The following is a 72,089-nucleotide window of genomic DNA, read 5'->3' on the forward strand; positions in this document are numbered from 1 at the left end:
TACACCCATTGGAATGAAGGGATGTAATGCATGAAAAATATGAGTAATCACCATGTAAACATGATGCCTAAGTGTGTTTAGTCTCTCACCAAGAGAATGGAAATAGCCTTCCACAAGCCAAGAGAGAAGCCATGAGCTCCAAGAAACATAAGTTTCCATTTCTAAAAATGATCATCAAAAGTAACAACCATGGTCCAAGTCTCCTCTTTTATACATGGACTTGTCCCATTATTAACCCTATTGAATAAAGTTCCTACTTTATTACACCCACAATCAACAGTACATGTGTAATCACAGTTTGGACACCCAAAATGCACGTTACACTGCAATAACTAGAGTTCGAATAGAAACAGTTCTAAACCAAAACTTGTTGAAAACACTTGCAGTGGGGCCAAATGGAGGTTGAAACATGCCTAAAATGCAAATTATAGTTCAAAGTGCTACGCACCATAATGCACCTCCTCCATGCTTGTAAAGACAGCTCCTGAATTAGAGATGTGTAGCTCTCAGAGCTACCTAGGGGAGCATCGTCCCAAAATAAGAAATGGAAGAGATGATGATGCTCTTACCCATGTACTGCTTCCTTTGCCTTTGTAGCTTCCTTTGCTTGTCGCTTAGCTCCTTAGCCTCAAGCATGCTCTGATACCATGAAAAGATTGGGGAAGGAGAGAGAGCTTGAGCTCTTGCAAGCACACACACACTCACACAACAATGGATAAGACACACAAAAAGATGGAAGGTTGAAATCTTCTTCTCCTTGTTGCTCTCAAAAGAGGTCTACAAAAGATAAGTGTGAAAACCAACCGTCGTACTAGAGTACTATGTAGGTCCATAATGTGAATGCGTAAATAGGTGAGCCGGCAAGATAAGTATGCCATAACTTGGTTGGACTACGTAGGTGTAGTCCACCTATAGAATCATTGGTGAAGATCCATCATGTCAACTATCAAATGCGCCAGTGGTGTAAAGGTTGAATGGTCACCCAGACACGTCATGAATGTCATCTCATGTTGAGCTTGACATCTCAATAAGAGAGAGAGAGAGAGAGAGAGAGAGAGAGAGGTTTTGATGTAGTGGTTTATTTATCTGGTGGCTTAACGGAGAGATCTTGAGATTAATGTTGTGCTCGTAAGATCATATGTGCTAGCTATGCATTAAAAGCCTCCCTTGATTAATAATATGTATATGTGTACACACACACACACACACACACACACACACACACACACACACATATTGATGAAATAACTACAAATATGGGTACTAAATGATTTTGCATTAATTAATTAATGCATGACACGCAATACCTTTGAAATGCATTAATTCAAAACCTTAGGCATGTTAAAAAATATGGTGATGTTCGCAAAGCGTCCGAGTAGAGAATTCAATGAAGGCTATAGAAGCCGTGGCTTGGCATTTGCAAAGAGAGAGAGAGAGAGAGAGAGAGAGAGAGAGAGAGAGAGAGAGAGAGAATTGTGCGCGATGACGTAGAGAAAGAAAACTGCGTGCGATGACGTTGAGAGAGAACAATATGTGATGACGTTCAAAATGTTCAAAAATACGTTTTTATAATTAAAACCTTAGTTATACTAAGCAAATTTTAATAGGCCGCAAGGCCTGTTTAATTAATTAATTTGTTTATACGTCTCAATAGGGTTTAGGTCATATTAATTTAATTAAATTATATATTAATGTGTACAAATATATATATTAAATTAATGTAGATGTGGCTTTAGGTCATAACTTACTACCTTGTAATGTGAAGGGAGGGTTTCCCATTCGGCCGCAAGACAGACCTAGCTGCCACCCTTCTTCCTCCTCTTCTTCTTCCTTCATCACACCAATCCTTTGGAAAAAGTTTACTGGGATTGCAGGTGTGGTTCATCCTCTTTTTTTTTAAGGGTTTTTCAAGGGTTTTGTGCGGGTTTCTTCTCCGCCATAGCTGCAGCAGGCCCCCTTATGAGCTTCCTTCCGCTTCATCCCCTCCTCCTCTGCCTCCATGCCTGCTGCTGAGATGCTGGAGCTCCACAGGTACAAACATGTAGACTGGAGACCCTCCCCTATCGCTGCCCTCGCTGCCAGTGTAGACGGAACTGTGGTTGCTGCAGGCCGGGGTAATGGCTCCATCGAAATTTGGATTGTGTCGCCTGGATCAGTGGGATGGCATTGTGAACTGGTATGTATCCCTCACACATCATCTTTTCGGTTTTCTGAGGCTGAAAATTTGGGTTTTTTTGAGCCTGATCAATTTGAACTTGATTCTTCCTTTTTGAAAAGAAGGATTGTTATCTTATGCCGCATTTTACAAGGCATGGTTAACTTCAAAGTTCTGCTCAGATTTCTTAATGGCAAATGTAATATATTGTATATGCCTCTTTTGGAAGTCTTCATTTTAGTTGATGTAGGGTTTTTAAGTAGCTGCATCTGCACATCCATGTGCCGCATTTTTAAAGGCCAAATTAGTTTTCTGTCCTTGATTGGCATTCTTTAGTAGCTGAAAGATTAGGCTGGTGATCGTGGCTCCCACATTACCTGAAACAACTAGTTTGGCTACCATCTTATCCTGCAAGGGTAGATGGGAGTTGTGTATGCTTTTTTGGTTGGTCTAGATTGCCTAGTGGTTTTATCTAACGGAGGAAAGGATAATCTTCTGTTTATACTTAATGAGGAAAGGATTATTATCTTTTGTTTTAGCTGGATTATCTTCTGTTTAGTGTAATAATCATCACTGGACTTGTCACGTCTTTTTACCGTTTCATTCAGGTCGTGTTTTTAGAGATGAAGGGGATATATAGGGCAGGCTTAGTAGCTGTGAATTCTTAATATAAGAATATTGGGGAATTGGCATGGTGTGTGTACCGGATGATGACTGATTTTGTTACTGTCCTTTTGCAGACAATTCCAGGGAAGAGGGATGCATCGATATCATGTCTTTTATGGTGTCCCTCAAGTTCATCTAAAAGGGGTCGCCTATTTTCTGCTGGTCTTGATGGGTTTATCTCAGAATGGGATTTGTCAACGTTACGGCCAAGGGTAGTCTTTTGTTGAAATCCGTTACTTATTTACTTTGGATTCTTCGACTTCATCAGGAATTAGGCTAATCTTTTGGGGAGCTTATTGTATAATCATGGGAGTGCACATTTTATATTTGATTCACATTTTTCTTACTGTGCAGGAGGTTATGAAGTCATATGGAGGGTCTGTTTGGCAAATGGTGCTTGAGCCATCACACGTGTCAGCTGGACACAGGGGAACAACGGGAACTAGTAGCCCTGAGCAGAATAGCTCTCTTAGTACAGATAGTGATAGTGATGACGACGAAAATGTTGGGAGTGGCAGTGAACAGGAAGAGGAACTGCTGGGAGAACAAAGGGTTGCTGTTGGTTGCGATGATGGCTGTGTGCGGTTGTTTATTGTCAAAGACAGGGAAGGCATTGTTTACAAGAAGTCTTTTCCACGTGTACAAGGTAACAGGTGTCTACAACTCAGAGACTGTTCTTGATACAATTGGATTCATTTGTTTTTCTGGATGCTTGAAATTCTATATAGTTGACAAGCTATGGCCTTGTGTGTATGAGCAGGTCGAATTTTGAGCGTTGCTTGGAGTACTGATGCAGCAAGGGTCTTCTCTGGGGGCTCTGATGGGTGTGGATCCAACTGTCAGCGTTGATGGCATTTAGCTTTGTATTCATGCGTTCACCTGATTTTATATTATTATTGAGATATCTTTTGTGCACAGAGTACCTTTTGCAATGATCTGATGCTTGATGGACAATTCATTTAGCTCTGTCTTTTGATGATTTGGAGTGAAGATGGAGAGACAAGGCTCATGCATTATCTATCTGTTTTCTGCAGATGCATAAGATGCTGGGATGCAAGACAGTTTCGAGAAATCTACAGAATAACTGCAGGGCTTGGAGGTGGTGGCAGTGGGTCTGCCCTCTGTATATGGTCCATTTTAGCTCTTCGGTGAGTGAAAGTCAAGTCTCTGAGATGTGTGGAGTCTTTTATGTGTCAATTACGGTGGACTTGCTCAATGTGCAAAAGGAGAATCTGAAGGTTAGATTGATACTCGACTCCTCACTCTAAAGTCCCGTGTCCGATATGACTAGAACCCTCCTCTCCAGTTTTAGGCTTAAGCCAGACCTCCACCCTGTTGGAAATGTCCCTTTATGAGCACGATTCTGTGCCCTTAAGTGTACACTAGCTCTTTAACTAGCAATGTACTAATATATCCACCAAATGTCCTGAATGTGCCACTCATCAGCATTCTGACCTGTAGCTTAGTGTAACAACAGAGCGATTCATAATAAAAGAGGAGGAGAAGCTATAACACGGGTACATGCACGAAGACTGGAAAGAGCAAGGGTGAAGCTGAAATTCAGAGTTTGCAGTGGAATAGGGAATGTTAGCACTTAATGACTTGAGAGTGTCCGTTTCTATGCAAGAAGTAGTTATTCATATGTGGGAGCATTATGCACCCACCAAGTAGATTTGTAGCAAAATATCCAATGGGGAAGAGTGATTCCAGCTCTCTATGTGCTATGGGATAGAGAAGTCAGCACCTTGTAACTGCAGAAATGATGTTTTCCTTTTTCAAAACAAGCTGCTGGATGGCAAGGCATGTGTTCAATACCCTTTCTTTGGGCTAGCTTTGTTAAACCGTCTTAATTTGCATACACTACATGCAAACCATGGCAACCATGTGAGCTCCTTTTTTGTGGTATAAGGAATCATGAAATCATTAACGTGCTGGTATTTTAGATAGCTAACCTAAGAGGTTGTTTATTGTACTATTTATGCTTGGATTCACCAAATTTCCCAACCAATTCAGTAACGGCGGAGGGACTTATTGCAATATGATTTGATTGAGTGTGTTGCGTTTGAATGTTCAAATCATAGCAGTTTTCTCAGCAGGTTTGTGGCTGCAGGGACGGAACTGTTGTAAGTGGAGACAGTTCAGGAAGCACTCAGTTTTGGGATGGCAAACAGGGCACACTTTTACAAGCACAGACTGCCCACAAAGCAGATGTTTTGGCTTTGGCAGCTTCTCCAAGCCACCAGTCTATATTTGCAGCTGGGGCTGATGGGCAGGTGAGATATTGCTGTGGCCTTTCTTAAGCTTGTCATACCTTCTCTATAATCCTTTTTGTGGGTTGCCATATCTGGAGCTGATAATTTGATAAAGTTGGATTGCATGAGTCCCACCAGCTCTTGAACAGCTTCCTGTTATGTGCACAGATTGTACAGTATCAGCTTGTCCCTGAAAGCAGAATCTTGGCTGCTGCAGCTAGAAGCACTGAAGTAGATGTAGGAATCGGGCTGGGTGAAAGGTGGGTGTTTGTGGGTAGCAAGCAGACTCATACTCACGATGTGAACGCCTTGGTGGTCGCTTTACCTCGTGTTTCAGGTATGCAAATTGGAGTCCTTGGAATCAGCCATACTGTTTATATGTAACTTCTTCACCTTGGTGGGTTGTTTATGACATTTCTCAGTTATGTTTTTTGGTGCATGGGTTCTGGTGGTGGGCTATCAGAGGATGCCAGTGATTTGGGTGACAAGTCGAAGCTGTTGAAAAGGGAAAGAAAGAAGTTGAAGAAGTCGTGGATGGAGCAAAGTCAGTTCAAGTCTGATCAGTCAGGGATTCCCATGCTTGTATCTGGTGGCAACGATGCAAAGCTTTTCACTTATCCTGCAAATGCATTTCTTGCCTTCCATCCTCATGATGTTTGCTGTGCTCCTCAACGTACCCCTATCTTGCTTGCTTTGAATTCAGAGCATCACAAGAGACTCATTATGATGGCACAACATGACCATCAGGTGGAGGTTTGGAAAATTAATATTAATGAACCTGCTACTGGGCAGGTAGCTTCTGATGTTGGACGGACTAAGTTGACTCAGAGTACGCTGCCGTCTCCTCTTGGGAAAAGAAAAGCACAAGAAATTTCACACCAACATGGAGGTCGAAAGATTGCCAATGGGCACCTTAAGGAGGACGTAGCAAAGACATCAGATTTAGCTAATGGGCCTAGCATCAACAAGTCTCCTCTCTCAAATGATTTGAAACACACAGGCAAGATGAAGGGCTCCCCACCAGAGTTGCTTGCTAGGATAAAGTGCAAGTCTGTGGAAAATATAACATGTAGTGCCTTATCAGATACAGGGCAACTTGTTGCCTTTTCAGATCAATCAAAACCTAGGCTTTTTGAGTTGGAACAGCAGTCCAGAGTTGGTGCATTGGAGACAGAAAGGTGGGGAATAAAGAAGAGAAGGCTTCCAAAGAATCTTCCACCTGCACACAGCATGGTTTTTTGTGGGTCTAGCCATCTTCTTCTAGCCTGTCCCGACAGTAATGTTTTGGTAATCTCCATATCTTGATTTACTCCGGTAAATTGCTCTGTGGTATGGGTCATAATCTGGTCAAGCAGTTGTGTCTACATGCCTGCTTTTTGTAACCTTCGAGTTTTTCAATATTTCAGGTAGTAGATACTGAGACAACTGCTGTTCTGCACCGTTTCAAGGTTGAAAGTGATTTGCCGCAGCAACATGATGATGGGTTCCCCCCCATTACAACCATGTGCACAAGCTCAGATGGCCAGTGGCTAGCAACATCAAACAGCAAAGGGGATATCACTGTCTTTAATCTTGAGACCTTTCAGTAAGTTGCACCTTAATATTTCATGGATAATCTCTTCATATCTTTGGTATTGCATGTTAGATAATGATGTGTTAAGGGGGGGGGGATTGAGGGGATGTCTGGTTAATGCTGGAATGGTCTGTAACTGAAGAAGAGATGGGGACTTCTTGCCAAGTAGCAAAGACAGGCTGCACAATATTTAATGTCTCTTATAATATACCCACACTTTGTACTTCTAGGATTTGATCCATAGTCACAGGAAACAGCCGTTTCAATCCCTAGAAATCGTTTCTCCATTTCAGTATTCCGTCCTTTTCCATGGCCGTTTCTCGTTTCCCAGGTGATATTGTCATGGGAAATGGCTGTTTCCACCCCTAAAAACTCGTTTTCCCGTTTCCATTCCTCGAACGTTTCCATTCCTGTTTCTCATTTTTGGTGACTATGATCTGACCCCATGACCTTACCTGTGGCTGAAATAAATACAATGGTGCCATTTGTGTACATAAAACCCTTTTTTAATCTCTTGAGCCAGCCCAAGAGCCACCAAGAGTCCACGGGTATGGGGGCTAGCGATAAGCCAGCCCTATGCCATAGGCCAACCCTATGGAGCTGTTGGCTAGCATCAAGGGCTGCCCAGCAGCATGTGTGAAAGCGATGGAATTTATGCCTACTTTCCCTAGTCGTGAGCAGGCTGACAGTTGTAGATCCAACTGACCAGCATATGGGAGTACCTATATAGAGGAACTTAATCTTTTGCATCAACCATCTCATATAGTTTGCAAGAAACACAGTTCATGTTACGTGCATCCCGCACTTGGATGTCACGTGGACATATTTGTACAGCAAGTGTAGGGCTTGCGGTGGTAATTGGTCCCTTCTGAGCCCTAGTCTAGGACAAGTCAGATATGGTTCCACTCTAAGTGTCAGGGTTAGGTGTACAAGTTCCGTACATGGTCCTGGTCAGGTGTGCAAGTCCCGCACATGGAGCAGTACCAGTCCGTATTGTGAGTCGACTCTAAGTGTCAGGGTTAGGTGTACAAGTTTCGTACATGGTCTTGGTCAGGTGTGCAAGTCCCGCACATGGAGCAGTACCAGTCCGTATTGTGAGTCACCCTCTGGAATGATGATAGGTGTTCGAAGCATTGATAGGCTTGTAGCCAGATGCAAGGCACCTAAGGAGCATATAGCTACATGTAGAATTGCATAGAGTGTAGGGTTGTAACTATTTGGCTCTCCTAGCTCTATTTCACACGATGAAATCCATGCCCAGACATCACACAGGTGGAAGAAGACATGGGAAAAGGGTGCATAAGGTTTGATTAAGAAAAAGCACCATTCTTGGTCAAAAAGCAAGAAAAATCAAAAAGTCAAACATGGTTGACTGCGAGTCAAGGGCACCATTGGAAAGAGGAGAGTGAGCTGGACCAAAAAGCTAAACGGTGCTTTCTCAAAAAGTAGCTCTAAGTACAAAAAGCAAGGCCTTAAAGCTAGAAAAGCAAAGCACCAAAAGTTGAGTAATATTTTATTAATAAAAGTAAAAAGAGCAAAAGCAAAGGCAAAAAGAGAAAAGCAAAGCAAAAGCATGAAGGCTTTTTGGCAAAAAGCAAGGTATGGCAAAAAGCAAGGTCTCTTACAAGTATGAAAAGGTTTGGACTTCTCTTGTAGTACCATAAACAAGATCATTGAAGATTGAAGGAGATCGTGGAGTGTGTGTGGGCATCATTATGATCATGGAGAGCTTTTTCTTCACCATCAACATCTTCTCCAACTTGCTTTTCAAATGTACGGTCAGTCCTAGACTTGTATGGACATATGCATGGGCAATATGGACGTGTGTACGGAGATGTACGGACAGAAATTTTAGAAACCCTAGAATTGCTCCAAAAATCCTAAAAACTGCTTTTTGGAGATTTTTATCGCCCAAAAACCATTAAAATAGGTTTTATATCAATTTTCTTGCGAGAAAGAGCTTTTCCATGGTTTTCTTCATGAACAAGGCTATAGGAGTTGTGGAGATTACTCATGGGATGAGCGAGTGTTTCTTGGACGTGGACATAGAGCTTGGACATGGAGAACTTGGACATATAGCTTGGGCATGAAGCTTGGACATGATCATGGAACTTGGACTTGGATTTGGATCTGAGCTTGGATTTTGGACTTGGATCTGGATCTGGACTCGGACTTGGATTTGGATTCATTGGATTTGGGATTCATTGCATTTGGTACTAGCCCGGTGAGAGTGTTAAAACCCTAAGATCTCTCTAGATAATTGTTATGCATAAATATGCATAAATCAGGCATAAACTCATCCACTCGACCATCCCCGAGCCCAAGGGATGCACACATGAATTATAAATGAAATACATCATACCTCTATCTTGATGTCCCATACTATCAAGAGGTATAGCTTCAATCCAATAGCATGTAGCTATAGTGTGAAATGGTACGTGAGTAGATATGATCCTCTACACAAGAGAGCATAACATAGCCTTGGCCTCATAAGTCCAAGCCTCCAAGCCTCCCTTGAGTGTGCCCCATGCATATAGGAGGGCCCTCAACAAGTGACTCTTGACTCTCCATTTCCCATGTGTGACCCTTGGATGCCTGACCCTAATCTTAACCCTTAAGGGTAGTCCTAATCCATGCTCCACTAGAGCTTGTTTCCATGCTCCCATACTCGCAAGCCTAATGTGGGTTAGTTTGCTAGTATATGCACACATAATGTGCATATAACAAACTTCCTCTCTCTCAAAACATTGCACTCTTGCAATGAAAAGAAGGAGAACTGCGTTGAACAAACTCAATCGACTCCCTAGTCGAAACCTCTATTTCCCTATCTTTCTACCTAATTTTAACCTCAGGGATTAGTCAACTAGAAAGTTTCCTTTTCCTGAATTCAAGTACCTTATCAGGTTCCTGTGGAACATAGGATAATTCTTCGACTTCAACGAGTTCTTGAGGAGTAACTGTGTTATCCTTACCTCCTAGTTTTCCTTTCAATCTATTGATATAAAAGACTGGATGAACTCTAACATGTGGAGGTAGTTTAAGTTCATACGCAACCGTGCTAATCTGATGTATAACTCGAAATAGACCACAATATCTAGGAGATAAATTCGAGCATTTTTCTTTTGACAAAGTCTGAAAATCTTTAGGAACATTAAAATAAACCAACGCTCCTGGTTCAAAAGACCAAGCTGAGCGTCCTCTATCAGCATAGAACCGTGCCCTATCCTGAACACTCCTGATAGAATTCCGAGCTTCGGTCAATATTTCCTGCATATCACGCAAGAAATCTCTCGATGTCCTTAAGATCGACATCAATAGGTGTCCTGGGTTGATACCCATACACAAGCATGAACGGACTAAAACCGATAGTCGTATATTTAAAACTGTTATAGGCAAATTTCATCATTGGAAGATATTTTTTTCAATTTAATACTTTTTTAGAGACATATGCACGAAGTATATCCTCTACAATCTGATTCATACGCTCTGTTTGCTTTTAGACTGTGGATGATCAGAGCAATTCATACTTTAAGTAATTTCCTTGTTGTAAACCATTGAGAATAAAGTAAGAAAACATGGTATTATAACAGCAAGAACCAGGTATCCATCAGCGACCCGATGTACCCCACATCTGCTTATGAAATTATCGGCGTCCCGAGTTACCCATATGAACATAGAGAGTCATCAACGTCTCGATGAGTCACATATGTCCATCCGTAAACCATCAGGTTGACTGTATAAATTACCTAAAGTACGGAACTAGAGAAAGAAATGCCAACAAAGGAAAAATACAAATTTTCTTAATCCGAACACAACAAGATAAACTTGTTGAACTCTAAAGAAAGAGATTTCAAAAGAAAATGTCGACGAGATGACACTCATCAATATATGCAAGCTATAGATAAAAGAAGTTTATCTAGAGAATGCTCACACAATAACTTTAAATGAATTTAGAAAATGAGATTGTCTTTGAATGTTGAGGTCAACATGCTAAGTGATGTAAGCAAAGCAACAATCTTGAGCCCAAATTATCTCATAAGATAATATATGTGAGGGATCGCTAGCGTCCCATACCACCATGATACCACCCATACATATCTTACCAATTTGAAACTCCCTAGTATGCCGTCTAGGAAATATGAATAAAATCTTGTATAAAAGGAATAAGATGGCCTTATCCCAGACTTTCACATGCTAGAATCTGTCTCTATATTCTCGAGACTATATCAAGGAATAACTCTTTCTGAGTACATCATTAGAAAAGAAATTGAATTATTAGCGCCTTTCTAATGATAACTACCCAAAACACAATAAAGTTAGGGTAGAAAAATAACTCATCTAGATATTTAAACAACTAGGTATTCGAGTTGGAATATGTATACGTACAAGTAATATACTCCAAAATTATGTGCAAAAAACGAAGACAAATGCTACCCTCAAAGCACTTGAAATTATCCAGAAGATCAAAAGATCCTTATAAAATCATGGATAAAAGCATAGAAGCTCCTCGAATCCATGAAAACCATAGTTGATCATAAAAATCAATGCATACCATCTAATGGACATTAATCATGCCAAAAGAAGCATTAAAATTGGTGGCCAACTCATCAATTCGGAGTATATTAACGTGGTGTCGTTCAAGCAAAACTTCAAAGTGAGCAAGTGAAACACATGTGTGGCGCACTCAATAAAAAACCCCTAGACACAAGTGATCTAGACAGAACTTGATGAGTCCATATAAATCTTGAAAAATATCCAATAAAATCTTCCAAAACAAACAGATCAACTAATCCATGATAGAATTTGTCTTAGGCTTAAGAAATTAAGCATAGATCACACTTAAACAAGTACAAAATAAATTATCATGGACAAGTGTCAAAGGTGAAACATACTTTGAACGCAAATTATAGCCATAAAAAGAAATTAAGAAACATGTCCAAAAAGAATGGCTAAACCATGGTACAAAATCATGAAAACATCGTTCAGAAATAATCCAAACAGAAATATCTACTAATACGAGTTATAATCGTATTAATAATATGCGAATAACCCGCATCTATCTAATGTCAGCACAAGAAAACGTTTTTAACATTAAATAACCCTAAAAAATATTAAATTCTTGAGAAAAAAAATTATCATGATTTTTTATAAATTTTTTCTAATTTTATAGGGCCTCAAAATATGATAATTTTGAATTTCACCAAACCTATCTTATGGCATTTCAATCTATATTTTTTCAAAAAATTTTTAGCAATTAATTTTGCTAAAATACCATTGATATTTTAAAAATATCAATTTTTAGGATTTTTAAAAATAATTTCTAGAATATTTCTAATTTTTTTTGAGAATCCCATCGTTTACGAAATTATTAATTCCGCGTGACAAATATCAAATCAAATGAAAATTCATATTTTTAATTGATTTTTTAATTTTTTGGATCAAAAAATATATTTTTAAAAGTAATTTGAATGGTCACGCGCGCCCGAATGGACACACCACATGCCAAACACCAATCTCACATTTTCGAGAAATTTAAAATAACCTTTGTCTAATTTTTCACTAATTTTTAAAAATTTTTAAAAAATTTTAATTTACCCTGAACGCATTTAGAATACGAACGGTCAAAAAATTTCAAAATTCCAACGATTTTCTTGGAATATGGAAAGCCAACAGTTTCAAGAAAATGAAAAGACAAAAAAAATCGGAATGTGAAAGGTTATAATTTTTTAAAAAAGAGAGGGTGTTTTTTTCGCAGGCCGACTACTACGTAGTGCCCTTCCTCGCTTGTGCGTAGAATTGAGAGAGAGGGAGATTATCTTTCCTCTCCTTCTTCTCCACTCCCTTCTCTGTCCCCCCTCTTCATCTCTGTTAGAGAGGAGGTTGATTATGTTTTAATTAATCTTTTTTAATTAAACTAATCCTAATTATATTTAAATACTAATTATGATTATTATTTAATTAAAAAAATTTCCTTTTAAGAGAAATTCATACAGGTGAAGAAAAATAGACGAGAAAAAACAGATTTAAGAGGTGGAGAGGGTCCCACGCACACGGAAGAGCATTTCATGCATTTTCATGCTGCTTTCTACTGCATTTCAACAGGAGATCGACAGAAATTTGATCGCATACCTGCGGAAAAACTCGCAAAAATGTATTAAAAACATGTTTTAAACCATAAAAATGCTCAATTTTTTTTAAAAAGTTAGAAGAAAATCTCTAAAAATTCTAGAAATTTAGGAAATCCATTCTACCAAAAATATCGACAATAAAATATATGGTGTTTTCGTAAAAATTTTCATTAATGCTTATTTTAAACCACAAAAAATAGAGAAAAATAGCATTAAACTCACAGAATTTTTCGGCAACGTTGATTCGTTCATTGAATTGTAGTAACACGTGTTCTAATCGCCATATTGACGATCCACGTGCAAATCATCAACACAAATCAACAAAATAACATTTTTATTTGTAAATATTAAAATTTACTTTAAAAAGATATCAAAAATTACAATAAAAGAAAAATCAACAATAATTAACTAGAGATTGCTCCGATACCACTATTAAAACCCTAAGATCTCTCTAGATAATTAGTATGCATAAACATGCATAAATCAAGCATAAACTCATCCACCCGACCACCCTCGAGCCCAAGGGATGCACACATGAACTATAAATGAAATACATCATACCTCTACCTTGATGTCCCATACCATCAAGAGGTATAGCTTCAATCCAATAGCATGTAGCTATAGTGTGAAATGGTAAGTGAGTAGATATGATGCTCTACACAAGAGAGCATAACATAGCCTTGGCCTCACAAGCCCAAGCCTCCTTTGAGTGTGTCCCATGCCGCTATTATATAGGAGAGCCCTCAAGTGACTTTGGACTCTCCATCTCCCATGTGTGACCCTTGGATGCCTGACCCTAACCTTAACCCTTAAGGTTAGTCCTATTCCATGCTCCACTAGAGCTTAATGTGGGTTAGCCTCCTAGTATATGCACACATAATGTGCATATAACAGAGAGATACTTGTGGGTCATCTCCTTGGTATGCTCGGCATTGATGGGGAGAAACCTGTATTAGGGTTTAGAGTTCATTCATGGGAGACATACACAGAGAAGCAAGGGAGAGAGAGAGAGAGTTGTGGGGATAAGTCAACTCATGAAAAGCATGAGAGTGTGACTCCCCTATCACACATGTATATTGCACTAGTACACATAGTGCACTTAGTACATTAAAAGTACTAAGTGTACTATGTACTATAACTTATGGGCTTGTACACACTATAAGGGTGGGCATAACGCCTTTACCCCAACAACCTCCCACTTAAAGGCAAAATGCCCTTAAGTAAAGGAAAAGAAAAAATCAGCATGTACATGATAATATACAAGGCCATATCAAGGCTGAAACTGGCCTCATCCAATGCCCATCAAGTGTCTGCAATGAGCAAACCGCTCCGGAGGCAAACTCTTCGTCAACAGATCAGCCGGGTTGTCATCCGTGTGAATCTTAACAAGCTGAATTTGCTTGTTCTCTATCACCTCTCTGATGAAGTGATACTTCACATCCACATGCTTCGTCTTTGCATGAAAAACAGGGTTCTTTGCCAACTGAATGGCACTCTGACTGTCACAATGCAACAATGGAATATCCCCTGTATAACCCAAATCAACCACTAACCGAGATAGCCATAATGCCTCCTTGCAAGCCTCTGTGGCTGCAATATACTCGGCCTCTGTAGTAGATAAGGCAGTGCACTTCTGCATCCTGGATATCCATGACACAGCACCTCCTGTGAATGTAAATACATAACCGGTAGTAGACTTCCGGTTATCTGGATGACCGGCATAATCCGAATCCGTGTAACCATGCACTAATGCATTCTGTTTGCCAAAGCAAATGCACAAATCCTGTGTGCCCTTTAGGTATCTCATGACACCTTTCACTGCTTCCCAATGCTTCTTGCCAGGGTTGGCCATGTATCTAGAAACCACTCCCACTGCAAATGCAATGTCCGGCCTAGTAGCAACCATGGCATACATGAGACTGCCACAAGCTGAAGCATACGGAATCTTGGCCATATCAGCCCTGTCTCTATCTGACTGTGGGCTGTCCATAGCACTGAGTTTCACATATGGAGGCAAAGGAGTACTAGCTTTCTTCCCCCCGTCCATATTGAACCTCTGCAAAACTTTGCCAATATATTCCTTCTGAGACAAATACAACACATGCTGATTTCTGTCCCGAAGTATCCGCATACCCAAGATGTGATTTGCATCACCCAGATCCTTCATATCAAAGGTCTCATGCAGCCTCTTTTTCAATGCATCCATCTCTTTACGAGATTTCCCGGCAATCAACATATCATCAACATACAAAATGAGAATCAAGAGACTGCCATCCAAAGCTTTCTTGGTGTACAAGCAGTGATCTATGTCACTTCTCCTGAATTTCTGAGATTTCATGAATGTATCAAATTTATGATACCATTCTCTTGGTGCCTGTTTGAGCCCATAAAGACTCTTTTTCAGCTTGCATACAAGCTTCTCCTTTCCACTTACTGCATAACCCTCTGGCTGCTGCATATATATCTCCTCATGGAGATCACCGTGAAGAAAAGCAGTCTTCACATCCATCTGAATCAAGTCCAGATCATCATGCGCAACCAAAGCTAACACAGCTCTAAGTGTGGTCATTTTGACCACTGGAGAGAAGATCTCATCAAAGTCCACACCATATTCCTGCTTGAAGCCCTTAGCCACTAATCTGGCTTTGTATCTTGGCTTTGCATCTGGTGCAACTTTGAGCCTGTATACCCACTTGCATGGCAAAACCTTCTTGCCTGCAGGCAAAGACACCAATTTCCATGTTCCATTTTTATGCAGAGAATCCATCTCTGACTTCATGGCACGCTCCCATAGAGCCTTGTCTGCCCTCTGTAAAGCCTCTTTATAACATGAGGGCTCCCCACAGTCAGTTAGCATCAAGTAGTCAACCCCTGGAACAAACCTGTCAGGGGCTCTGGAGGGTCTAGTGGACCTCCGTACCCAATGACCATCATTTGCAGGTTGCTGTCCAGCCTGCATATCACCCATTGGTGGCTCCTGTTCCATGCCATAAGGCTGAAATATCATGCCCGGTATCTCCTCCAACTGTGGTATATCCATAGGGATATCTTCTGCCATCTCTGGCTGTCCATTTGGACCATTTTCAGCACCATTTAAGGGCTGGTTTTCCTGCTGTAATGGTTGATTTACAGCCCTTTGTTGTTGTCCATGATGTCCATCATCATCAAAGATGACTCTGCTAGGCTCCTGTTGCCTTGCAGGCTCTTTATACATGCATGTTTCATCAAAAATGACATCATTGCTGCGTATGATCTTTCTATTTATGGGATCCCAAAGTCTATACCCCATTTCACCTCTGTCACCATATCCTAGGAATATGCATTTGTGAGACTTAGGATCAAGTTTGGTGCGCATTTCCCTGCGTATGTGCACGTACGCAACGCAACCAAACACTCTCAAGTGCTTGTATGACGGAGGCTTCCCTGTCCATACTTCTTCTGGCACTTTCCCACCAAGCCTCGTGTTAGGTGACCTATTTATAAGGTGAACGGCTGTCATAACAGCTTCAGCCCAAAAACCATGAGGTAATGCAGCATGTGACAACATAGAACGGACCTTCTCCTGTATGGTCCTGTTCATCCTCTCTGCTGTCCCGTTTTGTGGAGGATCATAAGGAGTAGAGAGCTCCCTCTTGATGCCTTTAGCATCACAAAAGTCCTGAAACTGTTTGGACGTATACTCTCCACCATTGTCGGAACGCAAAGCCTTCAGTGTTTTGCCAGTTTGATTCTCAACAAGAGCAACAAACTTCTGAAACACTGAGAATGTATCACTCTTCAAACGAAGAGGATAGACCCACACCTTACGTGTGGCATCATCAATAAAAGACACAAAATATTTTGCCCCTCCCAAAGAAAGCTGAGGCATCTCACATACATCTGTATGCACAAGCTCTAACTGAGCATCTTTCTGTCCAAGAGCTTTCTTGTGGGGGCACTGTAGTTGCCTACCATATATACAATGCTCACAAAACTGAAAACTTGAAAACTTTAGAGAAGGCAAGTAACCCAAACGAGACAATTGCTCCATTCCCTTGACACTCATGTGTCCCAACCGGCTATGCCACATAGAAATTTCCGGCAGCTCGGTTGCATTTACATTTGCATGGTGACAAACACCTGCATGCATGAAATAAAGAGTGTCCACCTTAGAGCCTCTGGCAACAACCAGTGAGCCCTTACTAATCTTCCACTTTCCACTACCAAATGTGGTAACATAATCAGCATCATCAAGCTGTCCAGTAGAAAGCAGATTCTTCTTGATCTCAGGCACATGCCTGACATCATGGAGCATAAGCTGTGAGCCATCTGAAAATACAAGCCTCACATCACCTCTGCCAAGAATTTTGCATGCATGGTTATCACCCAAATAAACTACTCCTTCATTGCCAGCAGTGTACCTGACAAACAAGTCTCTGCAACCTGTGACATGAAAGGAGGCACCTGAATCAATGATCCATGAGTGCATACCATGACCACCTGTAAGAAGTGAATGGGCATCAAGTGAAGACGTAAAGAGGACCTCATCCTCACTGCCACCTGCATGTGACACATTGATTTCTTCGATCTTGACTCCACTTTTGCCCTTTGGCTTTACATCTTTGGCTTCATCCTTCTCTTTGTCTTTGCCTTTTCCCTTTTCCTTTTGATCATTTTGCTGGGATCTCCCACGTGCATTCATTGCATTGGACTTTCCAACAGAGTTGTTCTTCCTGTTCATCTCTTCTTGAAGAAGAGCACCCTCAACATCTGCATATGACAGCATAGCATTCGAATTGCTAGTGGCTGTCCTGAATGTGTCCCAACTCTCTGGCAAAGTGCATAACAAAAAAGTGGCTTTGAACTCATCGTCCATTGCCAACTTTTGATTTATAACCTGGCTGACAATACCATTAAACTCATTGAGATGGGCTGTCATAGAAGCCCCTTCCTTCATCTGAAGGCCTATGAGTTTCTTCAACCAATACACTTTGCTTGAGGCACTTTGTTGGGCATACAAGTCCTGCAATCTCTGCCACATTCCCCAAGCTGTCTTCTCTTCACGAATGCTGAAAAGTAATGAGTCTGACACAGACAACATGATAGTAGATCTTGCCAGCTCATCCATATCTTCCCACTCTTCAGCCGTAAGAGAAGCGGGCATCACACCCCTTTCTTTGATAGGCTTATGTTGCTTTTTCTGAAGCAACACATTGTAGCACTGGGTTTGCCAAATGTCATAATTCTGCGAGCCTTCAAGCTTCTTGATGTGAAGCAATGAAGAGCTCTCACCTGTGGTTGCCATAGCAAAATGCAACCTGTCAATGCCTGACTCCCTGCAAATGTGCAAACACTGCACCTTAAGCACACAAAGTGCTTACAAATGTTCTCCCAAGCTTTATCTCCCACTGCGGAAGCAAGAATGCAACTTTTCTCCCACTTTTTGTGATGAAAACACCAAAATCTGGTTGCTGCAGATTTTGGACAGCACCTTAAATGTCCTCTTTTGCCCTTCCAAAGTACTGTACAGCAGTACTAAGCGCTCTCCAATGATGTACCAAAACCTGTACCGGCAATTTCAGCAGCTGAATTTGAACCTTTTGATCACTCAAAACAGTGTACAGCCATGCCCAAACATGCACAAAGCTGTGCCAAATCTGTACCAGCAGGTACAATAGCAATAAATGCTCTCCTGGCTGTCCAAATGAGTAAAAATCAGACTTTTACAGTCCTGTACACTGCATAAAACAGTCCCGAACAGAAATTGGGCAAAAGCCCCTTGACTGCAAGCTGATTTCTGAAGATTCAAGGCATAAATGTCTTGCCTGCTGCTTTGCCAAGCTCAACAAGCATACAAACTTGAAAAGCCCCTTGATTTAAGATCAATTTCTGATCATACATGGTACATTGACGCACATGAAGGCATCCAGAGTGTTCACGATGCTTCCCCCTGGCCACATATACATCAAATACATGAAAGCCCCTTGATTTACAGGCACATTGAGTGCTTGTAAGGCATCAGCACATTAACCACAGCATCAAATGCAATTGCCTGCGTGCAAATCAACCAAATCGGCACAAAAGCCCCTTGATTTGCACTGCAATTTGCTGCAATTTTGCCCAAATGTGCGATTTCTCACATCATACAGCATGTATGAGTGCTTAATTGCACAATTACATCAAAAGCCCCAAATTCCGACATCCAATTTCCTGCAAATTGATCCTGATTTGACCAATTTCCTGCAAATTTATCCTGATTGTGACCAATGTCACCCAATTTTGCCAATTTTGCTCAAAAATTGAGCAATTGGGCACCTGTACCTGCTCAATTGCTTGAATTGATAAGAAATTTCCAAAATTGAAGCAAAATACCTTTGATTTAATCCAATTTGCAGGCTGAATTTTTTGTTGCAGGAATCTGCTTCTGTTTTGTGCAGGTGAGAAGGGGGGCACTTTTGCTGCAGATTTGATGGCTGCTCCAATCAAGATGAAGTTTGTGCAGGTACGGCTGATGCTGGGCGCTGGCTGCTGCTGAGGTTGCTGCTGCGTTGGAACTCCCGTTGGAAAGGGGGAAATGAGCTACGTCTGCCCACGCAATGAAGATGCTGCTGTTTGCTTTGCAGCCGCCTTCGCCTGCTGTGCGCTTCGCTCGCCTATAGCGCAAGTTTACATGACGGGCTCCGCCCAACGCTAATATGCTTTGTAGCCAGCCGAATCGCGATTAAACGCCTCAACGCCCACTGCCTACGTGTCTGCCTGGTTGCCTTCGTCGTCTCCTCCTCTTCGTTCGCCTAGTAGCCTTCGCTTCTTCACTCGTGTTTGCCTTCTACACGCCTGCGTTCGCTGCTGAGCCGACTCGCTTCTTGTAGGTGCGCTGGCTGCTGCTGCGATGACTGGATGGCTACGCCTCTTCACACACAGGCAGTATCTGGCAAGCCCCTGCGACCAAGGAATCAAAAGGCCCAAGAGCAGGCGACCAGCAGAGTAGAAGAGGGAGGAGAACCAGAAGAAGAATCTGGAGACCAAAGCTCTGATACCAGTTGATGGGGAGAAACCTGTATTAGGGTTTAGAGTTCATTCATGGGAGACATACACAGAGAAGCAAGGGAGAGAGAGAGAGAGTTGTGGGGATAAGTCAACTCATGAAAAGCATGAGAGTGTGACTCCCCTATCACACATGTATATTGCACTAGTACACATAGTGCACTTAGTACATTAAAAGTACTAAGTGTACTATGTACTATAACTTATGGGCTTGTACACACTATAAGGGTGGGCATAACGCCTTTACCCCAACAGGCATCAGAGATCCCGTGCCTCGACATCGACATCAACTTGGATTTTGATCAGCATATCTGTTTGTCTTGAATTCATTGATTGTATTGATCTTGTCCAGTGTGCCCGTGGATTGTTCCTGAATAAATTCTTGAAAGGGGACAGGGTCTATTCCCTCCTTAGTGTGGTGTATTGTGCAAGATCTCTATGCCCTTCTCTCTCTTTCCTCTCTCTCTATATATCTTTATCTCTTGGACCTGTTGTTGAGTTTGTCACGGCACGCTCCGCTAGGCTTACAAGGGCCATGGGTTTACCCATGTTGCCCTACACTTGGGCCTTGAGGGGCAGCCCATGGGCCATAGTATTGGCCCACAAGAGCCCCAAGCTTGGTTTGCCAGTCCTTATAGGGCATAGGCCTTGCTGGAAGGCACCTAAGGAGCATATGTTGCATGTAGAACTGCATTGAGTGTAGGGATGGGTTTACCCATGTTGCCCGACACTTGGGCCATGAGGGGCAGCCCATTGGCCATAGTATTGGCCCACAAGAGCCCCAAGCTTGGTTTGCCAGCCGTTGTAGGGCATAGGCCTTATCGTCCAGCCCCTAGAAGGCACGGGTAGCTAGTCGTCCAGTCCATGAAGGGCCAGCATAGCAAGTCGGGTAGCATATGGGTAGCATTACCCTAGGCGGCCAGCCACTCTTTGTGCCCGACATGAGAAAGGCGCTACTATTTGACATGTGAAATAGGCTAGCGTGAATAAACAGGTTGTAGGGATTTAATTAAACAGGCCGTCCATGGGGTCCATGGAGACCACACAGGCAGTGACATTTTTCACCCACCCCCCTGTCCTATTGGTGCGGATCACACGTACCTTTTACTGTCACTGGCGAGCTCCACACCAGCACCCACACAGCCCACACAGGTATCGCATACAACTTTCTACTTCACCCATGACTTGGCAGACATATATAAGCATCATGTATATGACGGGCTATTCGAGATGGATCCCCTGTCACCTCTAGACACACTCACCACCCAGCTGTCATCCCTACTACATACGGCCGCCACCCGCAGCTTCCCCCATCATACACACATTGCACACACAGATAGATCTGGGAGCATGCCCAGAATCGATGGTATGATGATGAGTGCAGAGAGTTATATAGACACCTCCGTGCCCAGAGAGCATTGGGGACCATTACACAGAGACAGGCGAGCCGGCAGATGAGGATCCTCACACGCCGTAAGAGGCGTGCATATGAGGAGGCACAATACTGGGATATATACCACCTACTCATGAGCAGAGATGCAACCACTTCATGGCGCAGGATGAGAGAGCCTCGCTCTCGTACCCCGATTGAGGATCCACACACACGGCACGTGTCACCAATTGGCCGACCATTTGGTCCATCTCCAGTTTTTGCGTCTCGTTCACTTGAGGCCAGGCCGGTGTCTCATGTGAAGTGGCCAGTATTTTGCTGACATGGACGGGAGCCAGACTGGTGCCACCCGTGTGTTAGCAGGATGGTGTCGTATGGACGAGAGCCAGACTGGTGCCACCCATGTATGATCGGGACTGTGTTCGACCCATGGGATTGTCACGCCATGGAAGAGCTAGTATTCGTGCTGTGTTTTGTCTATGGGACTGTCACACCATAGGAAGACTCGTGCCTGGAACTCTGTCTTACCTATGGGACTGTCACTCCATAGGAAGACCAGGTTTTTATGTTTTTATGTCGTGCCAGTTTTGTGCCGACAGATATTTTGTACTTGTTCCATGAACGGGAGATATGTCCATGTTACTATTTGCACATGCACACATATTTTGCATGTTTGAAACTGTTTTCGCATGACTTGTATTTTTGTGTTTGCTTGCTTGACGTGTTACTTACTGAGCGGGTACGCCTGCCAGTGAGTCGTGAAGTCTGCTCTGTATTCTGACGAGTTTTGGTGCATGTGAACAGGTGGTAAGTATATCGCACATGTTGTTTTAATATTTTATTTCTAACCTTTTGTTTTATAAGGTTAAAGTGTTCACATTCATTTAAAAGTGGGCACCCCCTTTGGGCACCCACTTAGGGGCCAAGGTGGGGAGTCCCACTTAAGTGAGTGTGGGGGTGGGCATGGTCACCTACCCACACTCCTCACCCACATGCAAGCGTAGTGTAACTCCACCTTTAATTTTATAAAAGAGAACCTTCCCTTTCAAGCGTGGGCATGAAACGGCTTCCAGCTTCTTTCGTAAAAACAAAGACGGTGACCACCTCCTACGTTTGCTTTTCCCTGGCGGCTGGCTGCTCTACCGACTGCACACGCTTCAGGCTGCCCACCATCTACTGGCGGCTGCAAGCGCCTGTCTTTTCAGCAAAGCTGCCCACCGTCTACCATTCCCAGGCTGCTGTGTATCAATGTATGCAGGCAGCGACTGTATAATATTGCTGCGCTGCTGTTCACCCAGTCGCATATATGCTGTCCAGGCTGCGCTTCTGTACCATCTGTGGCGGCTGTACCCTCTACTCGTGGGCTGCCCACTATACAAGACAGCAGAACAGACTACAGGCGGTTGTATTGGCCTAGACAGCTGCGCCAGCTTGTCATATGGGCGGCTGTTTACTTTGCACTACAGGCGGCTGCACCCGTTCTCTTTCTCAGCAGGCTGCGTGAGCTCTCTATCAGGCGGCTGCATACACACAGGCTACACTGCCTTGTTCTCTTGCAGGCAGACGTGGGCCATCTTCAACAACTATTGCACTTCCTTTCAATAGGCGGTGTTTTCTTTCTCCTAGAGGCTACATCTTGGTATTCCACTCCAGTAGCTACACACACGAATACCTCGGGTATTGGTCTACAATCTGCAACCTTCAAGTAAGTGAATTTCAAATTTAAGTAAAAGTATTTTGTGTTAAATTTGATAAGGGATTCCCGACTCCCTATACGGCCAACACCCGTTCGGTGCCGGGTTGTCCAAGCTCTATTGGAAAACCTCGGTCCAAAGGTGCTGAGATCGGGAGAGCCAGGCGTTAGTACGAGAGCGCCTGTTTGTGCGTGGTCTCGGAACACCAGTGAGGCGCTCTCCGCGGAGTCCAGTGAAAGCACAGGACCGTAGAGATTGGACCACGCTAGTGGTCATTCTGCTTCGAGCATCTACATCGAATTTCGACTTCGAGCCTATTTGTTTGGTACTGTTTTCATATGTACATGGACATCATCTGGTTCTTGGAACTCATGGAGCATTGTATTTGTTAAATACTTCCAATAAATATATCATATATTGAGGGGGGGGTCGGCCCGTTCCGGCCCCAGTGCTGGTGTCCATCTTTCCATTTCATTTCATTTCAATTTCAAGTTGTATTAAGTTGTCCATTTCAAATTTGTGGTTTTAAAGTTGTGCTATTAAGCATGTGGGTGTCCAACGGAGTCTTCCCACTTGACGGGATACATATGCAAAGAGCCTCTATCATATCCCTCAGCAGCCGCCCATACCACAGCCATAGGAATCCTGCCCTACCACCTCTACTTTCTTTACCGCCTCGATGGTAGAGAGAGCTATCTGCCGGTTACAGCATGGGAGATCGGCTGACAACACAGGTATACAGAGTGAGTATCTTATTTATGCAGCTGACACACTGGGACCCTTTGTTGCTCACCTCTTTAATAGGGCACTAGTGGAGGGCCTACCAGTTGAGTGGACTATGCACACCATCGTGCCTCTCCACAAAGCAAGAGACATGCTAGACCCCAGCAACTACAGGACTATCATGATTGGTCATACATTGGCCAAACTTTATGGTGCAGTGCTCGAGGCAGAGTTGAGCTCATATGTAGAGAAGGAGAGACTGCGAGCACCAAGGCAGGCTGGATTCCGACGAGCTTCCTCCACTATTGACCATATATTCACTATGAGATGTCTGATTGACCAGGCTAGGGCACAAGAGAAGAGAGTATACTGCTGCTTTGTGGATTTCCACAAAGCATTTGACATGATGCCACGAGAGAGACTCTTCCAGCGCCTACAATCATTGGGGATCCCATCAGAGATGGTTTGGGGCATCTATGCTCTATATGAGCAGGTCTTCGGGCGCATACGATGCCCCGGGGGGCTATTTGATGTTATTGCTAGCACCATAGGTGTGAAGCAAGGATGCCCACTCTCTCCTACACTATTTGGGCTATACATCGATGAGGTGGCTGACTTCATTGGTCACGGTGGTGGAGACGGGGTAGACATCTCAGGTACCACAGTCCACATTATGCTATATGCAGATGATATTATTCTGGTCTCTGAGTCGCGGATGGGACTATAGCACCATCTCCATGCACTCGATGACTTCTGCACACAAAGGGGGCTTACAGTGAACCTTGGGAAAACCAAGGCCATGATTTTCCACACCTCAAGGCCGCTTCGACGACAGAGGCCATCTTCACACTAGTAGGAGGACAGGTAGAGGTGATAGACTCATGTGTGTACCTGGGGATTACATTTACGACTCTGCCAGGAAGATTTACTATGGCACAGGCAGCCAGGGATAAGACTCACACGAGGGTATGCAGCTCTGGCCATGCTAGAGAGACAGTGTCACCAGGCACACTTCCAGGAGCTCCGCACGAAGGGGTGGTTGTCTGACACACTAGTCACCCCTGCTTTGATGTATGCTATAGCAGTATGGGCACCTGGGCTCGCCACCTCCACATGGTCTCAGATAGAGAGGCCTCAGATTCTCATGCTCTCACGGATGATCCGCAGCAAACCCTCCGTCCCACATGACATTGTTAGGACGGAGTTTGCTGCACCTCCTATGCTAGTAGAGGCCCTCTTCCAGACGATCTGCTTCATACAGAGGATCAGAGATATGCCATCAGATCGACTCCCACATAGAGCTTTTGAGACGTCCAGGCAGCTTGCAGAGAGTGGAGATAGGAGATCATGGTATTCACAGATGATACAGTGGCTCACTCAGCATGGTCTTGACATAGATTACCTGCCACCTTTCCAGTATGATATACATGCACCACACATCCAGCTCTCACAGTGAGAGGAACAGAGTCCTTTGGCAGGATTTATGGCAGCGATACACTCAAGAGACTTGGATTACACCCAGTCAGCCTCTACCGCCGAAGATGCTATACTACAGAGATCAGTTTATGCGTATCTCAGTGGATGGATTCATACAGAGACTTGGATACATGGATGTGTACACGCCTCACAGTGCCCGAGTGGTGATTGGCCAGCTCGTGTCATCACACCAGCTTGAGATTGAGGCAGTTAGGGCAGCTCGGATCCCCTTAGCAAAGAGGATATGCAGACTATGCCAAGAGGAGGTTGAAAGTGAGGAACATTATGTATGCAGATGTAGAGCATATAGTGTCATTAGAGAGAGATACACCACCATCTTCAGTGGACATCCCTCACTCCGCCAGATCATGGAGTCCGCAGACCAGCGTAGATTTGGCCAGTTCTTGCTAGAGAGATAGCGCCACAGAGAGACACTGCTACGGACTCATACCATAGGGAGAGGTGGGCGACAGCTCTAGCTCACTGATTTCTTCGAGAGATCTATCCCAGTGCGTATCCTGACACAAGAGGGGGTTATACTTCAGCGCGTTGCGGACCTCCGAGCCAGACGGAGACCGAGAGCACCAGGCTACCAGACTCCCAGACTCCCAGACTACATCAAAGGGAGGTCACAGAGATACGGGCTCGACATCAGCACCATATCCAGGAGCGGCTAGCCCACTTACACTCACACCCGGAGATCATGCTCCGAGGTATTTTTGCCTCGCCCATCGCCTATGTATCACATATTACACCCCCATTATGGTACTGGTTAGAGCTAGACAGATCTGCATTGCATTCTTGTATACCCTGCGCATGAAGGTTGCATACTGAGCCTCTAGCAGTAGTGCTCCATCCATCACACCCCCCCACTAGCTCAGTACTTTCATAGTTTATTTCATGTTCATTTTGTCCTTTTTTTCTGGACATCCAGAAGACATTGACAGTTGTACATTGATTTGTCTCATAGGTCGAGTTCGGCCTCTAGTAGACGTTAATACAACTTTCTTTCTTTCTTTCTTTCTCTCTCCTTTGAAGCAGGCGACCATTCTTGGCCTCTCTACAGGACTGTTCGATTGCTGTTCAGCAGGTCTTTTGGCTGGTTATTGATGCTCTGAAGGCTCGGGATTCAAGGCAAACCACAGAGCACTCACCTCATCTCTTGGGGGGGGGCTGGCCCAACTTCAGCCCCTAGTGTTGTGGTTGTGTCTTTGTGCAGATTTTCATATTGTTGTTTGAGTGGTATCAAAGTATGATGATGATGATGATGTCGCATGCTATGTATGATAAGGTTTTCTGTGTACACGCTTCCGTATTTGTGACAGAACTTGAATGTCAAGAGTTGGGTACCACAAGCTGCAGATTTACAGCCAAGGTAAACCTTCAAAAAACAGTCTTTTTCTCATCATTCAATAAAGCAAATACACCAGTCTTTGGTGGGGACCCTTCAAAGGGTATTTGGGACCCAAACAGGTGCACCTTGCCTTTGTTGTTATTCTTCTCTCTCTCTCTCTCTCTCTCTCTCTCTCTCTTATCTCCACTACATTGTGCAATCGTTAAGAACCAAGATGCTGAATATTCATTATCAAAGTATAACCCTGTCTGTAAGCTTCTGCATGTTACATTTCAAGGACACAAGAAGCCAAGAAGAGACGACGAAGCTAATGAAAAGCGTTTCTTTGCTCGAGTCTCAGAGATGCGCATGCTCATCTCTGACCCCGGCTCGAAAAACAAAAAAAAAAAGCCAAGAAGAGCCAAGGAGAAGGTGGAAGGTGAAGATCAAGGGTCATCTTGAGGGTGTCAATTATCTTAGCCAAGTGAAGGTCTCCAAGTCAGTTTTGTCCTGGTTATTTAAGCCAACAATTTGTCATTCTACTCATTCAGTAAAGCAAATACACCATACATGGTGGGGGCCCTTCAAAGGATATTTGGGACCGAGTTGCTCTTATTGGAGATTCCATGCAAATGGTGTTCCAGAATTTCATGAATCTCATAAAGCAACATGGATGTGAATTGCTTGAGCATAAAATTATGATCCAAGCCCTAAAGAAGCGATTACCTCTTCTAGCCTCTTCTTCTCTCATTCCTCCTTCCTCTTTCTCACCAATTCTCACCTAGATTCCTACCTCGACTAACTCCACCGAGGGGTTGATGCAACAAACTTGTTCTCCACTTGAATTGGAGATACGGGAGCTGTGTATTCTTGGATTCATTAGTTTGAAGTTTATTGTGATGTGGGTAGAAAGTCGGATGTGGATAAAGTATTGTCAGCTCGTTGCTACATTGAGGGTGAGGCCATTTCTTGGTGGACTCATTGGGCCCAGGCTAATTTCGGTTTCAGAGTTGTCACGTATGTATGGGACCAATTCATCATTGACTTCAAGAAGTAATTTTTAGCGCCTCGTATTATCTTGAACGGCTTGAGGATGAGCAAGGGATTGCGTTGGAACGCGCAACCCGTTCTCTAGTTTGCCAGTAAATTCACTCACGTGGTGTATAAGCTCAGTGAGTTGCTCAAGATCTTTGGCTACGTAGGTGGCCATAGAGTCTGTCTTGTTTGACATTGGCGGGCATGTTTTCCATTGATATGAGTAGACAAGCATGTAGAGCGATTTAGCATAGGTATGACCATGAGTATCAAGTTTGAGGCTCGTCGTGCTAAATTAGTCATCCAAGGCACATAATGTGTGGGATTTCATGGTTATCCCTCTTGTAGGAGCAGACATAGTTCTAGGGATTCACAAGTTCCACCCAAACATTGAGTGGGAGAGGCACACTTTTCGAATTCTTCGAAATGTGTCCAAGGCTCCTGTGATCATCAAGTGTGAGCGAGGGATGCCTAACTTTCCTCTCATAAGCCACATGTAGGCGAAATGAGAAACACAGAAAGATGCACATTATGTTGTATCGATCTATGTTCAGATCACCCAGGTAGTTATGAGAGGTTTTGAGAAGTACGAGGTCGTACATTCCATAAGTTTTTTTTTTTTGAGACAATCTCCCTTCCAAGCTTCCCCCGTAGAGAAGAGGATCACAAGATAGATCTCCTCCCAGGCTCAAAACCACCAAGCATGTTTTTGTTTTGCTTGAGTAACGATATGGAATTGGACTTGGATCGCGAACTCCAAGAATTGTTGCAAGCAAGTGTCATACGTTCAAGTGTCTCCTTACACAGTACTAATCCTTTTGTTAAGAAAAAGGATGGATCTTTCAAACTTTGTGTGGATTGTCGTGCTCTGAATAAGCTAATAGTTAAGAGTAAGTTCTTGGATTGACTATATTTTAGAGATGTTGAACGGAGTCAAGGTGTTTTCGAAGCTTGACCTGAAAAGTGGATACCATTAGGTGTGGATTGTCGAGTGGAGACATCCCCAGCCTTCCCCATTGAACTTTGTGTTCATGCCTTTTGGTTAGACAAACATTGTGGCAACATTTAATTGCGTGATGATGCATGTTTTTAGAAACTTGATTGGAATGTATGTCTTGATTTTCTTGGATAACATACTTGTATTTTTAGCGAAACAACAGAGCAACACGACATTGATGTCACAAAGCGATGAAGTTGCTAGAATGTAGCGAGCTTAATGTCGATGAAAAGAAATCGGAGTTTTATTTGTTCGAGGTTCATTACCTTGGATACATTATTAGTGCCAATGGCATCCAATTAGATGACACCAAAGTGAAATTAATCTTGAATTGGGAGATTCCAAAAACAACATATGATGTACGGTCGTTTGTGGAAATTTGCTAGGCATATTTCATCCACCTCCATGCACGTTCCTAAAAGGTGAATTTGGGCATGTTCTTGGATTCATCTAGGTATATAATTCAGCCGTATTAGGGGACATGCAGATTTCACATTGTGAAGTTTTCGTTCGAGTTGCGGCCAGTTGATATTGTGCCAATTCTTTCCATCTTTAGCGGTGCATTTACTCTATCAACTACTTATTTGCTGTACTAATTCTTTCTATTTGCTACTTCCCTTAGTGCTAGGCTTCATTATGGCTGAGTTTGTCCTGCATCTCCGGAGGTTTGACAGAAACTCAGTACGAAGGGGTTTGTGTGAATATATGCTCTTATGTGTGTGTGTGTGTGGAGTGCGTGTGTGAGAGCATATCTTGATATAGAGTTCTACACCCACTATTGGGCACTGATGATGTTAGTGGGGATGCCGTAGTATCTAGTCCATACTATGCATGATGTAGTTTATAGTTATGTAGTCTTGTGGGTTGACTACCACGAGTATATAACATGCATGTTCCTAAAAGGTGAATTCGGGCACGTTCTTGGATTCATCTAGGTTTATATATTTCATCCAGATCGACAAGTTTTTGACCTCTTGCCAACTATCACAGATCTGCACAAGGGAGCTATGTTACAACGTAATCGTCATCTAGTTGCGTATATGTCTTGTAAGCTTGTCTCGTAAGCTTATTCTTGCATACAAGAATTACTTGGTCTATTGTCGGGAACTCCTTAGCGTGATCAAGGTCCTAAAGCATTGGAAACATTTCCTACATGGGCGTGACTTTGAGGTTCGCACTGATCATTAGGCATTGTGCTGGCTTCAAACGATGCCAAGTGCACAATGGAGTGACCGACAACATTGAAAACAAGATGAAGCACAAGTAGGTGGATTTCGATGAACTCGGTACTGAGTGAATCATGGGATTGTGCCGTTACTTGATATAGGATGGTTGGTTTTTTTACAAAAGTCGACTTTGTGCCTTGAAGCAATTTAGGGCAACTATTCTTCATGATGTCCGTGATGCTATCACTGGTGGTCATAGGGGCATGAACTCAATGTTGGAGAAGATAAGAGTTGCAATTCGATTGGCCTAAAATGAGGCAAGACATGTTCACGTATTTGCAACATCGTCCGATTTAGCAAAAGGTGAAAGTATCGTTTGGAAAAAAAGCTGGGTTATTACAATCGTTACCGATTCTCGACAACCTTTCGATGGATTTTGTGACGAATTTACCTCTCAGGCTAGCTAAAGTGTAACACAGTGTTTGACAATTGTTGACCGTTTTAGCTAGTTTGTTATGCTTATTTCTTGTAGGGCTAATGTTACTGTTGAAGATATTGCAAAACTATTTATCCGACATTGGTACCCAATTGGTGGCATACTATGATCATTGTATCAGATTGTGATACCAAGGTCACCAGTCATTTTGGAGGGTATTGCTTGATAAATTAGGTACTAAGTTGATTTTTTCTAGTGCAATCCACCTATAGATAGATGACCAAATAGTTTTACAATCGATTGGTATTCTCTATCTTACAATCAATTGTTGTCTGACGTGCTGAAGTTTATGTCCATGATCAAGAGGTAAGTGGGAACAATTTTTAGTTCTTAATGAGTTGTTTTCTTTAGCTATTGGTAGGACTACTATAGAGTTCTACACCTACTATTGGGCACTGATGACGTTAGTGGGGATGTCATAGTATCTATGCATAATGGAGTTGACAGTTATATAGTCTTGTCGGTTGACTACCATGAGTATATTACATGCACGTTCCTAAAAGGTGAATTTGGGCATGTTCTTGGATTCATCTAGGTATATATATATTGGTAGGACTCTATATGAGGCAACGTTTGGAAGACTGGTCCAGTCATTGTTGACCAGAACATCCAATGGTCAACGCTAACCGATTGATGTAGTCTTACTAAGAGATTTTGGAGTCTGTGAAAGACATGTTGGCCAAAGCATAGGAGACCTATACTAGGCAGGCCAAAGCATAGGAGACCTATACTAGGCAGGCCAATAATGTAGGCATATGCTCACTTATGGTAGTGCTATGTGTGAATAGGGCTTAACCAAGGGCACTTTTTTCCATGTGGTTTTTCCCCTTGGATATCAAGTGTGAAAGGACACTCTATCCATATAACTTTTGTACTTCTATATTATATGGATGTGACACACATGCAAGGATTGACTTGCATTTTGTGGCTATCACACATTTGGTGTTTTGGCTCTCTCTCTCTCTCTCTCTCTCTCTCTCTCTCTCTCATTTCTGTGTGAGCTGCTGTTTCTTGCACCTAACCCTAATCTGCAAGAAACATTTTTGTGTGTGTGTGTGAGTGTGTGAGTCTACTAACAATTGGTATTAGAGCTGGGGCTGCCGTTGTTTTTTTCTCGTCGCTTGTGGATTTTTGTTGCCTATGGATTTCCGTCGTGTGTGGATTTCCGTCCGGCAATTTGTCTGTCGGTCAGTTCGTCCGTCCGTTCGTCAGCCCAGTTTGTCAACCGCCGCCTACGTTGACCTCCCCGTCAGCGGCGCTAGTGCTGAGAGAGCCACCACCGGCCTCTCTCTCTCTCTCTCATTTCTCTGTGAGCTTCTTCTTCTTGCACCTAACCCTAATCTGCAAGAAACATTTTTGTGTGTGTATGAGTGTGTGAGTCTACTGTGAGTGTGTGAGTCTACCAACAATTGGTATTAGAGCTGGGACTGCCGTTGTTTTTTTCTCGTTGCTTGTGGATTTCCGTTGTGTGTGGATTTGTGTGGGAGAAGGAATTAGGGTTAGGTTATGTGGGAGACATACAGAGAGAAACAAGGGAGAGAGAGAGAGAGAGAGAGTTGTGGGGATAAGTCAACTCATGAGGCATATATGTGTGACTCCCCTATCACACATGTATATTGCATTAGTACGCATAGTGCACTTAGTACATTAAAAGTACTAAGTGTACTATGTACTATAACTTATGGGCTTGTACACACTATAAGGGTGGGCATAACGCCTTTACCCCAACAACCTCCCACTTAAAGGCAAAGTGCCCTTAAGTAAAGGAAAAAAAAAATCAGCATGTACATGATAATATACAAGGCCATATCAAGGCTGAAAATGGCCTCATCCAATGCCCATCAAGTGTCTGCAATGAGCAAACCGCTCCGGAGGCAAACTCTTTGTCAACAGATCAGCCGGGTTGTCATCCGTATGAATCTTAACAAGCTGAATTTGCTTGTTCTCTATCACCTCTCTGATGAAGTGATACTTCACATCCACATGCTTCGTCTTTGCATGAAAGACAGGATTCTTTGCCAACTGGATGGCACTCTGACTGTCACAATGCAACAATGGAATATCCCCTGTATAACCCAAATCAACCACTAACCGAGATAGCCATAATGCCTCCTTGCAAGCCTCTGTGGCTGCAATATACTCGGCCTCTGTAGTAGATAAGGCTGTGCACTTTTGCATCCTGGATATCCATGACACAGCACCTCCTGTGAATGTAAATACATAACCGGTAGTAGACTTCCGGTTATCTGGATGACCGGCATAATCCGAATCCGTGTAACCATGCACTAATGCATCCTGTTTGCCAAAACATATGCACATATCCTGTGTGCCCTTCAGGTATCTCATGACACCTTTCACTGCTTCCCAATGCTTCTTGCCAGGGTTGGCCATGTATCTAGAAACCACTCCCACTGCAAATGCAATGTCCGGCCTAGTAGCAACCATGGCATACATGAGACTGCCACAAGCTGAAGCATACGGAATCTTGGCCATATCAGCCCTGTCTCTATCTGACTGTGGGCTGTCCATAGCACTGAGTTTCACATATGGAGGCAAAGGAGTACTAGTCTTCTTCCCCCCGTCCATATTGAACCTCTGCAAGACTTTGCCAATGTATTCCTTCTGAGACAAATACAACACATGCTGATTTCTGTCCCGAAGTATCCGCATACCCAAGATGTGATTTGCATCACCCAAATCCTTCATATCAAAGGTTTGATGCAGCCTCTGCGTCAAGGCATCCATCTCTTTACGAGATTTCCCGGCAATCAACATATCATCAACATACAAGATGAGGATCAATAGACTGCCATCCAAAGCTTTCTTGGTGTACAAGCAGTGATCTATGTCACTTCTCCTGAATTTCTGGGATTTCATAAATGTATCAAATTTATGATACCATTCCCTTGGTGCCTGTTTGAGCCCATAAAGACTCTTTTTCAGCTTGCATACAAGCTTCTCCTTTCCACTTACTGCATAACCCTCTGGCTGCTGCATATATATCTCCTCACGGAGATCACCGTGAAGAAAAGCAGTCTTCACATCCATCTGAATCAAGTCCAGATCACCATGCGCAACCAAAGCCAACACAGCTCTAAGTGTGGTCATTTTGACCACTGGAGAGAAGATCTCCTCAAAGTCCACACCATATTCCTGCTTGAAGCCCTTAGCCACTAACCTGGCTTTGTATCTTGGCTTTGCATCTGGTGCAACTTTGAGCCTGTATACCCATTTGCATGGCAAAACCTTCTTGCCTGCAGGCAAATGCACCAACTTCCAAGTTCCATTTTTATGAAGAGAATCCATCTCTGACTTCATGGCACGCTCCCATAGAGCTTTGTCTGCCCTCTGTAAAGCCTCCTTATAACATGAGGGCTCCCCACAGTCAGTAAGCATCAAGTAGTCAACCCCTGGAACAAACCTGTCAGGGGCTCTGGAGGGTCTTGTGGACCTCCGTACCCAATGACCATCATTTGCAGGTTGCTGTCCAGCCTGCATATCACCCATTGGTGGCTCCTGTTCCATGCCATAAGGCTGAATTATCATGCCTGGTATCTCCTCTAACTCTGGTATATCCATAGGGATATCTTCTGCCATATCTGGCTGTCCATTTGGACCATTTTCAGCACCATTTAAGGGCTGGTTTTCCTGCTGTAATGGCTGATTTACAGCCCTTTGTTGTTGTCCATGATGTCCATCATCATCAATGATGACTCTGCCAGGCTCCTGTTGCCTTGCAGGCTCCTTATACATGCATGTTTCATCAAAAATGACATCATTGCTGCGTATGATCTTTCTATTCATGGGATCCCAAAGTCTATACCCCATTTCACCTTTGTCACCATATCCTAGGAATATGCATTTGTGAGACTTAGGATCAAGTTTGGTGTGCATTTCTCTGCGTATGTGCACGTACGCAACGCAACCAAACACTCTCAAGTGCTTGTATGACGGAGGCTTCCCTGTCCATACTTCTTCTGGCACTTTCCCACCAAGCCTCGTGTTAGGTGACCTGTTTATAAGGTGAACGGCTGTCATAACAGCTTCAGCCCAAAAACCATGAGGTAATGCAGCATGTGACAACATATAGAACGGACCTTCTCCTGAATGGTCCTGTTCATCCTCTCTGCTGTCCCGTTTTGTGGAGGATCATAAGGAGTAGAGAGCTCCCTCTTGATGCCTTTAGCATCACAAAAGTCCTGAAACTGTTTGGACATATACTCTCCACCATTGTCGGAACGCAAAGCCTTGAGTGTTTTACCAGTTTGATTCTCAACATGAGCAACAAACTTCTAAAACACTGAGAATGTATCACTCTTCAAACGAAGAGGATAGACCCACACCTTGCGTGTGGCATCATCAATAAAAGACACAAAATATTTTGCCCCTCCCAAAGAAAGCTGAGGCATCTCACATACATCTGTATGCACAAGCTCTAACTGAGCATCTTTCTGTCCAAGAGCTTTCTTGTGGGGGCACTGTAGTTGCCTACCATATATACAATGCTCACAAAACTGAAAACTTGAAAACTTTAGAGAAGGCAAGTAACCCAAACGAGACAATTGCTCCATTCCCTTGACACTCATGTGTCCCAACCGGCTATGCCACATAGAAATTTCCGGCAGCTCGGTTGCATTTACATTAGCATGGTGACAAACACCTGCATGCATAAAGTAAAGAGTGTCCACCTTAGAGCCTCTGGCAACAACCAGTGAGCCCTTACTAATTTTCCACTTTCCACTACCAAATGTGGTAACATAATCAGCATCATCAAGCTGTCCAGTAGAAAGCAGATTCTTCTTGATCTCAGGCACATGCCTGACATCATGGAGCATAAGCTGTGAGCCATCTGAAAACACAAGCCTCACATCACCTCTGCCAAGTATCTTGCATGCATGGTTATCACCCAAATAAACCACTCCTTCATTGCCAGCAGTATACCTGACAAACAAGTCTCTGCAACCTGTGACATGAAAGGAGGCACCTGAATCAATGATCCATGAGTGCATACCATGACCCCCTGTAAGAAGTGAATGGGCATCAAGTGAAGAAGTAAATAGGACCTCATCCTCACTGCCACCTGCATGTGACACATTGATTTCTTCAATCTTGACTCCACTTTTGCCCTTTGGCTTTACATCTTTGGCTTCATCTTTCTCTTTGTCTTTGCCTTTTCCCTTTTTCTTTTGATCATTTTTCCATTTGTAGCATTGCTTTTTAATGTGTCCCTTTTTGCCACAATAATGGCATTCCAAATCCTTTTTGGAGCGAGACTTGCTCCTTCCCCTTTCTTGGCTTTTTCCCCTTTGTTGGGATCTCCCACGTGCATTCATTGCATTGGACTTTCCAACAGAGTTGTTTTTCCTGTTCATCTCTTCTTGAAGAAGAGCACCCTCAACATCTGCATATGACAGCATAGCATTCGAATTGCTAGTGGCTGTCCTGAATGTGTCCCAACTCTCTGGCAAAGTGCATAACAAAAAAGTGGCTTTGAACTCATCGTCCATTGCCAATTTTTGATTAATGACCTGGCTGACAATACCATTAAACTCATTTAGATGGGCTGTCATAGAAGCCCCTTCCTTCATCTGAAGACCTATGAGTTTCTTCAACCAATACACTTTGCTTGAGGCACTTTGTTGGGCATACAAGTCCTGCAATCTCTGCCACATTCCCCAAGCTGTCTTCTCTTCACGAATGCTGAAAAGTAATGAGTTTGACACAGACAACATGATAGTAGATCTTGCCAGCTCATCCATATCTTCCCACTCTTCAGCAGTAAGAGAAGCGGGCATTACACCCCTTTCTTTGATAGGCTTGTGCTGCTTTTTCTGGAGCAACACATTGTAGCACTGGGTTTGCCAAATATCATAATTATGCGAGCCTTCAAGCTTCTTGATGTGAAGCAATGAAGAGCTCTCACCTGTGGTTGCCATAGCAAAATGCAACCTGTCAATGCCTGACTCCCTGCAAAATGTGCAAACACTGCACCAAAAGCACACAAAGTGCTCACAGTTGTTCTCCCAAGCTTTATCTCCCACTGCGGAAGCAAGAATGCAACTTTTCTCCCACTTTATGTGATGAAATCACCAAAATCTGGTTGCTGCAGATTTTGGACAGCACCTTAAATGTGCTCTGTTGCCCTTCCAAAGTACTGTACAGCAGTACCAAGTGCTCACCAATGATGTACCAAACCTGTACCGGCAAGTACAGCAGCTGAAATTGAACCTTTTGGTCACTCAAAACAGTGTACAGCCATGCCAAAACTTGCACAAAGCTGTGCCAAATCTGTACCAGCAGGTACAGTAGCAATAAATGCTCTCCTGGCTGTCCAAATGAGTGAAAATCAGACTTTTACAGTCCTGTACACTGCATACAACAGTCCCGAACAGAAATTGGGCAAAAGCCCCTTGACTGCAAGCTGATTTTTGAGGATTCAAGGCATAAATGTCTTGCCTGCTGCTTTGCCAAGCTCAACAAGCATAAAAACTTGAAAAGCCCCTTGATTTAACATCAATTTCTGATCATACATGGTACATTGACGCACATGAAGGCATCCAGAGTGTTCACGATGCTTCCCCCTGGCCACATATACATCAAATACATGAAAGCCCCTTGATTTACAGGCACATTGAATGCTTGTAAGGCATCAACACATTATCCACAGCATCAAATGCGATTGCCTGCATGCAAATCAACCAAATCGGCACAAAAGCCCCTTGATTTGCACTGCAATTTGCTGCAATATTGTGCGATTTTTCACATCATACAGCATGTATGAGTGCTTAATTGCACAATTACATCAAAAGCCCCAAATTATAATGCCCAATGTCCTGTCAATTGACTGCAAATGTGACCAATGTCACGATTTCCTGCCAATTGACCTGGGGTGTGACCAATGTCACCCAATTTTGCTAATTTTGCTCAAAATTTGAGCAATTTGGCACCTGTACCTGCTCAATTGCAAATAATGGACATAAAAATTCCCGAAATTGAAGCAAAATACCTCTATTTTGGGCTGATTTGAGGGGCAATTCTGATGTTGACTGCTGATTCGTGTGGATAATTAGCTGCTGCTGCTGCTGCTGTAGAGGACACGTGGAGGCACCAGGGGACACGTGGCTCTTGGTCCCCTCCCTCTTCTCATGATGGCTGCACTTGTTATCACATAGCAGTGGGGAAGCTTGCAATCACAAAGAAGCCTAGGATGGGAGCATAGAGAGGGCTGTCAGGATAAACGACTCCGAAGACGGGCTTTTTGTTGACGTACTCAAAGATGGAGCCAATCGTAGCTATGGCAACAACGCCAGAAGCAAGCAAGTAAGCGTAGAAGGGTATTTCGAAGCCCGGTTCAGAGACAGCCTGCTTGCGCTCCCAAGGAGGGGGTTCACTGGAGCCCGGCTGAGCCCACGAGGGGACATTTGTCGTCTGCTCCTGCGGTTGCTGCTGTTGTGGGTTTGCCTGCGAAGAGGGCTCCAAGCTCTGTGCGCGAGTGAGCACCCCAATGGCTTTCCTATGCTTCATGCCTCCATGTGGGTGGTATGGCAGGAGAGAAGCGCCAGTGGGTCGTTGCGGCCTTCGAAGTTGATGATAGATTTGTAAGCCGGACTCGATCACCAGGAAGACTTGGGTTTTGGCTGTCGCAAATGAACCACCTTGTCGAATTGCTCTGATACCAATTGTGTGGGAGAAGGAATTAGGGTTAGGTTAGGTGGGAGACATACACAGAGAAACAAGGGGGAGAGAGAGAGAGAGAGAGAGAGAGTTGTGGGGATAAGTCAACTCATGAGGCATATATGTGTGACTCCCCTATCACACATGTATATTGCATTAGTACGCATAGTGCACTTAGTACATTAAAAGTACTAAGTGTACTATGTACTATAACTTATGGGCTTGTACACACTATAAGGGTGGGCATAACGCCTTTACCCCAACAGGATTTTCGTTCGGCAATCTGTCTGTCGGTCAGTTTGTCCGTCAGTCCGTCAGCCCAGTCTGTCAACTGCCGCCCACATTGACCTCCCAGCCGGCAGCGCTAGTGCTAAGAGAGCCATCGCCGCCCGATCTAGTCTCAACACCCGGCGGCGCTACTGCGCAGGACTCCACCGGTGCTTGATTTTGCCTCCCTCGCTGGCGGAGCTAGTGCTACGAGCTCCACTGCCTCCTCGCCCATCGGCGGCGCCGCCGCCGCCGCCTGTGTTTGCTCCACCTGTCTCCACGTCCAGCTCCGGCTTGCAGTTCCGTCCCGTTGCTAGCTTGCACACCGTCTGCAATAGACTATGTACTGCTCGTCTGACACCGGCCGTTTGTACCTACTCGTCTGACACCGACCATCCTTGCCTGTAGCTGCTCGTTTGATACCTGCCGTCTGTGCTTGGTCATCTCAAGCACATCATATCACTTGCAGGTATTTTAAACTCATATTTTAAAAAGAAAAAAAAGGGGGGACATTTTCGTAGACATTTTGTTGTAGGTTCAGTGAATTTGGGGGATTGGTCAAAATTTCCCTTAGCATGGAAAATTGCAAGAGACAGAATTACATGGATTGTATTTGCCACAGAATTGCCAAAAAATGAACGTGCTGCTTTGGTTGGAATTTTGGGGTTTTTCAAATTAAGCTCAAAATCAGCAAATTAAGCCTCTTCTAGCTGCAGAAATTTGGGGCTTTTGTGAAAATTGGGCAATTGACTCCACATTGAAGAATTGCAGTGCATAAAAATTGGGGCTTTTCAGATTGGAGCATGTAATTGGGGATTACAACGGTGATTTGTCACATATGTATACACATTGTGTGTAATTGGACAATTTGGTGCAGGTTTATACTTGCTTCAGGTTGCAGGTAAAAATTTGCTCAGGACATTTGGTTGCCTGGCAGTGCACATTGGTGCTTGGTTTGCTTGCAGGTGTATTTTGTCGACATGGCGCAAAATGCTATAGATGTATTTGGTGTGCTCACCCAAGAGGACAAGTTGGATGGATGAAACTCTCTTGAATTTCATGATCCCTAATTTGCTAGTATCCAAAGGGCTTTGGGGCGTCATGTGTGGTGACGACACACACCCACTTACCATATAGCTAGCAACGCCTCAAAGGGGAGATGCTCAAAGAGCTTGTGAGATAGAACCTGCTCCCACACAAGAGCAGAAGAGATGGGACTCTAGGGATGCGCATGCCATGTCCTTGATAGCCCTTTCAGTGAAAAGGATTATTATTCCACACATTCCGTCTTGCAAGACATCGAAGCTTGCATGGGACACGTTGGAAGCAATGTATCAGGTACGCAACGAGGAAAGAGTTGCCTACTTGAAGAGGCAGTTGGATCCTCTTTCTATGGATGAGGGTGACTCCATGTCAGATTATCTCACCAAAGTGAGATTTGCAGGAACAATTGCTCAACATTGATGAGGTCATCCGAGCTAGACAGCTGGTCACTAACACTCTTCATTCTTTACCACCTTCCTACTTGGGCGTTCACACCTCTCTCAACCTCGCTATGAGAGGAGGTGGTGATCCCGTCAGTTTTGAAGAGGTGGTGGGTTTACTCTTGCAGGAAGAGCAAACAAGAGCAAACCTATCTAGCAACCATGGTGGAGACAAGGCATTTACAACTAAGGATAAGGGTAAAGCAAAGAGCGTTAAGCATGGGGGACAACAGTCTAGTAAGGCTGGTCATGGACAACCCTCTTCTAGTGGTGAAAAGTCTGACAAAGGGGATGCAAACAAGCCTAAAAAGAAGGGTAAATGTCACTACTGCCATAAGCCTGGCCACTACATCAATGAATGTAGAAAGCGGATTACAAGAGAGAAAAAGAAAGATGCAGGCAATGCAGTAGCAGACTCTTCTGATGACAAAGCACAGCAATCGGCTAATGTAATTCAAGAAGAGTACACTTTTTTGGTCACATGCACTAGTGACACATCAAGTGCTTCAGACAATGATATATCTTGCATTGCATCTGACAGACAAGATGTATCATGGTATTTTGATAGTGGTGCTTCGAGCCACATCACTTTATGCAAAGATGTATTTCAGCACTTGGTTTATGCTTCAAATGGCCGCACTGTATCATGTGTAGATCATACCACATATCCAGTAAAGGGAATTGGCAATGTCATACTTATTGCAGCCAATGGTGCCAATATATGTATGAAAACTGTGTTGTATGTTCCAAGGATAAAGAAAAATCTGCTCTCCATCTCAGCCATAAACGACCAGGTTTAAAGGTTGAATTTGAAGATGGGAAGTCTTTGGTAAAAGACCCATCAAAGGGTTATGAAATAGTCACTTTTGGAACACGATACAAAGGCTTGTATAAGCTGGATAGCTATGACAAGCGTACTTATGATGCAAATACAGTGGCTGCCCACACTCCTGCAATGCATGATAGCTATGGCATGCTCGTTTTGGGCATGTAAATTTTCGGAGTTTGATGCTTTTGCAGAAGCATCATATGGTTGATAATATGCCACCTCTTGAGTCTCCAACAAGACATGTATGTGAGGGGTGTATTTTGGGAAAGATGCATCCAAAACCATTTCCCAAGGATGGAGCTGTTAGAGCTGAAAGTAGATTACAGCTCATACACAGTGATGTATGTGGTCCAATGCGGACACCATCCATAGGGGGACATCTTTATTTCGTCACATTCATTGATAACTACTCCAGGTTTGCTTGGGTTTACCCCTTGAAAGCGAAAGCAGAGGTGTTTACATTCTTTCGACACTTTGTAGCAATGGCTGAAAATATGTGTGGATGTAAAGTCCAAACACTCCGTTCAGATAGAGGTGGAGAATACATGTCAAATGTATTCAAGGATTATATGCTTCAAAAGGGCATCAAACACCAATGTACTGTGCCTTATACACTGTAGCAGAATGGTGTAGCTGAGAGGAAAAACCTCTCTCTCATGCAGATGGCAAGATGCATGGTGAAAGCACAAAAGTTGCCTCGCAATTTTTGGATGGAAGCTATAATGTGTGCAACTCACGTGATGAACATGTGTCCAACAAAAGCTTTGAAAACCATAACACCATTTGAGGCTTGGTATAGCCGAAAGCCAAAAGTGGATTGTATGCGTACATTTGGGTGTTTTGCATATGCACATGTGCCAGAACAACTCCGAACAAAGCTAGATGATAAAGCAATGAAATGCATTTTTGTGGGCTACAACAATGAGAGCGAAGGATACCATCTTTATAATCCAACAACACACATGATTTTTGTCAGTAGAGATGTGGTATTTGCTGAAAATTCAGTACAGCCCGTGTATAGCTTGTATAAAAGTAATGATACAGGCATACATGACATGTTTGATGGACTATTACCCATTGCAATTAGGGGGGATTCAGATCAGCCAGTCCCTACACAAGAAAATCCTCATGTAGAACCTGTGGAACAGCCAGCAATTCAGTCCCCTTCTATGGAAGAAGTAGAAGATCTTGTCAGGGAAGAGCAAACAGCCATAGACACAGCCAAGTTGGTGCCAAGATGGTTGCTGAAAACAAGAAAGTAAACTTACAGCTCCACTCACAGGCAGAACAAGGGCTAATTCTAGCCATGCATTGAATATGCATCATGGAGAGTCTGCATTAGCCATGTGTGGTCTCTTTGATTCAAAAGAGCCTTCCTCTTATGAAGAAGCACATGAGAATGAGCATTGGGTGCAAGCCATGCAAGATGAAATCTCTTCTATCATGAAGAACAATACTTGGGATCTTGTGGACTTGCCGAAAGGCAAGCATGTCATTGGAACAAAGTGGGTGTACAAAGTCAAAAGGAAGTCTGATGGTACTTTTGACAGGTACAAAGCAAGACTTGTGGCGAAAGGGAACTCTCAGAAAAAGTGAATAGATTAAGAGGAGACTTTTGCTCCTACTTCGAGAATGACTACAATAAGATCAGTGATTGCATTAGCTGCACATAAAGGATGGAAAGTGCATCAATTGGACATCAAAACTGCATTCTTAAATGGGGATTTACAGGAGGAAGTATATGTAAATCTGCCCATTGGTTTTGTAGTTCTTGGTGAGGAACATAAAGTATGCAGGTACACAAAGCATTGTATGGGTTAAAGCAGGCTCCAAGAGCTTGGTATGATAAAATACATGCTCATCTAACCAGCCAAGGTTATGTGAATAGTCCAGCTGAAAGCACATTGTATGTGAAGAAAACCGAAGCCGATATTCTCATAGTCATCTTGTATGTAGATGACATGCTCATAACAGGGACTAGCAAAGCACAAATTTTAGATTTCAAAGCTGATTTGAAAGTTAAATTTGATATGTCAGATTTGGGGCCTTTACACTACTATCTCGGCATACAGTTTATGCATAAAGATGATGGCATTGTTATGCTTGCTAAAAAGGTTTCACATGGATGAATGTAAGCCCATTTCTACTCCAGTAGAACCAGGTGTACGGCTTAACTATGCATGATATTGGAGAGCCTTTTGAGACCGGCATTTATAGCTAGGCAGTGGGATGTCTCATTTACTTGTGTAACACAAGGCCTGACATATCTTTTGGGGTGTCTTTGTTGAGCAAATTCATGCACAGCCCATGCACAAAGCATTGGCAAGCAGTCAAACGCATTTTTCGTTATCTTCAGGGTACCCTGGATCTTGGTTTGTTCTATCCCAGGGGGAGCAGGTTGCAGCTTTATGCATACAGTGATTCAGATTGGGCTCGTGATTATGATACCAAACAATTCACCAAGGGGAATTGTTTTTTTCTTGGTAGTTCATGCATATCTTGGCTGAGAAAAAAGCAACCAGTGTTGCTACATCTAGATGCGAGGCTGAGTAGAGGGCAGTCTTCACAGCTACAGTAGATTGTGTATCATGCACGTACCAAGCACATTGAGATTCATTATCACTATGTCAGAGAGAGGTTACATGCAGGGGAGATCAGTTTATCTTACTGCCCTACATAGGATAATGTTGCAGATCTATTCACAAAGGCTTTACCTCGAGAGAAGTTTGAAGCTTTCCGCAAAGCTTTGGGCTTACACTCATACAGAGAGTGATCTGCTACCTTGTACAAGTTCACACTCACTATAGGGGAGATTTGTAGGCATATGCTCACTTATGGTAGTGCTATGTGTGAACAGGGCTTAACCAAGGGCACTTTTTTCCATGTGGTTTTTTTCCCTTGGATATCAAGTGTGAAAGGACACACTATCCATATAACTTTTGTACTTCTATATTATATGGATGTGACACACATGCAAGGGTTGACTTGCATTTTGTGGCTACCACACATTTGGTGTTTTGGCTCTCTCTCTCTCTCTCTCATTTCTGTGTGAGCTGCTTCTTCCTGCACCTAACCCTAATCTGTAGGAAACATTTGTGTGTGTGTGTGTGAGTCCACTGGGTATATCTCAAGATTATGAAACAAAGGTTGAAACATATAGACAAGTGATGCTCAAAGTTCTCGTTTTGGAGGTTCGGACCTTTTCCCATTCGGAAGAAGATCAGCGAGGTGTCCATGAAGTTGAAGTTACCTTCGAGCTAGACCATGCATGATTTGTTTCATGTTACTTGGCCGTAGCACTATGCAAGACCTCCTCTCACAGATGTCCAAGATGAACTGTCACGAGATAATGCTGATGAAGCCATAGTTGTTTCTCGTACCGGTACGAATGGGTTCGTACGGTACGATATCGTACGGAACTATTTTTTTTTCTTGAAAAAAAAAATTCCAAATGCTAAAAAAATATAGAAACCCTGCTTTACGAAGATCCCAAATGCTCGCAATACTTCGCAACTTTCGTGTCCACTCAGTATTCCATATGGGGTTGTTGAGAGACCTAAAAAATCTGGCAAGGTAGACTGGTAGTGTACACTTGATTGGTAGGATGAGAGAATCTTGTTACATCACTTAGGGATCCCTGGTATAGGTAGGCTTATGTACGAGGGAGAAGATTTGGACATGGCCATTTTGATCTAGAGAGGAGTCCCTAAACTTATCACCCTAGATGCACTCCTCGTATTTGTGCAAGGACGTCCCTTAGTCATAAACGCTACACTGGGAGACCTTGGTATTGCATTACCCATCCAGGTTCTTTTTTGGAGACAATCGAGAGATCCAACTGGGAGAGATACATATCCATGTTCTGGTTCCTCAAGCACTGTAGACTCCTCCCCTCCCAACCTTCCCTCACATTCAAGCTTGAAGCTCCATAGGTTGTAAGTGTAAAAAATAAAAACCGTATTTTATCGTACGGTATCCGAAAATTTCATATCGTACCGAAAATTCCCGTACGGTATCGTATCGTACGGTATCGTATTTCGTACCGTGACAACCATGGATGAAGCTGAAGTGATGGCTCCAAAACAGATCGTTTTGTACCGTTTCAAGGATCGCTCCGGCTAAACAGAGTGTCCGTGGACCGTCCCTCGTGAAGTTTCACGACCGAGGGACGCATGAAGTAGTTTGGCTTGACAAGAACTGCTTTGAAGACTATTTGGCATTATTGATAGACTATTTGGAGGCTATGCAGCTTCCGTCAAGTTAAGTAGAAGGGGATGTCATGTGCATCCCGCACTTGGATATGCCACGTGAACATATTTGTATAGTAGGTGCAAGCCTTAAGTGTGGTAACAGTCCCTTTGTGAGCCCGTGTCCGGCATGAGTCAGCCAGGGATCCACTATAGAGGGTAGGGTCATGGTTTGGTGTGCATGTCTTGCACATAAAGTCATTGTGTGTCTCGCACGTCTGGGTAACCCTGTAGAATGATGTAGAGGTGGACCAGGCTTTGCTTGGGCTTCGAGTTTCATGGCAGCTCATGGCCTGCCAAAAGACCAGCCCAAGAGCCACTAAGCATCCATGGGTATGGGGGCTAGCCATAGGCCAGCCCTATGTCATAGGTCAGCCCTATAGGCCAGCAAGAGGGCTGTCAACCAGCAGCAAGGGCTCATAGTATTTTTGGGGACACGAGACAGTTACGGTTTTAGTGGGGGAGAATGTGACCTAGGCACATTGCCAGGCTTGTCAACAGCCATAATGAGGCCTGCCTGGAGGGCGGGCAGGCACGGGAGAGAAGGCCAGGTGGACAAGTGAATGTGTGGATGTGAACGGGATCTGAAAATCAATCAAGAAACTATCACCTCATTCTTGAGTCGTGTACTACTCACTCTCTCTAGTGCTGTATCTCTTTTTCTCCCTATCGCTGTTGGCTCCACCACCATAGCCATGGCTTTCATCTGTGAGCCTCCATAGCTAGCTGCTCTTCTCTTATTCTAACACCTGGAACTCGCGTACCCTCAATATGTATGCAACCAGCCGAAATGAGGCATCTTTGTGGAGTTGCTTGCTGCAAACCTGGCTAGAATGATGTGGTGTGGAATAGAAGGTTTTCTATGTGAGTCAAGGAGAGCATCAAATGCTCTTATGTGTGTGTGTGTGTGTGTGTGTGTGCGTGGAGTGCGTGTGTGAGCATATCTTGATACAGAGTTCTACACCCACTATTGGGCACTGATGACGTTAGGGGATGTCGTAGTATCTAGTCCATACTATGCATAATGGAGTTGATAGTTATATAGTCTTGTGGGTTGACTACCATGAGTATATAACATACACGTTCCTAAAAGGTGAATTTGGGCATGTACCTGGATTCATCTAGGTATATAATTCAGCCGTATTAGTGGACATACAGATTTCACATTGTGAAGTTTTCGTCCGAGTTGCGGCCAGTTGATATTGTGCTTATTCTTTCTATCTTTAGCGGTGCATTTACCCTATCAACTACTTATTTGCTGTACTAATTCTTTCTATTTGCTACTTCCCTTAGTGCTAGGCTTCATTATGGTTGAGTCTTCCCTGCATCTCCGGAGGTTTTATAGAAAGGCAGTATGAAGAGCTTGGTGTGAATATATGCTCTTATGTGTGTGTGTGTGTGTGTGGAGTGTGTGTGTGAGAGCATATCTTGATACCGAGTTCTACACCCACTATTGGGCACTGATGACGTTAGTGGGGATGTTGTAGTATCTAGTCCATACTATGCATAATGGAGTTGATAGTTTTTTAGTCTTGTGGGTGGACTACCATGAGTATATAACATGTACGTTTCTGAAAGGTAAATTTGGGCATGTTCCTGGATTCATCTAGGTATATAAATCAGCCGTATTAGTGGACATGCAGATTTCACATTGTGAAGTTTTCGTCCGAGTTGCGGCCAGTTGATATTGTGCTTATTCTTTCTATCTTTAGCGGTGCATTTGCCCTATCAACTACTTATTTGCTGTACTAATTCTTTCTATTTGCTACTTCCCTTAGTGTTAGGCTTCATTATGGCTAAGTCTGCCTTGCATCTTCGAAGGTTTGGCAGAAACTCAGTACGAAGAGCTTGGTGTGAATATATGCTCTTATGTGTGTGTGTATGTATGTGTGTGTGTGTGTGGAGTGCGTGTGTGAGAGCATATCTTGATACAGAGTTCTACACCCACTATTGGGCACTGATGGCGTTAGTGGGGATGTCGTAGTATCTAGTCCATACTATGCATAATGGAGCTGTTAGTTATATAGTGTTGTGGGTTGACTACCATGATTATATAACATGCACGTTCCTTAAAGGTAATTTGGGCATGTTCCGGGATTCATCTAGGTATATCAAATGAGAGAGTTCAATGCATGACCCAGTTATATTTCTTGCGTAGCATAGTCAAGGACCATGGCTTTGAGTCTATCAATGCTGAGCCCAAATAGAGTGGATGAGAGAGAGCATTCCTATTTCACACCACCTCCGTTCCATGTGCACTTGACATTTGATCTGTTCCACCTGTTGCTCCGTATGTTCCTATGGAAGGCAACAATACATCCTGTCACCTTTCGAGTCTACTGTCTTCCATGACTGTGCTTAGAGTTGCTGGATGGTCAATTGGAAATGAAGGCTTTTATAAAACGGATAAACATTATTTCGCTTGATTTTCCATTTTCTTTTTCATTTCATAATCTCCTTTTAGCATATCTACATTGAAATTTTCCCCAAATTCCCTCTCTCTCCCCCAACCCAACTCTCCCCCCCCCCCCTCTCCCAAATTTATGCTCATTTCTATTTGTACTGTTAAATTATACCGTAATGTTGAAGGCCTGCAGTTTCCTAGCCATATCTGCTTCCTACTTTCAAGACGTTTCCATTGCGTAGACATCAGCCATTTCTGTCCTAGTGTACCGTTTTTGTTTCCCTGCTGCTTAAGTCACAATGGAGTGAGTCCCTCTGCGATCCATTTCTTTGTGCCTTTAAGCTTGTTTGACTGATTGGAAGAACAACTTGACAAACCGGTAGTCCCTGGCGTTGAGCTGGTGAAGGCAAGCGGGAACTTTTTGGAAAATCTGGTGGAGAGGGACTCCGCGAAGGAGACCGTTGGTGACGCGAATGGCATCTCTCATACCGACTCCTAGAAGATGACCGGGAGCGAAGTTTGTGTGGTACATCCCTTTTTGTATCCAAAGGAGTGAACTCTCCTCCGGGAAGTTTCGCCACTTCGCCCTCAGAATTGTCAAGCTCTTGTTGAGAAGCATGAGCCTCGGTAGATGCCAAACCTGGAAGAATAGGCGCTTGGGGTGCGGACTCTATCTGATTGAGACGGCTATTGCTAGGATAGGCGAGTACTTCATGATTAGCTTGTCATGAAACTTTGGCAAATAACTACTCCCAATCAATTATTGGCATGGCTCCAGCTAGTTGGTCATGTAAGTATCTCTCCTTGTCTCCCATCTTTGTACCATCTCTTCATGTAAACTGCCTATGCAGATCTGAAGGGCCTTTGACTGCCTTAGCTTATCTTCCTTGATTTTGTCTTTGGCATTGGATTTTGTGTGTGTGTGTGTGTGTGTGAGAGAGAGAGAGAGAGAGAGAGAGAGAGAGATGATTGTCATTAATGAACTCATATGATCGGCTTTTCTCGTCATCCTGATTTTTATAGGCAGCACTGGCATGTTCCTCCTTTGGATGGCAGCTGTGTAACTGCCGCTATATTCCATCCTGGAAGCAGTGGTGTTTTGATTGTTGCAACGAATGCCAATGTGTTGCATGTGCTTGATGTGGAAGCAAGGAGACTCGGAGAATGGTCAAGGCAGAATGGGTCCAGGCTTCCCCGATCCTTTTTGGAGTTTCCTGGAGGAATTCAGGGCCTGTCTATGTGCCCCTCACAAAAGATGACCACTATCATTGCATACAGCTCAAAGTAAATGCTTCTACTCCTTCACCTTTGCAGTCTTAACTTTTTGTTGACCTTTTGAAGGTGATTGCATTGGTTTGGGAACATGGGTCTATCTTAGGCTTGTCTTTTGGTGGTTCTAAGGGCACACTGCTTTTAACAGGGCTATGTGCTTCATTGACTTCAAAAAAGCTGTCCCTCAAGATGAAACAGGGTCAACATCCAATTCTGGCCAGAAAGTCCATGTCTCTAACAGAGCTCCATTTTTAAGCAAGCATGGAAAATTGCAGAATGGGGGCTCTAATGGGCCTCATAAGAACTTTGTTGTGGTACCTTTCAAGGATCCGGTGCTGTTTGTTGGACATGTAGCGGATAGCTCTATTTTGGTAATAGAAAAGCCATGGTTAGATGCAATCAACCAGTTGCCACCTCCTGTGTACAGGCATTTGTATGGTACATGATCACTTGTGTGCTAGAAGCTGTTCTTTCTGCCAAAGGAGGTTTGTGACTACTGCTCCTTCCAGAGCTGGCTGCCAACATGTTTCAAGATGTACCGGTTTAGCTTTCAAACACAGGTGAGCATCCTGCCAGGTTATACGATCCCACCAAACTGCAAGGTCTATACTACTATGCTGAGAAACCGCATTTGGAACTGCCAAGAATTGCACAGAGAGTTCTTAATCTGTCATGAAGAGGGTTTGCTTTTGGCTTCTAGCCCTCACCATTAAAGGCATCAGATTCTAGAAAGGTCTAATGCAGCACAAAAGGTGTGCCAGGACCGTTGGTTGGTGCGTACCCTTTGAGCAGTGAAGGACTTCCATCTTTGCTGATTGTCTAGATGTGTTTCTAGAACTGAGCCACATGCCAAAAATTTATGCATGATAAGGCTTGGCCTGACCTGCTTAATTCTGCAGAATTTTGTCACTCTTGAATTGGAGATTATGATTTGAGTTACCTCGCCTGTAAACGTACCCCACTCGGAATTATGCTAGATGCAAGTTGGGTTGTGTGAACAAAGAAGAGTTCGAGTTCTTGTGCTTGTTTGTGTTTTTGAGATTTATGACTAACCGATTTGATGATCTAAAGACTTTTGACTGTGATAATTTCCTTATATGATGATGACTTGAATTGTTGTGGTTTATGTAGTAAGATATTGTTGGATACCTTTAAAAGTTAAAGCAGGAGATGTTTCTCCGCCCTAGAGAGATACTGGAAGAGTTGGTCCTTGTTCCACCTTAATTTGAGGCTCTAAGAAGCTTGTAACTAAGTATATTTCCCCTTGCCGTTTATACAAGTCTTCATGTATTGTATAAACTCCGAATTTGATTTTTGATATGAAGATACACCTCCACTCCATGCACGGAGCAAGCTTAGTCATGTAACCACTTATTCTGTATAGCAGCAGGCTATTGTATCCACCAAGAGATCTCCCCTGTCCGTTTTGATATTACCAAATCCATGGCTGAGGTACCCTTCCCAGTCTGTTTTGATGATAGATCCAAGGCTGAGGTATATGAATAGCATTGTTGGTTTTTATTGGCATAACTGGCATCTTTTGGGATTACATGCCTAGCTTACACAACTGACATGCATGGCACATCCCTATATCATCTTGAACTTGGGCAATCAACCCAAGCTCTTGCATGCGTTTCAACCTCTACAAGGTTGTATTTTTAACTTTTTTATGCCACATTTCCACACCCTTTTTCTAATGGATAATGTACAATAATATCCGATGTAGTCTCTTACGTTTTTTTAATTAGTATGAAATCTATTTCTCTTGGGATGGGCCAAATAACATGGGCGCCGACTCATTGCTGGGACATTATGTGCCCATGCAATTGTGACTTATGGGAGTAGCTCTACTATCCTATAAGTTACTACTAATCACTGCCCTAGAAGTTACTACTAATCACTACATGCCCTAGAATGATGGCCAATGATGCATATCAACATCAACGCACATACTACTAGGCTTGAATTCCATGACCTCCAGCATCATACAAAGTTTATCCCGCATGTGAACACGTCATATGACCGTGCAAATGCATGTCCTAGCATTATACCATGATGAAAATTGTCCCAAGGAAATTGATCCACATATGGGTTAAATGATGCCATATCTCTCATCTATATAGGATTAACCACAACCCCACCCCCCTCCACGTGGGCAAAGGAGGTAGGACTATTTCAAAATAACCACTCTTCCTTCAACCGTGAGGAGGAGCCAAACCTCACATCTTCGAATGCAATTTTGAATTTGAATCTAAGAAGATCTCATCTGACATCTTTCAATGAAATCTTTGTATACATGCTTACATACCTATAGATACACACTTATATATATTATGTATGTATGTGTATCTATAGGTATGTAAGCATGTATATATAAATAGTGTGCATGTGCATGTGTGTGTGTGTGTGAGAGAGAGAGAGAGAGAGAGAGAGAGAGAGATTACATGTAAGATGCATTTATTTGAGAGTGAGCACACCTCACCACTCATCCCTACCATTAAAATTTAATCTAAAATTTAATTAATTAAAATTATATATATGTGTAAATCTATTTAAGTGTGTGTGAGAGAGAGAGAGAGAGAGAGAGAGAGAGAGATTGAGAATTTCTATGTGGGAGAGAGTTTGTGTGGGAGGAGATAGTGTGTGTTTTCATTAGTGTATGTGCGGTGTGTACATGTATGTGTGTGTGTGTGTGTGAGAGAGAGAGAGAGAGAGAGAGAGAGGGAGACGACAGATAATTTCTACGTAGGAGATAGTTTGTGTGGGAGGAGAGAGTGTGCGTTTAGATTAGTGTATGTGCAGTGTGTACATGTGTGTGAGAGAGAGAGAGAGAGAGAGAGAGAGAGATAATAAGGGAGGGTGAAAAGGGAGAGAAAGAGAGTGAGAGATAGAGAATAAAAAGTATCTTTTAATAAAATATAAATTAAATAGAAAACATATATGTATATGTGTGTATACATGTGTGTGTGTGTTTTTATTTACATTTATATATACATACATAAATATGTATATATATATATATCTATACAAGATTAACCACAACCCCACCTCCCTCTACGTGGACAAAGGAGGTGGAACTATTTCAAAATAACCACTCCTCCTGCAAGCGTGAGAAGGAGCCAAATCTCACATCTTCCGATGCAATTTTGAATTTGAATCTAAGAAGATCTCATCTCACATCTTTCAATGAAATCTTTGTATACATGCTTACATACCTATAGATACACACACTTATATATATTATGTATGTATGTGTATCTATAGGTATGTAAGCATGTATATATAAATAGTGTGCATGTGCATGTGTGTGTGTGTGTGTTTGTGTGTGTGAGAGAGAGAGAGAGAGAGAGAGAGAGAGAGAGAGAGATTACATGTAAGATGCATTTATTTGAGAGTGAGCACACCTCACCACTCATCCCTACCATTAAAATTTAATCTAAAATTTAATTAATTAAAATTATATATATGTGTATAAATATATTTATGTGTGTGTGTGTGTGCGTGTGTGCATGAGAGAGAGAGGGGGAGAGAGAGAGTTTCTAAAATTTTAATTAATTAAAATTATATATATATGTATAAATCTATTTAAGTGTGTGTGTGTGTGTGTGAGAGAGAGAGAGAGAGAGAGAGAGAGAGTGCGTGTGTGTGCATGAGAGAGAGAGAGAGAGAGAGAGAGAGAGAGAGGCTGAGAATTTCTATGTAGGAGATAGTTTGTGTGGGAGAAGATAGTGTGTGTTTTCATTAGTATATGTGGTGTGTACACGTGTGTGTGTGTGTGTGTGAGAGAGAGAGAGAGAGAGAGAGAGAGAGAGAGAGGGGAGATGACAGATAATTTCTACGTAGGAGATAGTTTGTGTGGGAGGAGAGAGTGTGCATTTAGATTAGTGTATGTGCGGTGTGTACATGTGTGTGTGTGTGTGTGTGTGTGTGAGAGAGAGAGAGAGAGAGAGAGAGAGAGAGAGTATATGCATGCATGTGCGTACATCTGCATCTATGTGTAGAATGTGCAAGAGAGAGAGAGAGAGAGAGAGAGTGAGATGGGACAGAGAGAGAGAGAGAGAGAGAGAGAGAGATGTAATGAGGGAGGGTGAAAAGAGAGAGAAAGAGAGTGAGAGATAGAGAATAAAAAGTATCTTTTAATAAAATATAAATTAAATAGAAAACATATATGTATATGTGTGTATACATGTGTGTGTGTGTGTGTGTGTTTTTTTATTTACATTTATATATACATACATACATATGTATGTATATATATATATATATATATATATATATATATATATATGTTTGTGTGTGTGTGTGTGTATGTGTTTAGATGTGTGTATGATATATCTATCTATATATTTAAAAGTGACAACTTATCACCCATCTCCACACATTAAAATTTAATCAATTAATTAAATTATGTCGATGTTTGTATTTATATTTTTAAATACATGTATATATGTATAAGTATATGTGTCTATGTATAGGTTTATGTATCTAAAACATAATATTGTATATACTATATATTTACATATGTGTGTGTGCGTGAGAGAGAGAAAGAGTGTAAGTGAGAGAGAGAGAGAGATTGAAAGAGAGAGAGAGAGAGAGAGAGAGAGAGAGAGAGAGAGCGATTCTATGTGTGGGAGAGTGAGAGAGCGATTCTATGTGTGGGAGAGTGTAAGAAGAGAGAGGGAGTGTGTGCATGTGTGTGTGTGTGTGAGAGAGAGAGAGAGAGAGAGAGAGAGCAGGTGTGTATATGTGTGTGCATGTGAGAGAGAGAGAGAGTTTCAACATTTGAGAGTGTGTGTACGTGACAGAGAGAGGGAGAGGGCATGTGAGAGAGAGAGAGAGAGAGAGAGAGAGAGAGAGAGAGATGGTTGTAGAGAGGGAATAGTTCTTTTCTGGAACCTTGGTTGGCCACAGCAACGCACGGGTGCAATACTAGTTTCTATCATGTAGCACGTCTCGTGTAATTACAGTGAGAGCAATGTGGTGAAGTCAACACTTCATGTGTTTGATCATCACATCCAAATTTCCAACCCAAGTTGGTGGATTTTGTCCAACTTTTTCAATACTCGTGATCTGTTTACTTTGTTTTTTGTTAACTTAGGAGAGGTCCCCGCTTGGCATTTGATGGTGACACAACATTATATAATGAGCTTCCCCAAGTGGTGTTCACTCGCAATTCATCGGCCAAAAAAATTTGCTTCAAATTGAGGACGAAGGAGATGCTTTGTTTGAGCTTTTCAAATTATTTCTCAATGGACCCAATCAATGTATTACTTAGCTGAGAATGGTTACTCTTAAATAACTCAGAAGCTGACGAATTGCCACGAGGCTTTATTCTAACAAACCAACAATGTGAGATACCTATGGAGTTGATTTATATACAAAGCCCCACTTAGGTTGCCTTGAGAGAACGCATGTTGTTCATAATGACTATTCCAAGGTTTGAATTTACTTCCTAAAAGTCTTAGGTATTTTAGAGGTTCAAAGAGTTTAAGTTATTGGTTGAGAATTAAAAAGCATGCAGATCAAGACTCGACTCTAAGTTATGATAGTGGTGGTGGTGAGTACATGTAAAGGGAATTTGATTCATACATGAGATAGCATGGGATCCAAATGTACATATACCCCACAACAAAAAATAGGATTAAAGTCAAAACGTAATTGGCAAGAGCCATGTTGAATAAGGAGATTACCTTACTTTTACTAGGTTTTTGTTTTTGAGCCGGGGTCAGAAGCGAGCAAGTTCGTTCTGAGACTCGAATAGAGAAACACTTGTCATTAGCTTCATTGTCTCTAGTCTCAGAGACGGTTACTAGGGAGAGGTAGTTGCATGCTTGTGTGTGTGATGGATAGGAGCCCTACCACGATAGTGTACAATATGACACTTGATCATACTTTCACTTGAATGAAGCATAATATCTTTGACATAGTTTTTGAATGTATCTGCTATGTGCACACTCAAGAGTAAGGAGGACCAAAATTATGTCGAAAGATGAGAAGTGTATCTTCTTCGGGCACCCTTAGGAATACAAGGGTTACAAATATTACAACCCTTTATTAGCAAGAAGGTCCATGCCAATAGGAATGTATTGTCCGATGATCTTAACACATGTTATGTGTTCAATGTTTGTGTTTAATGATCCTAACACATGTTATGTGTTGGATGTCAAATCACATGTAGAAGTTAGGGCTAAAATTTTATTCAAGCCCAATGGCCCAATGGGATGTCCAACCAATGTAGAGTGTTGGATCATCTTAACACATTTATGTGTTGAATGTTTATGTTGGATGTTATAGGGATGCCAAATCAGATGTAGAAGTTAGGGCTAAAAGTTTATGTAGGCCCCAATGGCCCTTATAGTCAAACCGTTTCATACACATCTAGAACATGGTCTACATGAGTAAGCTATGTATCTCCATGGTCTAGAATGTTGAGATGAAGCTAGATAAGGTTTGGACATGCTAGTCATGGTTTAAAAAAGTTGTTGGACAAGTGCAATAAGGGTTGATTACTGTAGCCACCATAACTTTATCCTTTGGATGGTCTAGTTTTTATAGCAAAATCTTTCCTAGCTGGAACGGTTGGTGTAGGGGCCATGATAGGGACTGTCAAATCTAACATTTCAGTGAATACACATTATTGCTAGTACTTGCATTGGTGGATATGAAGGATGCTAAAATGCAAGAAGAGGTGTATATGGAACAACCACCTAGATATGTTCATCCATGACATCGTGAAAAGATCTGTAAGATGAAAAATGCATTGTATGGATTGAGGGAAAGTCCCACACCCTATAACACAAAGATTAATGCTTTTTCTCATAAGATTGGGTTTAGTTAGTGTGTTGTAGATCCATCAATGTCTGCATTGTCATCCCATGGATATCTGATCATCATTATACTCTATGTCGACGAATTCATTTTCACTAGGAATGACGAGGGCGATGTCTTGGATGTCAAAAGGAAACTCTTAAAAGATTTGGCATGAAAGACATGGGGGAGGTTAACTATTTTCTTGGACTAGAGTCGATCAAGACTTTTTGATGACATAGGGATAACCCTAGGGATTGTTTACTTTAAAGATCTTGGAGAAATATGGGAATAATAGGCATGCAAGCCAATGTAATACCTTTATAAGTGAATGTAAAATGGAGGTCACACATTGGGATAGACTTGGAGGACCCTAGTATGTACAAAGAGATGATTTGTTATGGCTCACCCTAACCCTCCTTGAAACACATCCAAAAAGAGATTATCTGGTGAACCGCAATTGTCGTGAGGATTTTCAATGGCCGAGCTCGTAACTCTTGTGGTTTCCAAGCTCTATAACTCCTTGAGAAGCAATTCCATCGTGCCTCTCGTGAGCGTTGTCACACTGCCGCGTTGCACTACGGATACTCGTCCCTCCTCTCACCTCACTTCACTCACACACACTCACTAGCATGCATTAAGAAGAGATGACACCCGTGTCTATTGTCATGATGTTATGACTAGCTTGAGGGCTAATCAATGTGCATTTGCGCTTAATATCATTGCCTATAGGGAAATCTAACCATACCATGATAGAATCTTCCAAAGGAACCATGGATGTTTCACTTTTTGTTTCAGCTTCAGATCCCATTTCTGTTTCATATTCTCATTCACTTTCATCCTCATTTTGGCTCTCAGCATTTTCAAGAGTACCCAATGTGTACACTGGCACACTTGATCCTCTGACAATTCTAAATGAGGTCTATTTGGAAGCTTGCGAATCCTCAAAGTCCTGTTCTCTATGGAGCTCTTTATATCTTGGTATAACTCATGTTGATCCCTTAAAGGTGCAAGTGCTGATGTTATGCTAGCTTCACCACGAGAGAAGAGCATTCCTCCAAATTAGGTTTTGAGAGACTGCTTTAATTTTGTAAGGGAATTATCAAATTCCTCACGTGCTTTCTCAACCACATACTTCGTGCAATCTGTCTCGAATAACTCTTCTGTAGAGAGTATGTCTCGAATGACTCTTCTGTAGAGAGTATGTCTTCCTCTTGAAAGGGGAAGCGGTACTTCTCTGGGCTTTGTATTGTGGTTGCTTTTTGAGGATTGGCATTATGAGGCTCAATCACAATCGGTGATCCTGTAAGACATTCAACCAAGCTAAGCATGCTCTCCTAAGCTTGCTTTTTGCGTTCCGCATATGTTATATGATCATGATTTTCCATTTGTGGTGGTTGGGTGGGTTTTAGTTTCTTGATTGGTCTATGAGTTACACTGAGTGAAGAGTCAGATCTTGTTTCATCCTCACTTAGTGACGTACTAGAACTTGTTTCATCTTTCGACTTTCTTTGGATTGTCATGATTTCTTTATGTTTGCCTATGTGACGAGATCGAATTTTCTTTTGGACTTTTGTACCCTGTGTCACACATGTGGGTTTTGTGGTTTGTGGTGTGGCTTTTAAGGTGGATGCTTCTGCATCATGTGTATCTTTTGGCTCTTTTGTGTTTATGTCCCCTTTTGGGTTTATGTCCTCCACAGGCTCCTTTTTCATGTTCTTTAATTCAATCTTGGTTTCAATATTTTGTTGTCCCTTGTTTTTCTTGGGTTTAGAAGGTTTTGTTTTCTGTTTGGGGTTCTGCTTTAAAGCATGTTCTTCTACCCATGTTAAGGTATTATCTTTTGCGTTCTTTTTGACTATTTCTCGTGCCTTGGCTTGTAAGCACATTCAAGGGTACCGTGGATAATTTCCAATTTTGTACACTCAAGATGTTAAGAGTTGTATTTTGGGAGACCAATTGCATTGAAGCAACTCGTCTTGGGAAATCTTGGAACATGTGATCAATGCCACATTGTTCACACATGGGTCGCAAAGTGTCAATGACTATGGGCATGGAAGTATTCCAAACTATGCAGTCTACCACCTTGTGAGGTCCATGACAATAGAAACACTAAAGTGTTCGATTAACTGCTTCCTGAGCAGTTTCTACTCTTTGGACTTCTTCTATTTGGTGCATGGGAGATGGAGGTTTTAAGTCAATTGTGGATGAAGTTGGACACTTTTTGGTATCATGATCAAAGGTTTTACAATATATGCAGTATAGAAAAACAGGTGCCTTGTATGCACAATGGAGATTGGGATGGTCGTAGAGATTGCACTCAACACAAGGCATTTCGTTCCTCACTTGTAGAGACATTAAGGATGTTTGGTTTTGAAGGAGCTCATCCTCTCTTAGAGATGTTGATTTGAAAGCTTTTAAGCAAGGTTGCATAGAATTTGGGGAATGACAATTCCGAAATCGATCGTTTTGCCATTGCGTCCTAGTGCTATCTATCTATACACTAAAAAAACTATCTTTTGGTCCCTTGTGATTGCATTAGAGCAGGTATCTACAAACCACAAAAATTTGTCTCATGACCTATCATAAAAATGCATTGTATGAAGTATTTTGATAAAAATATATGTTGATGGGTGACATAAGGACTCCATAAGGACCTAAAAGGAAAGAAAGATAAATAACATGTTCTCTCTCAAAGATATTGTCAATTGAATACAATTCACATTTTTACAAAGCATCTTTCACTTCCCCAATGTTAAGCAATATTATTACCTGACAAGCAATAGTCTAAATAATTGGATGAGATACGATAAAATTTCCTTTGAAACATAATGGAGCATTATAACTTTGACTCAAAGGTCACCATAGCATGCATAAGCAAAACTCTAATTCTCAGCCAATTACATGCATTATACCTTTGACTCAAAGATATAACAGAGCATTATACCTTTTGACTCAAAGATCACCATAACATCCCATAAGAAAAACTCTAATTCCTAGCCTATAAATTGAAGCCTAGCAAATCAAAGGCATATTTTTATTCATCATAACTTGTGTGCATCTAGCACAAGAAATCACTTACATCTCCTACCATCGCTTTGTGAATGTCACTGGACCTCATGTACTTCTTGAAGAATCAATCAAATTCACTTATACATCAAGGAATAAACCATCGACTTGAGTCAAATTGACAAGATTAAAGCGTAGCATAGAACAAGAAAATAGAGTAAACATCACCATCAACACACCATTGGGTGTATTCTCCCCCCTCACGTGTGAAGCTTCTCCTTTCACGACATAAGTATTTTGAGAATTATATTCAAAATATAGCCCAAGGAGTTAATAATAGTTGTGCGTACAAAATAGGGTTTGCTTTTCCACTTTTACAAAAGTAACTCAAGCACTAGAGCTTGTTCACACACTAAGTGTAAACTAACCACCAAAACTCTTCTAACATATGTGTTAGCAATATAGCAACACCACACACAAGCGTGTATAAATACTATGTACAATCATTTGGCACATGGCCAACAAAATAATATGAAATAATAATAATCCGAGATGATTTAGACAAGATTCTCCATGCGCGATACACGCACTACTCATGACTTATCTCACAAATGTAAACACATTGGTTGTTCTAATTAATTGCTATCTCCACAATTAATCGCAAAATGAAATGTTGATAGGCACAAACACAACATACACTGACCACTTTTTACACTTTAATGAGAGTATCATTTTACACATTATCTAGTATGGCGTGTATTATCACTTGTTACACTTCAATTAACATGGCACATCATTTGCATAAACTACTTGTTACACTTCGACCGTGTACAGTTGTCTAGTATAGTCCACTTGTTTCACTTCGACCACACATAGTCATCAAGAATGGCACTACTTGTTACACTTCAACAACATACACCCATCAAGAATTGTCTCAAGCTATACCAATAACACTATGTAACTAGTATTTAATGTGGGGTCACCCATGATACCTATTCACTAGCATGGTACACTAGCATTCGGGTGTCCCTTTCAGCTAAAGGGTGGACATTATGTAACAGTGAAAGTCATGATCACCATCTTAAAGAAGCTACCTTCTCCATATACCTACTAGGAAAGGCTTCCTTCTCATGCCTTCTAATACTTCCATTTGCCTATTCTCCTCCCTCTTGATTGTACCATTATACAAAAGCTGCCTGCTCCATGCAGCTGCTAGGAAAGTCTTCCTTCTCATGCCTCTCAATACTTCCATTTGCCTAGTCTCCTCCCTCTTGACTATTATTTCATACTAGGTTTCCTTATTCACTTGGGTATACTTCCATTTGCCTAGTCTCCTCCCTCTTGACTATTATTTCATACTAGGTTTCCTTATTCACTTGGGTATACCAATCGATGTCACATAAGATGGCCCTTCCATGATGAGGCTTCCTATAGACCCACTCCATACATGATGGATGGATTGGCTCTAACATGCCTAGTGGAATGATCAATGGACTAGCTCTAACATGCCTAGTGGAATGCCTAATGAACAAAATATTATCACTCCCTACCAGGTTTAAATATATAGTATGAGTTGCTTTACATTATTGATGACATTAATAAACCCTTTGTAAGAAATACAACTTGCTTAGGCTATGCATTTCTCGCTTATGCATAAATATGAGAATCTATATGCTCCTTATACTTTATACTTTTCTAGTGATATATCAACGTTTGTATATGTAAGGGCGCTTAGCATTATGATTGACTAATCCTTATCTCCACTCAAGTAATCCTAAATCTAATTAAGATATACAAGGAATAGCCACGCTTGGTCATGAAACACTTCATACTAATAAACAACTCTATTTTTTAAGAAAAAAATGCCTTACTAACCACCTTTGTAGAGCTTTCACCCATTCATAGTCTTTAAGGTTGTAGTTCATGGTGGTTAATATATATAACATAGGCGAGTCATTACACAAGAGTGTATTGACTTTCATGTCTAATGATACCACCACTCCATGGCAAGAATAAGCTCCCAAAAGGTGATTTTTAGCATGGCTTAACATGCAACACCTCAACATTTGAAGCCCGCATTCCCTTGAAATATTAGTTGGGGTTCTAACCTCTTATAGTATTTGGATATGAGAAGGTGCCCTAGGGTATATGCTACATGCCAATTTTTTCTTATTGAGCTTGTATTATTTTCACATTTAATTGTTTGTGGTAATATAATGCAATTAAGTACTTAAGTTTTATTCCTCCCTTTGATCTCTTTGCTATTGTCATTGTACTTGATCTACTTTTTACATGCTGTTAATAAGTGATTAATGGTGCTTTTTAAATTCAATTCAAAATGCTCAATGATGAAGTAGTCTTTGTTTAATACAATTCTTCACACACTTGTGGCATAGGTATGTCTTCTCTAAAAAAGACACACTTGTAGCATAGACTATGTTTCTAATAATATGCACTAATATAGTGATTATATTGAATTTAAGAGTACTTCAGTATGGCACGTTCAGTATGGCACTAGGAAACTCATACTTTGGGATATGGGGATGTTACTGACTCCCTCCCTGTTTGCACAAGGCCTTTTTTACTATATAGCTGATAAGGAGTTCCATCGTACTCTTTTTTGGAATATGGGGATATGTTACTGACTCCCTCCCTATTTGCACATGGTCTTTTTTATTGTATAGATAATAAGGAGTTCCATCATACTCTTATATCTTTGGATTCATTAGTCTTAGAAATTTCTCATATAAAAAGGGTTGGAACTTGATTACAAAATGCTCATAACAAGGCTTGGAGCTTTGGAACATGGACCTTGATCGCTCTAATCCTATATGAAATGTTGTCAGTACTTTTAGGTGAGAGAAGTATGGATGATCCTATAAAAAACTATTCAAACTTAGCACAATAAGGGCCTTTTCCAATTACAACACCCACCTTACTTAATGGACCATTTACAATAAATTTTTTTGAATTTAATAGGTGTTCTTCTCTATATGGAATATGTGTGACCACTAAGAGACTTGGAAATCGCAATTTCCAAATACCTCTATAGAGTCTTCAACTATTTATGGCCATACATCAAAGAGTCATAATAAAGAATGTCATGACAACACTATTTGCGATACATTAAGTCTTCTTGTAAGGCAAAGGGTCATAAGAAGAATGTCATGACAACACTATTTTGTGACCATACATCAAGTGTGCTTATAAGGTAAGGGGTCATAAGAAGAATGTCATGACAACACTATTTCATATTTTTTTAACCATGCTCTTCTATGGTACACCTTACATATGTGGATAGGATTTTCTTAGGAAAGACTCTTCGTGAGCCTATGATTTCCTAATCTCATCCCCTAATCACATATACATAATCATTTTCTAAACCAAATAGATGTAGAGAATAGAGTTAACCTTATTGCTTAAATAGTTCCTTATTTTTTGCTTAGATAAGGCCCCTCGACAACTTAGCCTTCATTTGTAAGATATAAATTATGGCCATGTGTTAACCACTCTGTAGGTTAACATGGTTTACTAGCCCGACCTACTGTAAGGCGCTTTGTCATCTTACCCACTCGAATGGGCACTTACCTTTTATAAGACGTCCCTGGAACATATAAAGTGACCTTACCTTATGCTTAATTTTATATAGGGAAAGTCTAAGGACTTCATGTACATACTTGCTTGAGACTAGTAATAGAGGTTGGGCCATTTTTAAGTTTAGCTGGCCTAGTGTGAAAACTAGTCACTTGTATATAAGCATTTTTTACAATAAGCAATACACAATCATTCCCTTACAATAGAATGTGGAAAATACACCAAAGATCCATGCCAATGGGCTAAGGTTATTTAGGGGCAATTACCATCCTGGCTTTACTCATGTAAAAGAGCTCACATTCAAGTGCCTACCTCCAAGCATTTATGAAGCCATCCTTGTTGACTTTTGTTAAGAGATTCTAGGGGAACCACTAGAGGGAATGTAGGAGTTGATTGAGGAGCTAGTTGACATCATGCATGACACATTTGATACTTTGTGCTCAGCCTATTTAAGAGGCTTTCTCTCATGAATGATGCACGCTTACCTTCTCTCTATGATGATGTGATTATGTGTAACTTATGCTAAGCTTATTGCTATTATGTGTGATTAGCTTAATCATATATGTTTAGCACTAATACCTTTCATCATTATGATTAATCTCACGAGTCTCCTTGTCACCTTTGAGCCTCCATGATTTCCAACATAGAATATTTGTGAGATTCCCTTCTTCTATACTCTTGCTTGCTTGTATGCTATTGAATTTTGCTTGCTTGATGGATGTATGTTAGGTATGTTTAAAGGTTTTTATCTTGCATTAGCTTGACGGATGTATGCTAGATAGTGTGACACGAAGTTGGGGTTTGGACTTCGGTCACTTCTCAGAATCAAAACACACTTGTATGAAACCTCACAGCCTCCTCACCTCCCTTTCTCTCCCTAGGTTAAGATAAAGATATACACATCAAAGGTGAGATCATAATTCATGGAAGGAAATATGAAAGGCTCCAGAGAAGTAAGAATTTCAGCCAGTCTTGCAGCTCCAAACAAGAGGGCAATTCTTTGTTGGAAGAAAATCTTCCGACCCAGGATTATGTGAACGGAAACATACGGAGAATATTGGTAAGGTTCATCCGTTCGAATTGGACGATTTGGTCGGAACATATTAAAGCAAATGAATACAGCAATCACTTACAAGAGGATAAGACACATGGGATTGGCCTTTTGATAAGAGATTAAGAGGAATTAATCATTATTAAGAAGAAAGAATGGCAAAAAGAAAAAAAATAGAGATACACAGAGAATTACAGTTTTAAATCCATATAGGCTGTGCAAAAGAGGATTACATAGGTGCGTAGATCTTGAAGAGAGCTTCGTGTCCATATAAAAACTTTCAAAAACGGACAACCAAGCGAAAAGTTATGAGCATTTTACTACAAGACTATAAAACTACCAAAATTCGCCTAAAAGTTAGCAACTTTGGGAGAAATTCTGATCATCAATGAAGTAAGGGATTAAGAAATAAGTTACATGAGTGGAAAGAGCATATAAAGAGATTCCTAGCCATATGATCAATTTAAGAAACCAACACCTGAGTGATGACGGTTGAAAATTGGGTATTGGACCACAAAAACTACACTTCCCTCTCTTTGCATGAAACCTCAATTTTCACATAGCCTCTTGCCTTTCATCTTCTTCATGATTCAAGCTAGAGGGTAAGGGTTAACATTGCTTAGTGGACAATCATAAAGATTTACTTGTGGTCCCCAAAGTCTTTCCGCATGCTCATTACCGCTAAAACCATTGGTACCTCCAAAGGAGGGCGGCAATAAGGCAAGGGCTACCTTGAGAAGTCACAGGCCCACAAGATAATAACTCCTTATCCCACTTATCATGAATCATCAAAGAGGTCCAAAATTGGGTTAAGCATGAGGAGCTAATGCTAAATGAGACATTCACATGTAAAGAGAGTGTTTGAATAGGGGTTTGAAAGATAAGAGAATGGCAATGACACAAAATGCTCAATTGAGGAGGCTCATTCCTTGATTTGAAAGGGAGAGGAGGGCTCCTTTTATAGGTGGAGAATCACCCTCTCTTCCATTGTTACAAATTACAACATAAAAATCTTCAACCCTTCAGTGACATAAGGGTAGATGTCACCATCAATTGTCCTCTTAGGCTAAGTCTTCTATTGATTATTAAATTGAAGACTTTTTGACTTTGAAAGTGTGATGAGATAATAGCCAAGTCTAAGTGGCATGTAGGTGGATATCCCACTTACACATGGCGAAATTCTCCTCTTCCATGTAGGCATTCTAGAAGAATCTTTCCCAATTATGTACCTACACACACTCCTCCACATGCCTTCCACACTCCCCAACTTGTAGCCTTATGGTGAATACCATATTAATAATACAATAAAAATCCATGTGAGCATGAAGGCCCACTTTTATTTTCCACATCACTAGTCTATCTACCATACCAAAGTATTTATCAAGCATACTTGTGGCATTTACAATGTGTGCACCCTAAATCAAGTAAAACCATTATATTTGAAGATAGAATGCTGTTATCGGGGTAGCCACCAAGCCACCGCATCACCACACCGTTATTCCATTATGGGCACCGCAATCTTCTTGGACAAGCTTCCACCTTATTACCATTGAGAAACCATCAAAATATGCACAAAATTGACAATGAAAGATATCAAATTTTCACGTCACAATAGGTTTAAAGGTTTTCATCTTGCATTAGCTTCTTCTTCTTCCTCCTCCCTTTATGAGAGATAACCACTACAAAGCAGATCTCTATTTGCCTCCATCAAGGGAAAAGAGAGCTCTCCCTTCACCCCACCAATAAAGTAGCATTCCAATGTGATAATGGAGTGAGGACACGATGGACGAGGTAGCGCACCCACATAGGGAAATTGCAATTACAACTCTAAGGCAAGGCCAATGACATATACTTCAACAAGGCTAAGGTAAGCTCTTGACTTAAACATATTTGGCATCGCTAGGGACTAGCCTAGGGCTAAGCTCCATCCATCTACTGTCTATTCCAAGCTATTGGGATCACCTAATATTTATTGGTGTTAATTAGAAGGTCAAACTCCAAAAAAGATATAGTTTTGGAGTCTTAAATGTATTCAGGTTATTGTTATTGTTATTGTTATTTATTTTGTTTTGAAGTTTATTTACATTAGGGAATTCTAGTTTCATCTCTTAGAAGTGTCAAACCATGGTTTCTTGGTGATTTCCATGATTTTGGAGACTATAAAGCTTTGATCTTGTTGATTAAGCCAAGTAATAGCTTAGTAATTATGATTAGGATGAAAAACACAAGCATTAAGCTCCATTAGGAGAAGATTAGAGTGGGATAGTTTTAAGCATTACATATTATTTAAGGCATCATTTGAATTGGTAGCCTAGAATCATACAAATCTAACAAAAAGTGAGGGCTCACATCTCTAGCCTGGTGGAGACGTGAACCTAGAGACATGAGCTTAGGTATGTGAACTTGCAGCCTGGCACATGAGTCTAGAAGAGTGAACCTAGAGATGCGAGTCCAGTAAAAAAGGTATAAAAAATCCAAAAGATACTTAAAACGCATGAAATGTTTTATTTTTGTGTTACAAAATCCTCCCCCTGTAGCTTGAGTAGAACAGATGTGTCTAAAATCAATTTCAGACTTGCTTCAGAAAGCACTAGAGACCCGTTTCATCAAAGTAAGACCTTTGATTGTTGGAAATGATAATATAGTCAACTATAGTGTATCAAACGACACTTCCTGAAACACACCCATCCTTTGGTTGCAAATAAATAGCTCCCATCACTCAATAGATTGTCGCTCCCCTATTAAGGAAAAATCCTTCAAATTCACCTCAAGCAAGGAGCTTTGGGATGAGATAAGCAAGCAAAACAAAGATGTGAATGGAGGAGCAATAAAACACGTAGAAACATGAGACACCTCAGAGACCTAGATTCACCAACAACTGATTATGTAAATAGCACCATCAACTTTATGAGAAGGCACTAAACTACCCTATCTTTGGGCAAAGCTCCCTCAAAGGAACTAGTCAAACCATTTCGAACATTTGGTATTTATTATAAGCTAGGATTATCCCAAGCGTTATAACCACCATGACCAACAAGCAGCCCAACAACCACAATTACGATAACCAGGACATGTCTCCTTTGCTATACCATTTAGGATAAGTGTTCCTCTTGGTGTGTGTAATCTACCATTAAAATCATACAAGTATGGAGTTTCTAATACTAAGTCCTAGATAATAATAATATTGTGAGCATCATGGGAACCATGATACAACCCATTGTTGGTACCATGGAAACCTGACACCATAAACTCTTGGCGCCAAAGTAACTACCACCCATATCAAATGCTTCTCAACTGGCACATCTAGTGCCCATTTATCAAAGTCCTTAATCGAGAGGTATGTACACAATGCTATCAATACCATCCCCACCTCCGGTATTACCACTCCAATTGATTCATCCTTTTGGAATCGCATCAGTACAATAATACTTGATGACTTTGTCGGCGAACTTTGAGAGTCTAGATCATGAGAGCTATGAGTCATATGAGCAACACGATTCCCAAATCAACCCCCAACCTTTAATTGTGCCTCTTGTTTTAAGTAACACAGGGTGAAAGACTTTAATAACATGTCACATAGGCCACCTCTTAAATGTTTCCATTGTAAGGGCTTGCATCGTGTTGATGAGTGTCCTCATAGAGCCTACCCCAACTCCACCCCCGAATCTAGTGCCAAATCCCAATGTCCTTTCAAATGGAGGCATATGTTAAAAGTGTGGATTCAAATATGATTTCAATGATTATCCTAAAAAAGTGAATCACTCCAATTGGTAGGAGCATCAACCACCTTTAGCAAGCCTTAACCAATCAAATGTATAAGGAGGACTTTGTCATACAATCTCCCTTAATGCCATCATAAGTCTCCAAACCAAGGCGAGGGCAGTACCAGTCTCCAGACCAAGGTGAGGGTAGTTGCCAAGGAAACATCTAAAGCAACTAAGAAGCAGAAAGATCAAGCTTTAACCTTAAAGCCAGCCACCTAAGAGCTTGAGATGCAAGCCCCAAAGGTTACAATAGCCCTAAAAAGGATAAAGGACCAGAACTAGACGTCCAAAAGAGGAAAACCTCAAAGAGCACACGAAAGAATGCACGATACATTGTTAAGGGCAATGATGTCGAGATCAATGAAAGTGGTTTGGATTATAACTCTAAAGCTTCCTCCCTTGCACATAAACAACAGGCGATCTCTCCCGTGGAGACAATGGATGATCTCTTGCTCAAACCAGCTCTTCCCAAGAGAAGAAACCCATTAACTACATAGACCTTCTAAAGAAATGCAGAGTATCCCAACCCCATGTTGGAGAAGCAAACGAAACAAGCCCAAGCACTTGTAAGGAAGGTGCAAGCCAAACCACTATCCCCCATACCCTACTATTGAGTCAATCATAGAACCAGTTAGGGGACCTCAGAGCATTCCAAAAGCTATAGCCGAACCTATGACCATTCTTAAGAATCTTTTAAAGAGCTAGTTTCGAAGCCTCTGCCTCTAGAACAAATCCAACTAGATTTTGCATTGTACGATGTAGTGAAGGAGGACTTAGTGGGGCATGAAAGTTTGCCTTCCATGGGTCATCATAGTCCGATGTGATAAGTGATGACTTTATTTCAACCCCATTAGAGGCACTGCATCCTGGGAAGGATCAGTGCACATCCACATTGATGGGTCCAAGCCCACCTTTGAGTGAGTACAAGCCAAGTGCACATCCATTGATGGGTCCAAGCCCACGTTCGAGTGAGTACAAGCCAAGTGAGCACAGGAATATTGTACGAGAGATGTAACAGGCCTCACAACCTTCTTATCCTTGGAAATTTGAATCCTAATAAGTTCTCTTTTAAAAGGTAATTCTCAACTTATCTGACTAGATTATTACGCTCCAAACTTGATGAGGAGGAGGCTAAGCCATGCCACACTGCATACCCTAGACAAAAGCATAGCTAGAAGTACCCATGAATAAGCTAGGACACTATTTCAAATGCAATGAAATGAACACCATATTACCTATCATTTATAAAGAAACTCCAATCATGGATGGTGGTGCTTATGTTAACATAATCACCAAGGATTAATGGGAGGCATGGGAAAGCCCACCACTCATAGGCATGAGCCTTATGGTGGTCAAGCTCGGTGCGGTAGCACAACTAAACCTTTGGGTGGCGTCCTTTAGTATGTAAAGATTAAGACCTTGTGCTAAGCTTCCACATTCGTCGTGGGTGATAAATTTTCAAAGAAGAGGGTCATACACCATGATCCTTGGAAGGCTTTACATGAGAGATGTAATCACCCTTTACAAAAGTCACCAAGAATAATTTCCTTCTAATTTTTAGAAATAATATATTATTTTTCTTTGATATCTTGCTAATGTACCACCATGAGTGTACCATGCCCAGCTTGAAATCAAGATTTATCAGTATAACTCCTGACGATGGCCTAGCTCTTTACCCATAAAAAACCTTATTGTCTAATATTTACTACACCATTGCCTTATAAAATTAAATATTTATTATTATCTATCTATGAGTCTTGAAATAAAAACTTAATATTATATATCTATGCCTAGCTTAAGAATTTTCTAACCAGACCTAGGCAAAATTCACAAGTTCAATTTTTACAACATGTAGTAAAAGAAAATGACTGATATCATTCATTTCAAAGAGGGAGGGACCCTAAAAATTGTCTTCTTTTGTGAACTGGAGTGTAATTTTTAAAGTAGCTATGTAGGATGGTTTCATCTATCTAGAACCTATTCAAAAATGCTACCTTTTGACCATTAAAAGTGGTGAAATGAGATGCTCAAGTAGAGCGATGCAGTATTGCCACACCAGGCACTCACATAGGCCTTAAGAAGTGAAGGGCGATCGTGTCGTCGTCCAAGAACATCTCCAGAAGGGATTCTACACTGGTAAGATTAGGAACCTTTGAGAAATCAAGAGGGAGAGGAAGAACACCATGAACTGCAAAACAAGAGGTAGGAAGATCAAGAAGAAGAAGAACTAGTAGCTATAAGAAATGTCTCTCAAATACCCAAAATTCAAGGACAAGAGTGAGGAGGGTCTAGATGCTCATGTATTTCCCTTCTAGACCACCTTCTTGGCCACCAGAGTTCCATTGCCACAAAAGACAAGGTACTTTGCAAAAACCCTAGGTGAAAAAGCCACTAGCTAGTATGCTCAGTATGGTCTGGAGAACTTCTAGACATTTGAAGAGCTAAAGAAAGCTTTCTTGAAAGATTTTGGAAAGATAAACCATGACTGAGGTACTAGAAAAGCTGCAAAGGTTGACCTAGAAGAAGAGGCCAACAAAAGACTATGTAGCATAGTTTAGAGCATTATTAATGCATCTAGACCATCCAAACAAACCTGTAGAGCAGCCACGCTAAGTCAGTGGTGGTTCATGAGAGGACTGAGGGATAAGCTCCAGATGGAGGTAGCCTCTTATGGTTTGGATACCCTCACCTTTGAACAAGTGGTAGTAGGAGCCACCAGAGTAGAAGGGATCTTGAAGCAAACAAGCAAAGACCCTAAAAAGAAGAAGAAAGGAGCGCAAAAGAGGAAAAATAAACTTTTGAGTTAGATTCAAGTGAAGACACCTCGGAGTTACATTCCAATCAAGATTCGGATGTCGAAGCACTGAAGCCTCAAAAGAAGAAAGGTAGGAAGTAGGCAACGGATGTTTAAGAAGAATTGAAGCCTGCCCTAGCCAAGCTTGCCGGGGAACATGCAGGATCTGGATTGAGACTGGATGTCTGGTGCAAGAAGTGTAACAACCAAGGTCATACAAAGGAAGAGTGTCAGATGAAAAGCACGCAACAACCATGTGCTATATGTGATAAGAGAAACCACACCACTCACACCTATTTTTATAACACTCATAACAGGAATCTAAGAGTGGTGAAAAGGCAATAGTGTCTGCCAATAGCAAGTCCCAGCTATCAATCAAGTCAACATTGGGTCTCAAAATAATAGACTATATGGAAGAGGAGGTGGAAGGTTTGGACGGAGAGGAGCTGGGTTGATATGCTACTATTGCAGTGGCCTAGGATATAGGCAAAATGACTGCCCCATATTAGAATGCCATCAGCAGCAGGAACTACAACAAGAGGCAAGGCCATAGAGAGAGGCAAACCCATTAAGAATTGATGCAGTTGAATATGGTAAAAGTGGATCAATGGGCAAGAAAATAACAGGAAAAGCCACTAGTGGTGATGGCTATGACAAGGTCTCAAGATAGTAACAGGAAAGAATTTTGATCCGGAATAAAAGATGAAGCCAAAACAATGGGCAGGGCAGCAGAGGGTGCGAGAGCAAACCACCAAGCTTGTGCAGAGTGTACAAGGAATGGTTTGACATTGTAGGAAAGCTCGCTCCTGAATGAGCATGCTGACATGGATCTGCTAGATGGCACAAGTGTGGTTAGGAAAAGGGAAGACATCGTAGCAAGTAAGAAGCCATTAGGCGATGTTCAGGTGACTGAAGAAAGACCCATTACAACCCAGAGTAGTAGAAGCACCCTGTAAAAGGAAATGGAAAGAAATCCAGACCTAGTCTAGATAGGAAAACTGACAAGGGAAGGTTAGGAAAAAGAAAATGAGGAAGAAGAAAAAGTGTTCATAGGCCAGAGTATGCCTAGTCACAAAGTGAGGAGCACCAACCCCAAGGAGAAAATATAACCTATGGGGGGATCTCAGCAAGATGAAGCTGAACATCACATTGGATCAAATGTTGAATCTAGTGCCCAATTACAAGCAAAAGCTACTCCAGGCCATAGTGCCAAGTGAAATATTGGCATAGATGCCCGTGTGGGAAATGGAGAATCCAGCTTGTAGAGTGCAAGAATGCGGAAACAGTTGAGGACTGTGACAACCATTTCAGAGGTGACCTTAAAAATCAGGGGGCAGATAGTGTTAAGGGTCATCTTGGATGGAGGATCAATAGTAAATATAATATCAGACAACTTGGCAAAAAAGCTAGGAATTACAGATAGTGTCAAGGGTCATCTTGGATGGAGGATCAAGAGTAAATATAATATTAGATAGCCTGGCAAAGAAGCTAGGAATTACAGATATGCAACCTGCTACGTTCCAGATCTGGATGGCCGATCAGAGAAGAGTCCGACCAGTTGTGGAATCATCAGGGGAGAACAAATTGAGGTGGCAAGATGTATGTTCATTGCTGTGTTTATAGTCTTGAAGAGCTGACTGAGATTGTGGGTGCATATCCTATGTTGTTGGGAAGACCATGGCTCAGAAATGGGAGAATCAAACACAACTGGAATACGGACATGATTACAATCCGGAGAGGAAAAAAGAATGTGTGCATCTCGATTGCAGGGAAGGACAATTTAAATCTAGCAAGTCAACCCTTGCATGCAGAAGGCCTGAACTACTTGGAAGGGGTGGAAGATGTCGAGGAAGAGCAGATCTTGAAAGAAAATCTAGATCTATTGTCACTCTTTGAAGTAGACATTGAGCGGATTGTACTACACAGAGATACGATCTAGGAGTCTTGGTCGCTCATCCTAAGGTGCTGATGAATGAGGAAAATACAAAGGAAGATGAGGAAGACACTTAGGACAAGATAGCAAAAATATAGGTCAAGTAGGAGAAGGCCATGGTTGCTCTCAAGTAAAAAGAAGACCAATTGAAGAGACGTAATATCATGGTCCAGGAAGATGAGCTTGAGGAAGTAAACCTAGGAGATGATCAAGAAAACAGTTAGAATCAGTGCAAAACTAAATTAATAATTTGGAGGAAAAATCCTTGAGCTATTGAGATCCTATAAGGATGTGTTTGCAGGGAACTACTTTGACATGAAAGAAATTGATCCCAGCTTTTATCAGCAAGAGTAGGTATAGGATGAATCATAGTTACGCCAAGCAGGTTAAAGAGGAGATAGATAAACTATTGAGAGTGGGATTCATCTATCCAATTGATAGAGCGGAATGGCTATCACCTATAGTCATCGTCCTAAAGAAGAACAGGAAGCTCAGAGTTTGTATAGGCTACCGGAAACTCAATGCCTCCACCATATCGGATCCATTTCCTCTACCATTAATAGATTCTCTACTAGATGCTATAGTGGCAGGACATGAGACATACTCATTCCTGGATGGGTTCAGTGGGGGTATAACTAGCAAGTTTGCATGGCTTCAGAGGATAAGGAGAAAATAGCCTTTGTAGCAGAATGGGGGGCTTTTGCCTCCAATGTGATGACATTCGGGTTGAAGAATGTTGTAGCCACATTCTAGAGGATGGTTCAAGAAATATTCTATGAATATTTATCCACCTTCATGAGGGTCTTTGTGAATGATTTCAGTGTGTTTGGAAAGAAAGAAGACCACACATAAA

General features: G+C 41.9%; 2 protein-coding genes across 3 annotated transcripts; one reads left to right on the forward strand and one right to left on the reverse strand.

Annotated features, from left to right (window-relative positions):
- The first annotated feature begins 1,427 nt into the window (after positions 1-1,427).
- Positions 1,428-49,354, forward strand: LOC147609428 (WD repeat-containing protein PCN-like). 2 transcript variants are annotated; one of them, XM_086787423.1, is made up of 12 exons: positions 1,428-2,176; positions 2,896-3,033; positions 3,176-3,467; positions 3,582-3,645; positions 3,856-3,969; positions 4,932-5,094; positions 5,242-5,410; positions 5,537-6,073; positions 6,185-6,360; positions 6,480-6,658; positions 48,036-48,296; positions 48,433-49,354. In XM_086787423.1, exons 1-12 carry the CDS (start codon positions 2,000-2,002, stop codon positions 48,728-48,730), a joined length of 2,568 nt encoding a protein of 855 aa, XP_086643549.1. In that variant the 5' UTR covers positions 1,428-1,999; the 3' UTR covers positions 48,731-49,354. The 2 variants fall into 2 exon arrangements, with proteins under 2 accessions (XP_086643549.1, XP_086643548.1); XM_086787422.1 differs by having other exon boundaries at positions 5,537-6,360.
- LOC147609429 (uncharacterized) lies at positions 37,251-37,731 on the reverse strand. Its single transcript, XM_086787425.1, has one exon. The coding sequence runs from the start codon at positions 37,629-37,631 to the stop codon at positions 37,272-37,274; it is 360 nt and encodes a 119-aa protein (XP_086643551.1). The 5' UTR covers positions 37,632-37,731; the 3' UTR covers positions 37,251-37,271.
- Positions 49,355-72,089: the final 22,735 nt, after the last annotated feature.

Source organism: Cibotium barometz, chromosome 51, assembly GCF_041138505.1.
Source record: "Cibotium barometz isolate CiBa-2024 chromosome 51, ASM4113850v1, whole genome shotgun sequence".
NCBI lineage: Eukaryota > Viridiplantae > Streptophyta > Polypodiopsida > Cyatheales > Cibotiaceae > Cibotium > Cibotium barometz.

What these genes read in the sequence shown, in the direction of transcription:
- LOC147609428 (XM_086787422.1), top strand. Translation starts at nt 2,000, where the DNA reads ATGCCTGCTGCTGAGATGCTGGAGCTCCACAGGTACAAACATGTAGAC. An exon ending in TGTCAACGTTACGGCCAAGG is followed by an intron (nt 3,034 to 3,175) that starts GTAGTCTTTTGT and finishes CTTACTGTGCAG; the next exon opens with GAGGTTATGAAGTCATATGG. An exon ending in CGCTTTACCTCGTGTTTCAG is followed by an intron (nt 5,411 to 5,536) that starts GTATGCAAATTG and finishes GTGGGCTATCAG; the next exon opens with AGGATGCCAGTGATTTGGGT.
- LOC147609429 (XM_086787425.1), bottom strand. Translation starts at nt 37,631, where the DNA reads ATGAAGCATAGGAAAGCCATTGGGGTGCTCACTCGCGCACAGAGCTTG.